The sequence below is a fragment of the Nelumbo nucifera genome, chromosome 4 (assembly GCF_055504915.1).
Source record: "Nelumbo nucifera cultivar China Antique chromosome 4, China Antique-T2T, whole genome shotgun sequence".
Taxonomy (NCBI): Eukaryota; Viridiplantae; Streptophyta; class Magnoliopsida; order Proteales; family Nelumbonaceae; genus Nelumbo; species Nelumbo nucifera.
Genome location: NC_142652.1, coordinates 34856047 through 34909302, shown reverse-complemented (window position 1 = coordinate 34909302; position 53256 = coordinate 34856047). Strand labels below are relative to the sequence as shown.

The 53256-nt window shown below is 37.7% G+C and overlaps 3 protein-coding genes and 1 non-coding gene across 5 annotated transcripts; 3 read left to right on the top strand and 1 right to left on the bottom strand.

Annotated features, from left to right (window-relative positions):
- The first annotated feature begins 17279 nt into the window (after window positions 1-17279).
- On the top strand, window positions 17280-17948 carry LOC104607383 (uncharacterized). The gene has a single exon (XM_010273020.3). The coding sequence runs from the start codon at window positions 17381-17383 to the stop codon at window positions 17774-17776; it is 396 nt and encodes a 131-aa protein (XP_010271322.2). The 5' UTR covers window positions 17280-17380; the 3' UTR covers window positions 17777-17948.
- Window positions 17949-23550: 5602 nt separating this feature from the next.
- Window positions 23551-30839, bottom strand: LOC104607384 (Vacuolar protein sorting-associated protein 26). The gene is made up of 11 exons (XM_010273024.3): window positions 30681-30839; window positions 30508-30600; window positions 30340-30404; window positions 28537-28591; window positions 27709-27798; window positions 27465-27549; window positions 27281-27376; window positions 26883-27067; window positions 26694-26782; window positions 24726-24825; window positions 23551-24648 (listed from the first exon to the last, which is right to left on the bottom strand). Exons 1-11 carry the CDS (start codon window positions 30729-30731, stop codon window positions 24604-24606), a joined length of 954 nt encoding a protein of 317 aa, XP_010271326.1. The 5' UTR covers window positions 30732-30839; the 3' UTR covers window positions 23551-24603.
- A 186-nt stretch (window positions 30840-31025) lies between these two features.
- On the top strand, window positions 31026-36741 carry LOC104607382 (succinate dehydrogenase assembly factor). Of its 2 annotated transcripts, none has more exons than XM_088903905.1 (4): window positions 31026-31227; window positions 31421-31490; window positions 31581-31678; window positions 36142-36741. In XM_088903905.1, exons 1-4 carry the CDS (start codon window positions 31156-31158, stop codon window positions 36493-36495), a joined length of 594 nt encoding a protein of 197 aa, XP_088760031.1. In that variant the 5' UTR covers window positions 31026-31155; the 3' UTR covers window positions 36496-36741. The 2 variants fall into 2 exon arrangements, with proteins under 2 accessions (XP_088760031.1, XP_010271321.1); XM_010273019.3 differs by having other exon boundaries at window positions 31026-31245.
- Window positions 36742-41980: 5239 nt separating this feature from the next.
- On the top strand, window positions 41981-42052 carry TRNAH-GUG (transfer RNA histidin (anticodon GUG)). The gene has a single exon. It is a non-coding gene; the product is annotated as a tRNA-His (tRNA).
- Window positions 42053-53256: the final 11204 nt, after the last annotated feature.

Sequence of the window (53256 nt, the reverse complement as noted above, 5' to 3'; positions counted from 1 at the left end):
ACCAAAGGGGGCCTTAGATGAATCTGATACACCAGTTCTTCAATGTGGGCCTGCCCCATTTAAAAATACTGTATGCCCACTGGTTTGTTTTTTATAGCTGTTTTGCACTAAGCTTTCCACGTGCCAAAGAACAATGCTACATTTGGTAAACAAAGACACCTGTAAATCATTAGTGAATCCCTACTGTCCACCTGAATCCTAAGTAGCTCTGCCATAATTGATGAAGAGGTCATCGAGGGTTCCTTTACATTAACCACACCATAGACAGCCACCTTGAATCTTTACTGATCATTTCTCCAATTTAAAATATTGAGAATGTATTTTCATAAGAATAATTAAGGGGCCATTTTGCAAGTCTTTTGAAAAGATTTTCCAGTAGGTTTAATAGTCAAAAACTCAAATGTTTGGCTATGGTGTGTTTTCCAAAAATCGTCTGATTTAACCTTTTCACGTCTTTTCGGTGTATCAGTTTTTGACGGTTAAATTTTTTGTAAACCAAACGAAGAAAGAACGAATCACCAAAAGCTGGCTTGATTGAAGAGCTGTTAGACTCTAGATGTTTCAAGAATATGTCCAAATTAGTTCATCTTCATGTCCAACCAATGGAGGCTTCGGATAATGTGATATATAGAACCATTCTACTTATTTTCATGTGGGAATATCTTAGTATTTCGTCTTCCTTCAAACGCAGATTCACTGCATCAATCAAGTAAGCCGAGTCCCATCAAAACTAATATGAGCAATATTTATCGAGGTGGAGTAACTGGGAATCCAAGGGTCATCGAGTATATACATCAATGTACCATCCAAACCCAACCAGCTATCTAGCATACTTCCGCAGGTTTTCTTTACATTGAACAATACAACTCCAAGTTACGAGCCCTGAGGTGTTTCGAGTGACTAAGGTATTTTTCTTTTAACACCTGTATCCAAAGAGCATTATTCAGGTTAAGAAACGCCAAGCCAGTCCATAACCAATGCTTTCTTCTTCTAAATCCAAATCTCTGATCCCTAAGCCCCCTTCTTTGGTTTTCACCACAAGATTCCAGCTTCGAAGATGAAAGCTTTTTTTTTTTATCTCCCACCAAAATTCTCTTTCTAGCTTCATAATGTCATTGCACTCTTTCTTTGAGAATAGTCGGGTTTCCATGAGGTACGATGGTATAGAGTTCACTGTGATTTTACAGTCCGTTTGGTTGCCTCGACTGGAACGAGAAAAGATGAATATTTTCTTGAGATACTTCTTTTCTCACATTTGTTTTGGGTGAAATAGTGAGATACGATAGGAAACTATATCACAAATTTAGGTTGGGGGTTCGGATCGTCTGTCCCCTGTCTCAACCAATAAGAACCGAACACACCACCCCCTCCCTCTTTTGTTTGAAACTGACGGAATCCAGACTTAACGACAGTCTTCAATTAACCCGCTTTTTTTCATTTCCTTTCCATTTTCTTCTCTTCCCTAGTCCCTCCCCATCGCCCCTTCACCCTCATCGACACACAACGAATCTCTACCGCCGTCGGAGATGTCTCTGCAACCCTCGCCGCTGCAATTTTTTCATCTCTTCTCATCCCTCAACCGTCGGAGACGGAGACGGCGACGGCAAGGTTCCTTCATTATTCTACGTCATGAGAAAGGTTTCTACTTCATTGTTTGAGGGCAGCAATACTCTGATTGATTTATCTAATGTTGTATCTGAATCTTGTATCCGCCTTTAAGATGACAGCATCCCTTACAATGTCCTCATCTCTGATTCTGGAAACGGATTTTCCTAGGTAATAAACTTTGGCACCATTTTTTGTCTGTTCTCTGCTGCAGTTTATGGTTATACCATTTGAGCCTTTCTATCTAGGCACATTTTATCTGGGGTGCTGATTGACTTTGCTGCTTGAAACAATTACAGTGTTATGCTTCTTAACACTCAGGTCAACCCGGCTGTGTGGAAAATCAATGACCACATGGTGTTAAAAAGAAAACAAAACTATGAGGAGAACGCTTGGAGGCTCCTTGCAGAGGCCTCCCTCTCTGAAGGGAGGTTCCAGGAGGTGATGGCTCTGATTTTTGAAGCCATTGCTTGCAATGTCGATGCAAATGGAAGCATCGCTCAAAGCATTGGAGAGAAAGCAGCTGATGGGAACCAAGGAACCAACACTACAATGACTCAAGGGAAGCAAGAATGCCTTGTTCAGTATTAGTTGGTGTGTACAAAGAACTGGGTGATTGTGGTAGATGTATCGTGGTCATTCCTGGTGGTAACCTAAACAAAGGAAACCGTGTTTCCTTTTCGCCATTGTCATTGTTGTTCCGGTGTCTTGTCTTGGTAATCAAATGTATTCTATGCACACCGGTTTATGCATACTGTATTGTACTAGTTTTAGATGAATTTCCATGTACTTGAGCCTTGAGGATAGTTCAAAGATTATTTATATGGTTCTTTCTCCTGTAAAAATTAATGGATACATATTTTCCATTGAAAGGGCCTAATTCTCTCAAAATTAATGTCTGAACTGATGCTTACAAGAGTTGACATGCCAATTATAAGAACTCCCAAAATTCAAATGGGTTAATCAAGTGCTCTAACACAGGATACCAACGTTGTTAGTCCAGTTTACAAGAGTTGAAGACTTAGAGCAGCAGTGCAGAAGCCATAAGAAGTAGAGCGCCTTGCAAATTTTTCTTTCCATACTAGTGCAAAACCGGGTAGTAGAACTAGCTGGGTTGCAGAGGCATCTCTGACGGCGGTGGAGATTCGTGAGAAGAACTGAAGAAGAGAATAGAGAGGGAATAAGAAAAGGAGGGTGCTGTATAGGCATCTCTGCAGCACCGACAGTTGTCTGGAAGAACTGCGAGTAACAGAGAGGAAATGAGAAGAAAAGAGAGGCAGCGCCAGCTCCGATGGTGGTGGAGATTCGGGTTCTGTGGGGAGAGCGGTTCGATGCTGTATAGGGGCGGCGGTCGGTTGTAGTGGCGGTGAAGGAAGAAGAAAGGAGGAGCATGGTTTTTAAAAACGAACCGGTGATCGAACCGGTTAGGGATCCGGTTACCGGTTCAAACGGTCAGACCGTTCGACCCGAACGGCCGGCCCGTTCTGACAAAAAATAAAAAAATTGGAAAACGGTCAAAACCGTTCAAATGGTTAACCAGCCAGTTCAGCTGTTTGCTGACCAAAATCAACAGTTTTGGAAAAAAAGCGGTTTTGGGGGAAAATAGAAGTGATCGGTTCCCGGTTTTTCTGGTCCGGTTTTGAAAACCATGAAAAGTGATCTGGGCTGCCGTTTAACTCTGGACTCCATTAAATTTGAGTTTCAAACAAATAGGTGTCGTCGTAGTATTTCATTGGATGGGACAGAAAATTTGACGATCCGAACTCTTTCACAGAATTAGGAATGCCAATGGGGCGGGGCGGGGATGGGGAGCCTCTCCCATCCCCATAATATTTTATAATATTAATAATTTTGTTTTTGTTTTTTTATTTTATTTAAAAATTAAAATAATTAAAATGTACAATTTATTAAAAAAGATTCAAACATATTCAATTATATTTTTAAAACATTAATATATAGACGAATGTATAAAAACATATATACATATATATATTAGTGGGGATCCCACGGACAGGGATTAGGATCCCCACCGGGTGGGGAGTGCTTTCCTCGTCTCCGCCCCGTCCCCATTATGAGGATGAAAAATTTCCATCAATCATCCCCATCCCGCTAATGGGAAAAATTACCATCCCTATACGGAGTGGGTGCCACTGAAAAACAAAAATACCTAAAAGTTTTGTTTGAAAATACTATGGAGTTCGAGGCATGTCTCCATCGTCTTAAACGAGCTCTAGCCTTCTAACAGTCACTACCCCATCATCTGCGTCGTTGTCTTCGAGCTCCAACCTTCCAATGGTCACAATCGCATCGTCTCTGTCGTTATCATCTCCGTCATTGTTTCCGTCGTCATCTCCGAGCTCCAGCCTTCCAACGGTCACAACCCCATCATCGTCGTATCAGGCGAAATAGTATTGCTTCCATCCTTGAAGTCTGGATTTTATCTTCTCAATGATTTGTTTCCCCTCCTCCGCCTAGGAAATTAACTGAGGATCTTTCTTCTACTAGTTCTACTAGTATTTTTACCGAATCAGATGTTTTCTCCCTATTAAATGAATTCACATCTGGTGCAAGTGTGATCGCGCAACACTCCTTGTTAGTTGTGACCCAATAAAACATGGGCAATATTCAGACTGAGCTGAATTCAATAGGGTTGGTCAAGACCTAGTTTGTCAAATGGCCTGACTACAGGCTTATGTACATATAGGATGGACAAAATGGAGGGTACATTCAAAGTCTTTTTGATAGATGAAGGAAACTTCTATAAAACAATTGTAAAGTAAGTTATATTTTATGGATGAGAGTGTTGAGCAAGTAAGAAACAATCAAACAATATGTCCAAAAAATGAGTTGTAGAGATGCAAATACTTTTTTTTTTTTTTTCAGTAGGCATAGAAATGCAAATGCTTATATGAATAAGTAGTGGTAAAACTAAAATGGACAGGTTTAGAAAGGAAGTCATATGAAGGAGCTTAATGATAACTCCAATACGTGAGTAAATGAGATAAAATAGATTGAAATGGTCTGTTCATGTGTATAGAAGACCATGTACAACACCTATCAGTTAGGACAAGTGATTTGTTATAAGTTGAAGGGTCTAAATAGAAGAGCTAGGGTTAAACCAAAAAAGAATTGGATGGAGATAATAATAAACCACCTTCCATTAAAAATCAGTTCATATGATGTTATAAATTTATCGAGCTTTTCATATTTTTCTAGAGACGGGATCTGCTCCTCACAATTGGGTGCCTCACATGCACATCTGCCATGCATTGGGAACATCTCCCGTGAATAATAATTAATAAGTATGGGAGATGTTTCCAATGCATGGTAGGATGTGCATGTGAACTGCCTGTGCTTTGCTCTCTAGGATAAATTGACAGTGGATCAGACACCCTTTTGTGCTGTGAGGTGGACTATGATTATTGTTCTTGGTAAAGAAAGAAAAAGAAGCTACATGTAAGGGTGTCAATGGACTGGTTTTGCACTGGACCCCATCCAGTCCAAAATCAATTTAGATGGACTGAACAAACCAAAAAGACATACTGTATTGGACCAATCCGGTCCAAAATATTTATTAGATTGGATTGGACCTGGTCCGCCCATAATAAATTTACATTGGATTTGGTTGGATTAAGCCAATATCCGGTCCATTGATATAAGATAAGAATATAAGTGCCAATGGATCGGGTTTGGGTTGAAACCAATCTAGACTAAAATGAATTTAAACAAATTGGACGGTCCAAACATTGAATTGGACTAGTCCAAAATGGTCTAAATTATTCATTAGATTGGATTGAACCTGGTCCATTTGTAATGGATTTACATTGGACTAGATCGGATTGGACCAAATCCAGTCCAATTGACACCCCTAGCTACATGTTCTTAATCTCGAATGTAAATTAAATTTTACAAACTTTTTCATAAACCCTGCAAAAAAAAAAAAAAAAAAACAAAGATCACAAGGAACCCCACATGATCACCTCCCTCTTATAATTAATATGTAGACAAAGGATAAAAGGGGAGATTGAGACTTCAGGTTAACTTTTTAAGCTTGTTTTCTCACAATGTAAAATGTTTTGAAATCAAAGGGGACACTGATATAATTGGGTTCAATTAGACAATTTAAACTAGAAAACTAAGGAACAATTTAAATTGATATGAACAAGGCAATGTCCTTTAAGATTAGGGGTCACAGAGAATCTCTAAGAACCAACCAAATACTTGAGCAATGGCCTTCACATGTTTGACAACTATACATCAAGCTAGTGGTTCTTCTATCCCGAAATCTTTAGCTTCTGCAGCGAAATCTATAGGAACCAACTTGCTCCGCATCCATAATGAACTGCCACATGAGTTTTTGTTTTGTTTTTTTTAACCCATTGGCAAACACCTTTTTTTTTTTTATTGGACCTGGAGCCATCAAATGAAATTTGAATTTGCGCTGTTTGAAGAGGTCTCCTGAATCTCTCCCTGTGCTCAACTTTTATCTCACTTTTCCTAATTTCAGAATTTATATTTGATTGTTGTTTTTAAAGGTTCATTTATTAGAACATCCTCTATAGTTTCACATATTTACTTAAACTTACCTTATAGTTTGTTTTGTCATATGAAAATAGTAACATGATCACCTAAATTAAGTGGAAAATGTTTAAGGGCATGGACCCATGGTTGTTTATTCCAAAAGTACCCCTAAATTGAGTGAAAAATGTTCAAGGGTATGGATCCATGATTGATTATTCCAAAAGTACCCCTAACTCTTTTTTGTATAGAAAATAAAAATGACCAAATAGAGAAAAATAGTGGTTGTTTGTGTTTTACAAGGGGCAAAAATGATATTTTTGTTTTTAGTTTCTTTTGATTAAATTTATTTAAATGGATGTTAGTGTTAAAACTGTCACTTTCCACTTTCATCTAATAGAAGGTTGATTAAGTAAATTGGTTATATACCATAGGGGATGTTTTAGCAAATTCATGAAACTGTAGGAGGTGTTTTAGTAAATGACCCTTTTTAAATAGAGTTAAATAAAAAACATTGTATAATCATCAAATTATTGAAAGAAAAATCAAAATCTGATCAAATTGAATGGGATTTGGATTTAATCCAAATCCGCTTTGTTGAATTTAAAATAAAAATAATTAATTAAAAGTTAATTACTTGTTCAGACTATGATACTGAAAATGTGTGCTACTTAAAAAAACTATTAACCAATCAACTGGTATCATAAAAATGGTAACCAATCAGCTGATATACATCAAAATTCACTAATTCTAAATTCTGGTTGGCCCAGGATCTTCCAATATCATACCCTCTTGGCATAGAAGAAAATTGCCTTCTGTGTTTGATCATTCAAGAATGGGTCAGGTTCCGTGCGGGTTTTCCTTGACCCTAACCTGACCCTCAAATGTTTCTACTTGAACCTTCCCTGCCTCAACTTTGAAACATGTCATTTCCGAACCCATTTCAACCCTATATGGCTGAACCTGATACCAATTCACCCAACCTGTAGCCTGTTAATTGTAGTTCTTATAATACATTTTTGAAAAACCTAAAATCAATTAATTTAAGTTGAAATTTGATTTATAAATTCTAAGGTGCCACTTCTTCCATTAATCAAAAAAGAAAAGCCAAAATAAACATATAAAACCAATCCTAAATTTTAAGACAATGGAGTTGGAAGCTGTTACAAGAACATCTACATATATGATATATGTAATAGGGGGGTATCATGACGGGTAGGGTGGATCAGCTAAATACAAACCCTAATCATTGTTTAAGCCTTGAGGTGTGAGGCGCACAGATTTTGCCTCAAGGTGAGGCGCACAAATTTTGCCAATGCGCTGTTATTGAAGTCCAAATCTAGCGCATCAAAGTCACGATCAACTTCACCAGCACCATTGTTGTAGGTCCAGAGAAGACCTTCATATGAGAGACCATTTTTGCTGTAAATGAAGTCCTCGTAGGCTCTGAAGACCTCGACAAGGATTGCATTGATTTGCTCATTTAACTCTAGGGTTTTCAGCGACAATGAGATACACCATTTCTTGCCTATTGGGACCACCATCTTTATTCATATCAAATTGCCTATTGGGACTTCCTCGTAGGCTCTGGTACCCCTTGAATCCATTTTAGGTGTTTTTCTTCCTGTTGGTTTGAGATCTATATTCTTGACAATAATAGCGAAGAGAAGATGAAGAAAGATTTATGGATTTTATCTAAAGGAGAAAAGCTTAATGGACTTCTCTTTTAGAGTCAGAAATCCAATCCAGGCCGATTTGATACTCTCTCTCTCTATCTAATATGTTATTATTATTATTGTCGTCAATTCTGTTTTCTTTTTCGTTTTCCGGGAGGGAAAAGTTTCAAGTTTCAATTGGAAATTGATCCGTGAAGAAGAGAAAAAGAAGAGGTGGAGGTGGCGACGGCTTTGCTTTCCCTCTTTTTTCTTTTGAGAGGCTTCGATCTTCTGGAGAAGAGTGAAGGAGTGGAAGAAAGAAGAGAGAGAGAGAGGGAGGGAGTGGAAGAGAAAAGAGGGTCGCATGGAGTCGGAAACGATGACGGAAACAGGAAATTTGATGGTGGAGGATGCTGGCGAAAGAAGTTCGATGGTGATAGTGCAGGAGGAAGAGAGTTGTTGCTTTTTACACCGATGGGCAGTTGGATCGAGTTTTATGTAAAAAAAATTGATGTATTTTATACATTGATTATCGATGTAAACATCTTTCAAAATAAAGTTTTACACCGGTCTTTGGTGTTATTTTACATAAAACTCGATCTAATTTCTTTTCTTTGATTTTTATTTTTTTTGTATAAGTCAAGTGAGATTTAATGTAATATCCAACTCCCAAGTTTGAAATTTTTCTAATTTCTTTTCTTAATGGCTCTTTTTTTCTTTTTAATAACAATAATAACAATAATAATAATAATAATAATAATAATAATAATAATAATAAGAGAAATTATCCAAAACCCATCATGACATTTTAGCATTTCTTTTAAATTCATCATGACTTTTCAAAACACCCAAGGAGCCCCATGTCAATGAGTTTTTATTGTCCAAAACTCACCTTCCGTTAGATTCACCCAAGTGACCATTAACACGGAAATTGTTCGCATCAGCATTAATGCAATTTTAATGACTAAACTACCCTTGATTGCCCACATTTTGCTGTCTAAGTGGTACTGCTTGAAAGTACTTGAAGAAAAACTTAAAAAAAAAAAAATCTAGTAAAACACCATCAGAAGGTTATGATTTTACTTTTTTCGATCTATTTCTGATATGCACACTTTTATAACCCTTGAATAAAACCCAAGAAATTGAATGGAAGGGTCTTCTGGTTTACTTCATTTTAAATTCACCCAACAATGGTAAAACATTCAAAAACAAGCTAATATTGTTTCATGGTTATAACTTATCAAGTAGAGAGCCTTTTTCGAGTCGCACCTAAACTGGATCTGTTACAGCTGCTTTGCAGAGCCTCTATCACTAAATTTCTCCATACTACGTTTCAATTAATGGTGTTCAAGGAACTGGTTTCAATTACTGACTTGATGAACCTGTGTACCTTGCATCTAATAGCATCCAAGAGTGTGAGTCTTGGAGATATTATACCTAGATCTAACTAAACAACTCAGATTTAGTATTAGAGCAACCTATGTTTGTATTCTTAGTTCTATCCGCTTCTTACATGTATAGGCATTCATATCTGATCTTCATTCGCCAACACCCTAGTCAATGAAGTTCTTTCAAAGGTTTTCTTTTCTTCTGAAATTGATCCATGTGTCAGGTAGAATGATGAGATTGGGGGACAAGGATTTTTCATCTTGATAATAATGTAAATCTCTATTTCGGATAGAACTAAGAATTTGACAAACAAGGAATCTCATGTTAATGGGTAATTTGAGCTGAAACCTTTTTGTTTCTTTAAATTCACTTCTCACTTCTAAGCTATTCTCTCCTCACTCTTCTCTACCTGTATAACTTCTATTTTTGATAGAATCAAGAGGTAGGCAAATGAAGAATCAAGAGTTGGTTCTCTCAGTGACAGTTGGCAAAACTACTGCTTAAGTATATGTTTGGCATCGACGCTGCAGATACATCACGATGCTGCTGATGTGTGGGTTGGAAGCATCGTTTTTTGAGAAAACAGTCTTTTTTTTTATTTTTTATTTGGAAATGTTGCTGTCAGGTAGAACATTTTCTGAAGCAATAACAATACTTTATGTTTGGTACCAGTTCTCCATATCTGTTTTCAGCACTGGAACCCATTATAGGAAGTCCATGTCACTGCCACATCACGTCTTCGTTGGCAGCAATGAGCTACAATCTGAGAAAACGTCAAATTCGGCATTTCTCCAAATCACACCTTCTTAATTCCCAAGGCATGGTTTGGAGCACCGTTTTTTATGGAAAAAACAGTTCTAAACATATTGGCATTGGTGCCAAACAGACGCTAAAACAGAGTTCGAAAATGCAGCAATGGTTGTCTTCTTCTCCTCAAGCAATGTTCCAAGAAGCAGGGGTGGTTGTCTTCTTATCCTCGGGCAACATTCGAAGATGCAGCAATGCCTATCTTCTCCTCAGGCAATCTAATTTCCATTGGTTGCTTTGCTTTGATAAGGTTTGAAACGAATAGGGTTTTGGGTCAAATATGACAACAACATTTTTGGAAAAGTTCAAAGTTCTAAAAATTAGTGATGGGGTAAAATGGAAATCTAACAACATCTATTATTCTCTTAGGTGGTGTTTGATAAATTTGAAAATTCAGATTTGAAAGTTAAAAAGATATTAAAAGTGTATGAAATCTGAAAAGAGACATATATGCTTTTCTACTTTTTAGAGGATCTGAATCTATAAGTTTGTTTGTGTTGGATCAACCCTTTACCATATGAATTTACTGATTTTATTATTTTACCCCTAGAACATACTATTTGGAAATGTTGACTTCAATTTACATTATCTCATAAAAAATAATTTTCAACCTCAAAATAATATTGAAACAATATAAATAAAAAATAATAAATTAATAATTTACACAAATAAAAATTAAAATCATTTTTATAAATTAATGAAATAATTAAAAAATACTAGTTAATAAAAATAAATAATAATTAATAACTAAAACACATAAATTTAATAAAAATAATTAATGTTTAATAAAAAATATTAAAATAATTAATAATTATTGAAAATATTATTATACTCACCGAACCACCGCTACTACATGTTGTAACGGCGATGGCGGTGGTGGGAAGACAAGAGAGAGAGAGAACCGTCACTACAAGAGAGAGAGCCGTTGCTGCAACTTGTAGCGGCGGTGGCAAGAAGACAGTGTGGGGAGAGAGAACTGTCGCTGCAAGTTGCAGCGGTGGTGGTGGAAGATAGGGCAGAGAGAGAGATGTAATGAAGACGAGAAAGAGAGGTCAAATGGGGAGGGGTAGTTTTGACTTTTGGCCATGTCTGAAACGCATCTGAACGCATTAAGTAACGAACTTGAGTTTAAAAATTTCAGATTTGAAAAAAGTTTTCAAACCCTATTTCAGATGCAACACCAAACAAAGGTGGTGTCTGAAAAGCATTTTTAGATTCAGACATCTAAAAAGTGCAATCAAACGCCACCTTAGTGACAAGTTACTAGCATGGGGCTCCTTGGACATTTTCAAAAGTTGTGGTGAGTTTAAGAAAAATGCCAAAAAGTCATGGTGACTTTTAGATAATTGTTCATATGTTTACTTTCTTCTAAATTGCTTTTTACATGAAATGTAAAATGTTTATAACTGTTAATTGATTAGTTATTATTTTATTTAATGCTTAAATGCCAAAACTATTGCTTATAAACTTCTAGTTTATGGATATATGTACCTTATATCATTTTAATTTGGTGTATTATATGTTATTTTCATCATTTACAAACTTTAATTAATTTTTTTAAAAAAATTCTCGATTAGTACCATGTACTTTGGGCCTAGTGCCATTTTGGTCTCCGAACTTTAAAATGCAACAATTCAATACCTGAATTTCCAAAATATACCAATCTAGTACCTACTATTAACCAATTCATTAACTAGCCGTTAAGTGGCATTTGAAAAGACACAAATGCCCTTCGAGTGTCATCTAATTCTCTTTATCAACCATCCAACATTGATAGGAAATGAATAGTCCTAAATCTTTGCCTCTCCTATTTAAGACATTATCCCAACTTTCTTGAATAGAATAAGCAAGGATTTGGGACTATTCATTTCTTATCAACATTGATAAAGAGAATTAGATGGCACTCAAAGGGCATTTGTGTCTTTTCAAATATCACTTAAAACAACTAGTTAATGATAGGTACTAAATTGGCACGTTTTAAAAGTTTGGATACTAAATTGTCGCATTTTAAAGTTCGGGGACCAAAGTGGCACTAGGCCCAAAGTACAAGGTACTAATAAGGAAATTTCCCTAATTTTTTCTTAGACTTCGAGGCTTATGCCTCACCTTTTTGAGCCATTATGCCTCAATTATGCCTTTAGCCTTTTAAGACCTTGACCCTAACCCGACCTACACTAAAATAAACCCGATCCTAATGAGTCAAGGTGGATTTATTGTTTAACCCAACCCATTGACATACCTACTTATAAATCCACAATTCTCTATGGGGCCGCCATTCATTGAATTAGGATGTTTTTGATAAACATACAACATTTCTCATTAGGTCTCCGCTCCCCCCATTTGAAACTTCCAATTTTCTTCTCCCGCACAAAGCCCCTTGCTTCTCCTCTTTTCTCTCCAACAATGACAGTATGAAACCTAGTGCCCTCCACCAATTGCAATGCTCCGCCCAACGGTCGACAATTTCACCTTCAATAATAGACACTGGCAACAATACGAGGGATCCCTTCACTGGTTTTTTTTTTTTGTTTTTTCACATGCATGCTACTATCACCGATAACCATTACCAAGTTTAGCTATTTTGCCTTTGCTTCTTATTGGACTATGATTTTTACTCGGTTCATGAGATCCCTGGCCAGTGTCTACAAGTTTTTATCTACCCGGTGTGAGTCATTGATGTTTGTTCATCGGTTTCTTTTCTTTCGGGTGAGATCCCTAGTCGTTGGGGAGAGAACTACAACGAATGGAATGAGAGAGAGTTAGGGGATCATTGCTGGAGAGAAAAGAGGACCGAAGGGAGCTAGGATTTTAATCCTCGTATTGTCACCGATGAGATCGCCTGTCACTAGGATAGCATTGCAACCAGTGGAGGGTGCTAGGGTTTCATATTTTTATTATCATAGAAAAAAGAGGAGAGGCAAAGGGCTTTGAGCGGAGTTCACATCTGTGCCCCAGAATCCCCCACTGCACATCCCTACCTTGTATTGGAAACATCTCCCAATAACAAGCAGAGGAGATGATGAAACATCATCGGGAGATGCTCCTAATACAAGGTGGAGATGTGCTGTGGGGCATTGTGGGGCACCCCACAAGATGTGAACTCTTTTGAGCGGGAATAGAGAAAGAAAATTAGAAGTTTTGAATGAGGCTGCATTCTATGCAACCATGGGTGCATTGGAAGAGTGCACCCGCCAATCACAAACGCCCACGTCGATGTGTTTAAAATTGGGGTAATAGCATATAAGGGCAACTTTTGGGGTTTAATATAAAAAAAAGTAATATATTTAAAATAATTTCAAAAATGGGTTAACTTTTTAAAAATAAGATCAATAAAGGGCAAAAACACTATTCATCATCTTCTTCTTTTGTCATTTGTTCATCAGAGCCGCTGTCCGCCGCCGCCCACCTCCGGCAATGTTGCCAGAGGTGGCGGCGGCACCATTGGTGTTTTTTTTGTCCAATGCAGCCACTTCCGCCCATCTCCACCTCCGCCTTCGGCAACATTGCCAGAGATGGGTGGAGACAGAGGTGGCGGTGGCGGCAGGCAAAGGAATGACCACCAGCGCCGCCGCCGCCGCCTCTGTCTCCGGCCACCTCCGGCAACGTTGCCAGAGGCGGAGGCAGCGTCTGCCAACGGCTTTGATGAACAAATGGCAAGAAGAAGATGATGAACACTGTTTTTGCCATTTATTGATATTATTTTTAAAAAATTAACCCATTTTTAAAAATTTTTTAAATATATTACTTTTATTGATATTAAAGCCCAAAAGTTGCCCTCATATGCTATTAGCCCTTTAAAATTTACTAACTTTTAGCCGTTAGTTAAAGAATCCGGTTGAACCGGACATAAAAAGACAATTTAAAACACACCTTACACTATTCTTCCTCCCATACTTTCCTCTGCCAACCCCTAGCCCAGAAGCATCCACCTACGACCGACGATCTCACTGAACGCAAAAGCCACCGGCGGCGAGTGTGGATGGGTCTGAGATCTCATCCTTTTTGCCTTTTACCTTTCATAACACTAGGACCATGAAGCCAAATCTCACCCGTGTGGTTCACTGAAAATGCCTCTTCAGTTCCACCGGCATCATGAACACATAAGCCGAGTTCCACTTTCATTTCCACAGTAGGGAAGTGAAGCATTGAACCAGCCAAACCCAAAAACCGGAGGTAGTTTCCCTGTTTTCTACAAACCCGGGTGCACTGCAAATTGCAAACTGCCGCAACTTCATCCAGATGCACTCCAAATCAAAGCTTCATCGTCAATTTGTCTCTGTCTCCTCTCTTTCTAATCCAATCTCCATCCACAACAGTCGTAGCTCTCTCTCTCTCTCTCTCTCTCTCCAGAGTCCAGACTTGAATTTTCAAATCCAAAAGCAAACAAATTATATAAAGCCAAGATCTGAAGATTCTCTGTTCACGTTGTCTCTCGTTCCCTCAATTCTTCTCACTCCCTCTATCTCTGCAAACCGCGCTTTCCAATCTCACCAATAATCCACTCATCCATCCATGAAGCCCCACATTCGTAAGTTGCTCAACAACGATGCGCCTCCGGGAACCAGCCACTCACCCTATCTACCTCGAGATGTCTACTCCTCAGTCCCAACTCTAACTCTAACCCCTGCAAATTTCTTCCCCCCACTCCCCTTTCATTATAATAGAGCAGATGAAGGACGAGGCAAAGGAGGTGGTAGATGGGGTTTACTTACATACCCTAACAGCAGAACAGAAGATTCACATCCCATATCCTCTTCCCCGCTCGAAACTACAGTCTTGTTAGCGGAATATTCATTCCTTCTCTTGGATTCAAGAGTCTCGCCACGCTTTAAGATGGTCACATGTCCCATAACCAAACCCTTCGACAACGAGGATGACGATGACAATGGTCTCGAATCATCAGAGCTTGCAATTGGTTTCTTCGAAATCGAGGGCTCTACGGTTCAGGCTGGATGGCTTGTCTCTAGCAAGATCTGCAGTTACCGGCGTAAGGCTTACGGCGAGGCAAGGTCACCAGGCATACTCTCATGCATTCGATTAAACAGTCTTGAGGGCGTAAAATCTCTGTCCCCATCTGGTAGTAATTCTCGTAATTAAGAAGCGAACAAAAGAAAACCTAGAAATTCTGGTACGACGTTAATGTACAAAATACCAGGCAAAATAAAGAGAAGAAGCAAAGAAAGACAGGAGAGAGAAAGAGAGGGGTTTCTTCATTCGTCGTAGCTTCGTAATCTCTCCACTCTACTTCCTCCTTGTCGGGAGGAATACTTTTTTTCCTTCTTTTTTTTCTTTCTCTATTGTTCGAGTTTCCATGGTTTTAAGGTCTTTATAGAAAGAGAAAGGGGAGGTGGTTGGCGCTGCATAGTATACATAGGTCTTATAAAAGAGTCCGGTTCAACTGAATTATTTAACTAACAGCTAAACGTCCGTTAAATTTAATAAATTTTAAATACACTGACGTGGGCGTTTGTGATTGGTGGGTGCACTCGTCCGGTACACAGAACGCCGTTTTGCATGGGGAGTAATAGAATGGAGACCAAAGGGCTCAAATTGTCTGTCTCCAAGAGACAGAAATTTTTCTGTCCCATCCAATTAAAATAGAACACGCCACCCTCTCCCTCTTATCTTTTAAACTGACGGAATTCAGACTTAACGGTAGTGAACTCCAGATTTTATGAAATCTAATTAACGCTCCAGCTTCTGTCTCTTTTTTCATTCCCTATATCTTCTCTTCTCATTCTCCTCCCTCCCCACCGTCCCTGCACAGCACCAAACCGCCCCTACCAGTGCCTGAATCTCCACTGTCATCGGAACCGCCATTGAAACCGCAGCTCTCTCCATATTCTCTCTGACAAGAGGGGGGAGACGTTGTCATTGAAGCTATTCAAACCTCTTCAAAGTTATCAAACACTGACAAAGTGTGTTAATAGAAGACAGAGATAGCTATTCTTCAAAAGAAACTCTTCAACTTAATAAAAAATATCGCTCATTTGAGCATATATTCAATTTGGATTTCAGGATTTGTTTATATATCGATCAACTCAGCACTATTCCTCGCCTGAATGTTTGGTAGGAATTAGCAAATCCACAAGAGAATTGCTCAGTTGGAGATTCATAGAGCAGAGCAACTGTTTGTTGGGTATCCGGTAATACTAAATAGGATAAAAGTTTGGTAAGATAAACCCTTGACTCTTGTCTTTTGGAAATTTAATTTCAAGACGTTAAAAGAGAAAGAAAAAATCAAGAAACTGAAACCCAAGTAACCAATGCACTTGCAAATTGCAATATAATTCACTCGGGAAAAAAAATCATCTCATCCAGCCGAATATTTTTGCATCTGCTTTGACAAAGTCTTTACAACCAAGGTGAGAGACTGTGGCCACCAGATTTGAGCGCATTGCATGATTCAGACTACATGCTTACCTGCCCCAATCTGCCCGTTTTGCTGCTGCAGCATTGCCAAGCTAATGGTTTCCAAGGGTAAGACGGAGAGAAAGTCAGACAAGGAGATCAACTCTTTAAAGATGAGAAGGTTGAGGAGATCAAACTTCAGTAAAGGCAGCAACAACTTCTAGGGTTTGTCAGCTGCTGGTTCATTTTCGAAAATGGGTGGCTGTGGTTCAGGGAGGATTGTTGCTGATAGCAACGTTTGGAACGCTATCAGTTCTAGCACTCAGTGTAGGGAGGATTACTTCTCGAAGCAATACAGAGAGGATGGAAGACCTATCCTCTTAGCTCTCAGATGGTGAGAACGATCGCCGATGGAGCAAATGACGGACTGGGAGATCTACAGGTTCACCTGTACAGACGTGGGAGGGTAAAATGGCAGACTGGGAAAGAGAGAAAGGGAGAGAGGGGGAGAAGGAGAAAGAAGCAAGTGGGTAAGAGAGAGGGGACAGACGGTCGTTAAATCTGAAACTCCGTTTAAATTTAAGTTTTAGGTACAAAAGGTGGCATGGCGATTTTCTATTGGAGGGGACAGACGATTCGAGCTCGAGACCAAACGGCTGTTGGGCTCCTCCTCGAGTGTAACATGACTCACATGTTTTTGGGGACGCGTGGCGTCCTCAGGTTTTGTGAGGACGCTGTGAGGCGCCCGGCGGTAAGGACTAAGGAGCAGATCCGGACTCGATGTGTTTTGGGGCGCCGATGAGAATCGGTAGGAACAAAAACGTAATCTCTTTTTCAAATGCCACCTGGGGCTGGGGATGTTACGTGTACTTCATACAAAATTCGCGCGCGTAATGTGTCGGTCCTCTTCTCAAACCTTTTCCGTCCAACTCCATTTTATAAACTCCCTTCTTCATCTTTATCTGTGTATCCCTGACCCTGGTCTCTGTCGGTTTGAGAATCCAAGATCAAGCTTCAGATTTGCTGCTGCCGCTAAGTCTTTTTGGAAGCCAGAAATGGCGTTAGAGTGGGTCGTGCTTGGTTACGCTGCAGCCGCGGAAGCCATCATGCTGCTTCTGCTGACCCTGCCGGGTATCGACCGACTCCGGAAGGGCCTCATCCCGGTGACTCAGAACCTCCTCAAGCCTTTCCTCGCTGTGATTCCCTTCTGCTTGTTTCTGTTAATGGACATTTACTGGAAGTATGAGACTCGCCCAGCTTGCGAGGGTCAATCCTGTACTCCCACCGAGCATTTTCGTCACCAGAAGTCTAACATGAAGAGCCAACGCAATGCCCTGCTGATCGCAGCTGCTCTTGTGTTCTACTGGCTCCTCTACTCGATTACCCATCTCGTTCTTCGTCTCGATCAGCTCCACCAACGCATTGAGAAGATGAGGAATCACCAGGAATGATACCCAAGAAGGAATTCAATTCTACATAAGCCCTTTTCCCCCTTCTGGGGGCTTTGCTTTTCTTGAGAACTGTTATGCTCATGGAGATAGTTTGTATATTCTGGTTGGTGTGTCGTGTTTCTAATCTAATTTGTATACGCAGTTTCTGATGAATACGATATCCATTAATGAATCTTTATGGGTGTTATTTCTTTCTTCTGTGATTCCGGGGCTTTCCCTTTTATTCGTGGTTGTCGGGGCCTTGTTGCCTTGTTAGTTTTAGTCCATGAATCCTTTACAAGTATAGTTAATTCATCACTGAAGATATTTGTTTATTTATTCTTCTGGTTGTAAAATTTACAATCTTCATCAAAAACAATTCTTAGGATTGAGTTTGAGTTGTATCCTTCTTTGTATATGGTCAATTGAGGAGTAGGTAACTTGTGCGGAAAGAGAAAAGATTGAGATGATTCGATGCTCGTTTGGGTGTCAATGGATGTGTAAGTAAATAGACAGATGGTGAGTGCTCGGATGGGTTATTTTTGATAGAGTTGAGATTGGGCACCCTTGGTTTATCAAACTGATCCGTAAAGATTCATGCAAGGGACTGGGGAATTGAAGGTGTTAAGGCTATGCTTGGTTTGATATCAAATGAGAGAAACAGAAAGTTACTAAAATCATCTCTCTTATTTTCTATTCAAACCCAAGACATGAAGACAGTAAAGCAAGTACATGCCTGGAGGGAAGACCATGAATTGTTAGAGCCTTTATACAACATTCCTGGCAGAAAGGGCCTCTTGAGAATTAAATTGACAATTCTTGGAACCCATTTGAATATCTGGAAGGACACCATGCGCCTCAGCTGATCAGAAAACAAAGCCACGAGGGCCCCTGAACCTATTCCTTGTCCAGACAAGCATTCTAGTATCCTACAGTGACAAGGCTCTCAAAATCCAAGTGTAAAAACAAAAATGATGGATAGGCAAGTCATCACTAGCAAATAAAACATACATTCAGCATAATACTTTGTTATTTTCACAGGTTTAAGCATACATGCTCTATGAAAGGCACAACCAAACAATTGTGATAAAAGCCAAGCATTCATTCTCTTCGATGAAAAATGAAGAAAACTGAAGAGAGGAGAACTTGAGAGTTCAGCAATGAGGGTCTGAGAATGAGAGTTTCGAACCTCAACTCTCTCAGTACTCTAACACTCTTTTATTAAGATATATTTGAATAATTACAAGGAGGCCCTTAGTTGGACAAGAATTTACGACAGGATGGGCTCAAAATAAGGCCCATTACAAAAAAAGAAACATAAATAACAAGAAAAAATAAACAACCTATGGGCCCCCATCTTCTCTACACTCCCCCTCAAGCTGAGCATAGATGTCAATCATGCCAAGCTTGTTGGTATCATGCTGAAGTTTTGCCTTGGGAATGCCTTTGGTGAGAAAATCTGCCAACTGTCCTTCAGATGCGATGAAAGGAAGACACACTTCACCCGAAGAGACCTTTTCCCTAATGAAGTGTCGATCAACTTCAATATGCTTGGTTCTATCATGTTGCACTGGGTTGTGAGCAATGTTGATGGCAACCTGATTATCATAGTACAACATCATTGGCTTGTCATATTCAACTCCAAGTTCTTCCATCAATGATTTTAGCCATAATAATTCAGAAACTCCATGTGCCATGGCCCTGTATTCTGCTTCAGCAGAAGATCGAGCAATAACCGATTGTTTTTTGCTTCTCCAAGAAACAACATTACCAACCACCAAGCTGCAATACCCAGAAGTAGATCTTCTGTCATCAATGTTTCTGGCCCAGTCAACATCGGTGTAGGCTTCAAGTTTCATATGACCATGCTTGGCAAATAAAATACCTTTTCCTGGGGAGCCCTTCAAATAACATAGGATTCTCTCTGTTGCTGCCATATGAGTGTCTCGAGGAGCATGCATGAATTGGCTAATGCAACTGGCTGCATATGCAATATCTGGCCGAGTCATGCATAGGTACAAAAGTTTCCCAAGAAGTCTATGAAAGATTCTTTTGTCTTCTAACAATGTCCCTTCTGAGGCTAAGAGTTTATGACTCATATCAATAGGAGTAGCAACTGGTCTAGCACCCATCTTTCCAGCCTCGAAGAGCAAGTCAAGAACATACTTCCTTGGGGAGATAAGAATCCCATCTTTGGATCGAACCACTTCTATACCAAGAAAGTATCTCAAGTCCCCCAAATCTTTAATCTCAAATTCTGTATGGAGAAAATATTTTAGATCATAAATTCCTGAAACATCATTATCAAACACTACAATATCATCTACATATACAATGAGGTATACTTCCAGAGGTCCACTCCTTTTCACAAAAAGAGTATGATCGGACTGTGTCTGCACATAACCAAAGTTAACAAGTGTTGTTCTAAATCTCTCAAACCATGCTCTAGGGGACTGTTTTAGTCCATAAAGAGATTTCTTCAGCCTGCATACCTTCCCTTTCATATCAGTTCCATACATCCCTAGAGGAAGACATATAAACCTCCTCATGTAGTTCACCATTCAGAAATGCATTCTTCACATCCAATTGATAAAGGGGCCAGTCAAAGTGAGTAGCTAAAGATAGAAGAACCCTCACAGATGTCATCTTGGCAACAGGTGCAAAGGTCTCTAAATAACCAATCCCATATGTCTATGTATAGCCTTTTGCAACCAGCCTGGCCTTGTACCTTTCAATAGTGTCATCAGCTCGGTATTTGATAGTAAAGACCCACTTGCAACCGACTGGATCCTTCCCTTCAAGCAAATCCACCACTTCCCATGTGTCATTCTTGTATAGGGCATCGATTTCAGATCTCATAGCATCCCTCTACTCTGGAATCTTAAGAGCTTCTGACACAGACCTGGGAATAGGATGAGAAGCAACAGAAGAGAGATAGGCAAAGTATGGAGGTGAAAGCAAACTGTAAGAAAGGTGCTTGGAAATGCAGTGTGCAGTGCACTTCCGTTTTCCTTTCCTAATAGCAATGGGAATATCAAGGTCAGGGAAGGATGAATCCAAAGGTGCTGAAATAGTACTTATTGTCTCTTCTATGACTAGAAGTGTATGAGGCTCGTGTTGTAGGAGAAACAACCTGCACATTTCTGGATCTTTACCTTTGATACACCTTGGGATTGAGGATAGGACAAGGAGGTAGAGTACTGGGACAAGGAGAATGGAACGACTGATCCACCCTTGATGCATTTGAAGGAGAAGCAGACATATCAAGAGACTCAACAGGGACAGGAAGAGGAAGAGCAAACACCTGTGATAAATCCTCCCCTTGTGGACAATGTCCTTCTGGAGAGGAACCATAAATGGGGGAAAGCTCATCAAAGGTGACATCCATTGAGACATACCGATTGCCAGACTTTGGATCAAAACAACAATAACCCTTCTGTGTGGGGGAATAACCAAGGAAAATACACTTTTGAGCTTTGAGTTCAAATTTATGCCTTTGGACACTTGGAACATGTACATAACAGGTGCAGCCAAAGACACGAATAGGAATAGGAAAAAGGTCATTGTCTGGATGAAGAAAATTGAAGGGAGACTTAAACCCCAAAACCCTGGATGGCATACGGTTTAAAGGTAGGTAGCAGTAAGAACAACATCACCCCAAAACCTGGTAGGAACATGTGAGGCAAATAAGATACTTCTTGCAACTTCAACAATATGCCTATTTTTCCTCTAGCAACCCATTCTGTTCTGGGGTCTTAGCACATGAGCTTTGATGAATAACCCCCATGTCAGAGAGATAGCAGTATATGTTTTTCTCAAAGTATTCTTTTGCATTGTTAGATCTGAAAATTTTAATCCTAGTATCAAATTGGGTTAAAACAAATTCATGGAATTGTCTTACAAGTCTTGGAACTTCATCACGGGATTTCATCAGGAATATCCAAGTGAACTGAGAAAAATCATCAATAAACAGGATAAAATATTTATAGTCACCCATGGAAGGTAAGTGGTAAGGCCCCCACACATCAGAGTGCACAATATTAAAAGGAAAAGTAGATCTTTTATTATTCAAAGGATAATTGTTTCTACAATACTTTGACAATTCACAAGACTCACAATGAAGACTAGACAAACTAATTCCCTTAAACAGTTCAGGGAAAAGATGACTCAAGGTAGAAAAAGATAGATGACCAAAACGACGATGACACAACATAATCCGACTAACAGACTCTGAAGAAACAAATCCAAGAGCAGCATTCCCAAGATGATCAGTGCACCGTTCGCCTCATGGCCACTCCCAATCACCTTCTGAGACTCCAGATCCTAAAAAACACAGTAGGAAGGAAAGAATGTTACACAACAGTTTAGTGACTTGGTTAAACTGCTTACAGACAACAAATTTGTATTTAGTTTAGGTACATGAAAGGCAGAAGGTAGGAACAAGGAATCCGTAGCCTTGATGGTTCCCTTACCAGAGATAGGGGCAAGTGAACCATCAGCTAAAGTGATTTTATCACGTCCAGGAAGCAAGTCATATGAAACAAATAAGGTAGAAAGATTGGTCATATGGTCAGAAGCACTGGAGTCAATAATCCAAGGGATCTTGAGATTACTTGAAGTGGTAGCATGATTGGCAGAAGCCCTTATACCTGAATGAGCAAATGCTGAAGCAGCAGAATGATTGCCTGAAGGGTTGGAAGAAGAGGTTACATCACTCAGCTGACTGATCGTCTTCCCAAACTTTTCATATTCTGCTCTCATGGCTGCCAACTGTGCAGAAGCAGACATTTCTTCACTATCTGGCCCGGCAGCTACATTGGCACTTCCTTATCTTTTACTATCATGCTTTTTCTGAAACCGACTGGGAACAAGATTAGGATGTAGTTTCCAGCACTTGTCTTTGGTGTGCTTCGGCTTCTTGCAGTACTCACATATAACTTCTTTCTTTCCTATGCCACCAGAAGTTCCAGCATTCCCTTTGGGTTTAATCCCCATATTGGCAAAGTAATCATTAATATCAGCCCCTTGAACCTGAACAGCCCTTCTGCTCTCTTCACTACTCACCAATGCATAAGCTTGTGAGAAAGAGACACACTCCTTGGAAAGAATATTCTGTTTTGTGATATCATATTCTGGGTTTAGTCCAGTTAAGAACTCAAATACCTTGTTCCTTTCAACCAATTTTCTGTAGGTCTCTGCATCATTGGTGGTGTCCCAAGTTACAGCTTCTATTAGGTCAATCTCTTGCCATAGGGACTTCAGGGTTGAGAAATATACAGCAAGAGGTTTCTCCCCTTGCCTTAAATTCTTTACATCACTTCTCAATTTATATGCCCGGGCCACATTGAGTTTTTGTGAATAGGTTTCCGCAACACTGTCCCAAATTTCTTTTGCTGAATTCATCCATAGGTAGTGTTGGCTGATTTGTGGCTGCATTGAGTTCACAAGCCACCCAATGACGATGTAATTTTCTTGCATCCACTTCTCGTAGGATGGATCATCTTCTGGGGGAGCCTTCTTACTCCCGGAAATGAATATCCACTTTCCTCTACTACAAACATGAATCTTTACTGATTGTGACCATGCCAGATAATTAGTTCCATCTAGTTTAACTGTGGTCACAGTCAATAAGGAATCACTTGGAGTCCCCTGAACCAGTCCATATTCAGCACCACTTTTGTTTTCAAACTCTGAGGAGTACATCATGTAAACACTCTAAACAGAGTTCAGCCGACCACAAGAAGACAATATACTGAGTTTAGCCTTCAATAAGTAATCAGAAACTCCTACGCACTGTGCACTCAGCCGAAGTACCTTTTCAAAGCTGTGCACTCAGCCAAGAAGAGTAAATACCAATCGGTATTGCTGAACAGGCCTTTTCACAAACACAGTGTGGACAATAGAGACAACCCCACTGTCAAGGAAGAGAAAAGACCCCAAAAACAGTTCGTACAACCCCTTAAAACAGCCAAAATATGAGTAACAATACACAACCTTGTTACAAGGAAGTTTCGGCAGGTTTTAACAGTCCAAGAAGAAGAGAAAAACAGCCCAGAAATTTTTGGGTTAAACCAGATTTAATGCAATCGAAGGTAGTACAGAATAGCTAGGATTTTCGAACACTTGAACAGTCCAAACACAGTCGAAGATAATACAAAACAACCAGAAAACTGAGCACAACTTACAGTTCGAGCTTCAACAGTCCAAACACAGTCGAGCTTCAGAGCAGAAAAATGAGCACAACTTACAGTTCGAGCTCCAGTAGTCCAAACACAGTCGAGCTTCAAAAACAGAACCGAGTTGTTCCCCTTCCCCTCTTTTTTCTCTGATTCTTCCTGGCCACCGAACCACTTCCCCAAGAGATTCTAATCTTGGGCTCATCCACTGACCTCCAAGAATCAGGCAGTACGTGACTAAGCTTCTAGCCCTATGATATTCAAGTTCAGATACGCTCTGATACCATGAAGAAAACTGAAGAGAGGAGAGCTTGAGAGTTCAGCAATGAGGATCTAAGAATGAGAGTTTCGAACAACTCTCTCAGCACCCTAACACTCTTTTATTAAGATATATTTGAATAGTTACAAGGAGACCCTTAGTTGGGCAAGAATTTACAAAGAACTTAATATAGACAGGATGGGCCTAGAATAAGGCCCATTACAGAAAAGAAACATAAATAACAAGAAAGAATAAACAACCTATGGGCCATTCGGCCCATCTTCTCTACAAAAAAATAGAGTAATAATATCATCACTAGTAAATAAAAGGAAATAGAAATTTGTTCATCCTGTAGCTACATCATTGCACATACTGTGGAAAGGAATTCATCGGGACAATAAACTTACAATGCATCACTTTGCTCTAACCAATCTCAGCGGTAGGGTCTCCATTGCGAGCTGAAACCAGAGATAGATAGCATTAAAAAAAGAAAAGATCAATGATGCCTGTTCTTATCTACTGAATCAATGCTTACCCATAGCCTAGGAGTTCTTGGATCAGATTTTGGGTACAGTTTGGATAGATCTGACTGGAAGGTAATGACTATGGAAACCTGAAACTCAATTGAAAATGGACTGCAAATAGAATTCACATAAACAGTTGTCAAGATTTTTGATAGTAGTATGGGTTAAGACAAAAGATCCATCATACTTAGTTTGTCATTTTGCTCTTTAGAATTGTCGAGGTTATTGTAAGGTACAAAATAAAAATCCTTCAAGAATATATAGGAATTATTGTCACTTAAATTATACAAGAGAAACTGGTTAAAGCTGCAAATATGACACCATAATGCCAATTTCTCTACCCTAATCAATTTCTCTTTTGTCCTAAATCACCCTCAAACCCTCCTATACTCATTCTAACCCTCTCAAACCCTCCTATACCCATTGTAACCCTCCTATACTCATCCTTTGGTCATTCAAGTCCTACATAATTTATTAAACATAGGCATTGCTATAGTTCCACGGATGACCAGGGTTGGGTTGCTTTCGAGTGTGGACTTTGGAGCAACGGTTGAGTTGCTCCATTGCAACCTGGGTGACCAGGGTTCAAATCTTGGAAACAGCCTCTGTGTATCCGCAGGAATAAGGCTGCATAAGTTGTCCCTCCCCATATCCTGCATTGACAGGAACCTTGCTCTGGGCTGCCCTTAGTGCTATAGCTCAGAAGAGCATTTTAAACTCAGTTTGCCATAACAGTTGGGGAATCAACCATTGAAATTAACTATTTAATTAGGAAATCGAAGGAGAAGTTGGTAGAGAAGGAAAAATATAATCACGGGCTTCTCATTGACCCAGAAAAGGTAATGAAAGGTCCCCAAAGAGGAGAAAGAAAGGTTGATATGACTAAGTACACGTCTATAATGCCATTATTAGCAGAGTGTAGTTGGAGAAGAAAGAAAATTTCAGATTAAAGTAGGAAAATTCCAAGGTTCAGCATTAAGCCAATATCTTTTTTGATTTGCCATGGGTTAGTAGACTAGCAATTTATAGGAGGTAAATCCAATGGTGTATGTTCTTTGTTGCTAATATAGTAATTAAACATTTGCAGGAGATAAGCACATGTTGTATTGTCATTTATTGCAACAATCAAAAGATTGATAAGAATAAACAAGGGTTAGGTCTAAATGCATAGTCCAACCACAGATTAATGCCTAAAAATACTAAGATAGGTCAGATCATGACAGAATAAGGCATGCAAATTTGGCAATATGAACAAGAAGGGAAATTAAGAGTGATGGTTAATAGATATTTTCCCCTTTTATTTTTGATAATTTAATGTTTGCTTGTACCAGATACAAAAGAAAATGAGGATGTCCTTGCAGAAGACTGAATTTCTATTTCATAATTTTTTTTTTCTAAGAATAATAAAACTCCTTCTATAGTCCCGTAAGATAGTAGAATATGTTCTCACATAGACCACCAAAAATACTTGGGATAAAGCTTATTTGAGTGGTCTAAAAGCAGCATACAAGAAATAAAATACCCTGTTTGGAGCTTAAACTAGCAATTCATTCAACATGAGACAACTTTTATTCACACAGTTAAATTAAAGATTTCACCCATCTCATAGTAAATTAGGTAAATAATCAAATTGACATGATAACTAAATAAAATCTTTGGTTGTTAATAATGACACAGTAAATTATCATAAACTGCAAATAAAAAATAATGCTTGCATAGACGCAATATCCCTTTTTCTCAAGGTTAAAATTTAAATGGATTAATTTGAGAGCATTATATTCAATTCGTGCTTGGAATATATTTCACTTTTTTTCATTCATTCATGAAAAAGAAAATTTAGTTATAAAGAAGGTACAACTGCAACAATTAATAAACTGTTTAGAATACAATATCTTTAGTTTCACCATGATGCAACCATGGAAAATTAAACAACATAAAGTGGGAACTCATATAGGTCAAATTGTCTATTAGGAACTCACCCAGCTAAGTTTGTAGGACAAGTCAATAGACGAGGAAGTATTACATAGATTGGTATAGTCATAGCGCGACAAACATCTCCATCTGCTATCTAGAAAGAGTGGCAAAAAAAAAAGCATTTATTAAATGAAAATCAGAAAGAAAGTGGGTTAAGATGTAAAACAATGTGTGAAACATGAAACATCACATGCCTGTGTACTTTGAATAAGAGAGGTCTCAGTAATATATTTTTCCCCAGTAAGTATTGATTCTACACGGAGCAAGTGGATATCAATTGAACGTATAGGAACTGCAGATGCTTCTACAATCAGTTCACCATTAAGAGGTTCTGTCAAAGCACATTGGGTGGATATTTTTCCTGTGACACGGAATCCACCTATTCAATAGCATGGGCTTGTCAGTCTAAGATGTACAAGTTATGAGAAATAGGGTTCTATGTTGCATCATTAACTATAGACGATGAGATGCTTTGCAACAATGAAATAGAGATAAATAAGTTGACCATATAAGAAATTCAACCTTATTTGTAAAGTTCCTTTTAAGATTTTGAATTGAGCGTACAGAAGAAGTAAAGAGACAAGGAGAAAACCTGATAGTAGCTCAGGAAGTAATGGGTGCTTTTGTGTGTCTTGAGTAATATAGAAGACAACCACCTCAGGAGAAATGGGTGCCTCAAGAAGATTGACTGAAACAGAGAAGGCAATGGAATCATTCACTGAAGATATAATTCAGTAAATGGAATGCCCAAAACAAAGAACATAATGGGCTCTTACCCTTTTCGCTTTCAATTATGAACTCCATTGTAGTAGATAGTGATTTATGCATATATCCCCTCATTATACCTACAGTAATGAGATACTATTATGGGAAGAATTAGACATACTATCAGATAAAAGGTTAATATACTGTGCAAAATTGAAAAGAAAAAGGTCATGGGAAACAGATGAAATTCCAGTAGGGAGACAAAATGACAAGCCTGATACAAAGGTCAATTGGAAAAGCAGAAAAATGTTTCACCTGAATGCTGATATTTGCTCCATGGAAGGTCTCATAAAATCTTTCAGAACTATTTTCTCCCTGTTGTTTCAAAAGTACAGAAAATGGTATCTGCAATGGCAGCTTAAAATTTACTAGATTGACAAAGGAAAAAAGAAAAAAGGAACATTACAGTTCGGTAAATATTTACCAATATAGAAGTTAAACTGAGAGAAAGCAAATTTATCAATAACAACAAATTAGTATCATGAAAAGGGGTAAACTGTTGGTAAAACAATTACTAATGATTAAAGTGAACACCTTTCGGTGTCATATTTCAAGAACAAGTATTTTAATAGATTTACTGAAATAATATTTTTTGACCAGTGAAAGGAAATTCCATTAATATGATTTACTGAAATAATATTCTCATCACAAAAATGAGCTAAACACCAATTCTAAAACTTCTAGGTATGTACACTTGGTTTGTATAAATATTTAGCATTTTCAACACCCATTTAAAGTTTTTATTCACATCAAAAGGATAGTCTAGGATTTAAAATTCTTATTATTTTGTAGTCTTTGTTTATATGGTGAGTTCATCTATACATTCTTATGGAAAGGTAGTCTTTTTTGCATAGTTGCTTCGCAAAGTTGTAGACTTTTCTCATTTTGGTTAAATGATAATACTTTTTCTTCAAAACATTGTTTCCTGCTTAGCAGCCATAATATTGTTCTTTCATAAAATATTTATTTTGATCTTACAACAGAAGAGATATGTCTGATCGAGTTTAAACTGACAATGAATATACACCATGTAAACCTCAACTACAAGAAATAAAAATTTAAAATATTGTTTGGATATACTACCTCGGTTGTACCTGAACCTAGCTTTCCAGAAGATCTAACCTCAACATTTTTATTCCTGTGTTCAAAGAGGCAACTCTAAATTAGATGAAGAATTAAGGATAACATACCAGAATCAAGGATGAAGTTCAGTCATACGCATCAATCAACCTTGTTTGAACTTGGTTATATTATATAAGAGAAACCAAATGAAGATGAAAACGCTATCATCTTACCTTTCCATGAAAATTAATCTTGTACTTAACTTTTTAAAAGATTCAGTAGACTAGAATAAATTGAAACTGAAGACTGATAGGATTTATTTTCTGGAGGATATGTTGCATGTCAAATCATTGAGCTATGGCTCCACATGGAATTCAAAGAGATTGAATTTCACCTTTTGTCACTAATGAACCAAACTCATGATTTATTGTCTTTCCACCATCCATTAAAGGGGATTCTGCAAATAATATAGCATGGTTAGGGATATTTAGTCTCAATTAATGTGAAGCTGGTCTGGATTCCCAGGGAGCAAATCGCTGTTGCTGATAGCCTAGCAAAATCAGGGGTCTTGAGAGAAAACTTGTTTAGTGATAGTTGTTTGCCATTGTAATTTCACCAAGCCGCTATAGGCTTCAGTACATCCTCTCATGTACTTCTTCTGGTTTCAATAAAAGTTATCTTTGTCAAAAAAAATAAATTGTCTTTCCACCATCCAAGGTACACAAAACTGTATTTAAAAAATAATAATGAAATGATACCAAGGATTTCTAAATGATAAGCGCTTCATAAATAGATAGATAAATAATAAAATTAGTTCTCAAAATACAATCAAGCCAATGCAGATGTTTGTTATTCTCATTTCTTGTAAAATTTTGACACTTACCATCCTAGAGGTTTGTGGAGGTTTAGCTTAAAAAAAGAGGTAGGTCTTGGCTAGTCTAATTGTCCATCCTCACAACCTTCACAGGTCTCCAATTCCTCTAATTATCTCCTTCAATCACTATAATCCCTTCCTAAGTGTATTTGTTTCTAGTTTCCAGGTTTATTGAAATAATTCTAGAAGTTCATAGGGTCACTGACTGTTGCAAATTTGATGAGTTCTTATTATTGGGAATTTGGGATCAATTATTATCAGGTGGTCAACAAAAGATGTATTCATGATATAGTTTGTTCAGCTGTCTTATACCACTTTGGTAACAAATGCATCAAGCAACTTTAAGACAACTTTTTAACTATTTCAATCTTAGTTCCCTGTCATCTCTTGTGATATTGTTAACATATGTATCGTATTAATATGGAAGAGAACTGAAGAACTGATTATAGTCATCTCATGGATGAACCAATTAGGCATGCTCATTAGTTATGATATACTCTTGAAATATAAGATGGATTATAGTTGAGGGTTGATATTATTTAGGAATCTTGGGCCAATAAATTTAAAATCGGGAATACAATCCATGACAGAGTCTTACATTTTCCAGTGTTTCTGGAATAGTTTGAATTTTGGTTTAAAGAGTTGAAATTCTCCACACTGTATAAAGAAAATCCCAATTTTCTTCTTGTCCCAAGTACAGAATTCCAAAACAGACAATTACTATAACCACGTTCAGAAACTAAAATTACTCTTTTTTCCCCTTGAAATGCAATGCTGTAGTAGACAAATTCCACGAGCAAGAACATTGAAAAAAGTAACAAATTGTACCGATCAATGAAATAGAAAAGTATAGTAAAAAAGAAAGATAAAACTTGTGGAGTTCAACTGTTGGTGGAACAATGTGTATAATACAGTAAAGGGGATCAAACAAAAGTAGATTTTTCCCTTACATGATACAGATAGGCTTTATGACACCATACAAAGATTCAATCACTCCGGCTGTTCCACCGCGAACCTTCAATTATAATTAGTATAATCGTAAATTTTGAAAGCAAATAAAGATTCTTTATTAGAAAGAGAATTAACATGAGTAGAAACGACATGAAGAAAAACTGTACCTGCATGTTCACGGCTCCATTGACGGTAAGGCGAATTCCTTGGTGGGAAATTGAAGAAGGGAGATTTGTGACGATTTTCCCTTCTACTGGTTCCTGGAATCAAAATTTTTAGAGAAATTTTAAGCACCCATAAGAGATAGAGAAAGGGGAGATTTTGGGTCGAGAGCACTTACTGAGGAGCGATAGATGCGGTTTGATCGGGAAAGCTTAAGCACCACCGACATCACGGCTGCACAGACGACGCCTGCTACTGTGAATTGCCGAGAGGGAGTGTGAGCGAGACCGTATTGGACGGACCGATGGAGTCGTCTCGTCTTGGCAGGAGATATTCTGGCCTTCTGGGATCTTTTTCAGTTCGAGTTTTTGATGGTCCAACCAAACTTGGACCGGTCCAACCCCAAGTTTCATGGACCAGGGCCGACATTGGGCTCAATTTCTTGCGCCCGAAGTCAGTTGGGCTGGATTTAGTAAGGCTTGGTCCGTGAACCCGTAAGTGTAAGTATATATAATATTATAGTATGTGCATCTACCAGGCGGCCCAGACCAGGCCTTGGCTAAAACGAGCGATACCATCGGCGACGGAGAGCAGAGGTTTAAAAGAAGAGGAACGCCGTCGACGGAAAGAGAAGCTGGCGGGAAGACTTACACATGGCTACGCTTCAGACATGGAGAAAGGTTTACGGCGCTATCAAAGATGCCACCGAAGTCGGTCTTGCCAAAGTAACCAAAGAATTCAAGGTTTTATTTCAATTTTCACCTTTGATGTTCTCTCTCCTTGTTCTTTTCCTAAAAATTTTGTTTTGAACTCTTTTTCAATCTGTTTCACTCTCTGAAGAATAGAAATGAGATTTTTTCCTATTTTTCTTGTGGATTTGATCTTGATTTTGGAACTATTCGTTGTTTGTAATGGAAGGATGTGGATGTTGCGATCGTCAAAGCTTCTAATCATGTCGAGTGCTCGCCTAAGGAGAGACATATCAGGAGTGAGTGTTTCTATTAGCTCGGTTTGGTTAGTTGTGGTTTGGCTTTGGAAGATTTCGTTTTGATTTTGTAAAGTAATGAATTCGTTGCAGAAATCTTGGCTGACACATCAGTGATGCAACCCCAAGCGGATGTTGCCTACTGTATGCATTCCCCCGCCTGGCGGTTGGCGAAGACGGACAACTGGATGGTATGTTTCTCTTGTTCTTCTAATTCGATGAGAGTGCTGAACTTTGTACGTTTTTGGTACTCACTTCGGAACAAGACCTGGATCTAAATGGGAAACTGATGGCAGTGCTTTTGTCGGGGTTTTCATTGTGGTTGTGAACTTGTAGTTTGTCTGAAGTTTTGTGTTGTTTATGTGTTTGAAACTTATAAGTGATTGGACATGTGAGGACAAGGGGTATGCTCTTAGAACACTATTTAATCAAGTAATTTAGGGTTCTAAAGAAATAAAACTTGGCAAAGCTAAAAAGAAGGGGAAATTGTGCAACAGGTTTTTCAAACTGTTTATTAGCTTGTTTCACAATTGAAAAATATGAAATCTTCAGTGGTGTCTCCTGTTAAATACAATTCTTTTAGAAAAATCCATTACCCGATCATACAACAGGAGTTTCTTGAAGTTCTATTGGTTTCAGATGTTTATTTTTGTCAAAACTAAATAAAAAAAGGAAAAAATAAATAAATAAACAAGCTTCCCATGGACATTGGAATTTCTTGGGTTCAACATCTTACAACATGTATAGTATATCCTCTTAATGTCCATAGAACCCAGTATGCGCTGATAATAGATTTTTATTGGTAACAGTTAAACTTTATTAATTTTGATAATGAATATTCTATATACACTAAGTACCAATTACTCCCAAGTATAGGCTAGCGTCCGCTATGTAACCTTCCTCTTTATAAACACAAGAGATCATGTTACAACTGTACCTAGAAAAGTTAAGCCCAATTTAGCCCTTATTTGGCCATCGTATCAACCAAACTATTTGCTGATCCAAGAACCCATGAATAATTAGTTACCAATTCCCTAGTAAGCTGTCTTATCTCCCTCAAGGTATCTTTTATTGCCATAATCCCTGACTTTCACTCTTGAGCCAATCTACTAACACCCTAGACCTAGAATCTCCCTCCAATATATTTCTGAAGCCATAGGATCTCGCTAGTCCCAGTCCATGTAATAATGGATTCTGACTTTTCTTCTAAACATAATTCTTATTTTGCCTTTATCGAGTCAATAATTAGACCATAAGGAGCTTTCAAAAGCCACCATATTTTTGTTAGTCGCTAAATCTGCCATCAAGTAAACATAAAACGCTTGATTATAGTTCTCTCCAGTTTTCTTATTCTTTCTAGTGCCATTGTGACCTTTCTGTAAGTTTTCAGCATATAAAAGTTCTTTTTACACAGTAGTCAGTAGGCTTATTCTGTGGTGAAGGATCTAATCATCTTAATTTAAGTGTTATTACCAAATCTGCATGATTCTCATTTCCTACCTCTACGTACCTCATGAAAAGAATGAGAAAGAAGCTCTTTGTTGGAAGTGGCTACACAGTTTTAAATTATTAACACTAAAATCAACCATGTGATATATTTATTTATTTTGTCAAGGAATGAATGTTTATCCATGTAAACTTTAAGAGCATATACTGGCTGTTTTGTTGCTATAAAGTTTAGTGAACACCTTCCCCATTTTCAATAAAAAGAATATGATATCCTTCATCCTTGCTTCCTATCATTTTTGGTGGATGTTGAAACCATTGCTACTGCTGCAACAACAGCAGTAGGATTTAAAGATGCAAACAAGATTCTTAATTACATAAGTTCCACACTGCCACCAAGAAACCAATGGTAATGTTGAAACCATTGCTCTTGCACTTCTCCAAAGTAATTTGAAGCATTCATGGGCAAGCATCTGATGGATGGGACGCAGAGGTTTTGGCTAGGGCTATGAGGGCTTCTCCTTAGAAGTCTATTTGTGCTACCCTACCTTCTTTCTTTCCTTTTATTGGGTATGATGTGTGTGCTCTGGTAATTTGGTGAAATTCTGGGAACATGTTTGGGTGGGGGACTCTACCTTGAAAGAGCAATCCCCTTCATTGTTCTCCGTCTAGATTTAAAAATGAATCTTTCTCTAAGTTCTTGGTTCCTTCCCACTCTAGTCTTGGCGTTGAGTGGGATTTGGGATTTACAAGGGGCCTCAGAGATTCTGAATACATAGCATTTCAGCTTTGATTCAATTATTGGAAGGGGTGGTATTAGATCCAGCAAGGGTGGATAACAAAGTCTGGACTTTACCCTCTGGAGCTTTTTGTTGGGAAGTCTCCTATAAAGGTGCAACACTTACGATTTACTTCAAAGAAAATAACCTTTTTGGTGTTTATCTCCAAATTGGTGCATCCTTTGTAAGGCTAATGGTGTGAAACCTGCTATCACTTATTAATCTCTTGCCCTTTTGTTTCAGCTATATGGGATTGGTGTTTTTCTTTGTTTGGTTGCAAGTAGACCCCCCACCCCCCCAAAAAAATGTACAAGGTTTGTTTGCTTCTTGCTCTGTTAGAGGGGGTCTAAGAAGAAGGGTAAATTATTGTGGAGAAGTGCAAGAGCTTCTGTTTGTTGGACAATTTGGAAAGAAAGGAACCAAAGAATCTTCTCTGAAAAGGAAAGAAGCAAAGAAGCCATTCTTGAAACTATTTCATCTAGGGTGGTATATTGGGTGAAGTCCTTGGATATTTTTGAGGGTAATTCTGCTGATGCTTTGGTTAGAAATAGGAAGAATGTGGCTAATTCTGCTCCCACTGAAACCTTGACTCATCCAATGTGGTCCCCCCCTGAAGCAGAGTTCATAAAGCTGAATTTTGATGGGAGTACTGAAGGTAACACAGGTCACAGACCCATCTGGATATTCATGAATGAGGAAGGGAATGTGATTGCTCTATTCTCAGGATCCATTAGAGTAGGTGACTCTCTTAGAACTGAAGTTTTGGCAGTGATGGAAGTGGTTAAAAGAGCAAAATAACAGAATGTCAGAAACAAGAATAAAAAAATCACAACGTATCAGGGCATATTGGCTGATACGTATTGTATCAGGGGCTTCCCGATACGCCCCTACAGGGGAAGTTTCGGGGTTTGGTCTAGTTCAGGGGGTAAACTGGCCTTAAACCGACCCCTCCAAACCAGTTTCAAAGAAAAAATAAAAAAATAAAAAGCAACCAATGAAAGAGGCTTGCCCAAGACATGGAGTTAAGACTACAGTGGGTGAAGAGGAGTGTTAGTTCTTTTGCTGATGTACTTTCAAAACAAGGGGCGGGAAGGAATAAAATATTCTGGGTTGTGTTGTAATCTGACTTTGTTTTTGGGGGAGGGTTAATAGATTTTATCCCTCCCTTTCCCCTATTGTATCTGTTCTATTTTTCTATTTAATAAAATTAACTTCTGTTATTGATCAAAAAACAATATAGTCTATCTTCTTCAACAGTTGGCATCAGTGCTAATGCTTGCCACTACAACCATATTGTTAGAACTTCAACTATAGTCTAGATCTAAATTGGTTAGGTAAAGTGGTACTTGTCTCAAAAACATTGGATCAAGATGTCTAGTTGCTGCAGCATTGCCAGAAAACTCAACACTTTGAAACACCATTAACAGCACCAAACAATTCATCCAGATCATGATACGGTTAAGTCAACCTTCCAAACACCAAATAGATCTCATGTAACTCAAAGTAGTCATCAAAATCCTTCAAACAAAGCTGGGCAGTAGCATTGAGATTGAGTTTAGGTTATTAGCTAAAATGATTAGGATGGAAATGAAGGGAGACAGGGAGTTTCATCTGACAATCATGTTCTGTTACTGACATACTACGTTAAACTTGTATAATTGATATAAGTCCTTTACTGAAAAAAAAAAAAGTACAAGTGAAACAAGTCTATATTGCCAAAAACAGTACCAGAAACAGCTGTTAACAGTAATATAATAACATATGATAGCACACACCATTAAGATGTCTATATCATCGACATACTTATTCTGTTTCATGTGACAGTGTGACTACACAACAGGGGTAGCCTGTGAAACAATTCTTGTTGCTTCATGATTCCACTGTTTTGAAAATATGAAGAATTAGGAAGGACCAAAGAGACTCTTTGATGACTATTAGTCATAACTGTGAGTCTGACAGAGAAGGTCTTAGTCCTTGAAAAGTGAGGAGAGGTTTTGTTATTTATCAGAAACATCAAGGGAGGTTTAAGTCTTTTCCCCTTAACAGTTGTGTGCATATTTATTTGAAACACGAAAGGAAGTTTTTGAGGAAGTCAAAGACTGTACAAGGGAGGTTTCAAGTAGTCAGAAAACGTAGGGCAGGTTCAAGTCATTTTCCCTTCTTTTTGTTCGTTTGAATAATAGTTAGATTTCTTTTACCAAAACAAGAACAAGAGGTAGAGAAAGTATATGAAATTTGAGTAGGAATTAATTGCAGAAACAATGAAACATGCATTAAATACATCATTGATATGAATTTGAATTTGTCTGTATGAGAAGGTGTGTTTTAGATTTTGAGTTCACATCCACCCCCTCCCTCCGCCCCCCTTTCTTGTTATTGTTTTTCTCTTTTCTTTTCACTGGAGCTAAGGAATGGTGAATTATCTGCAGCGTCTGTTCTCATCAATGATGGAGATTTCTAGGCCTATGTTAGGGCTAGCAGTCATTCGGTCTGAAAGTGTTATTGCATCTTCTTCGCTTCATTTGACAAGGAGACTCAGTTCTTCAGGGCCCCAACAACAACAAGAAGAAAATCCTGAAAGTACAGTAGAAGAAAAATGCTCTTGTCATGACTCGAGAGCAGAAGATAAACATAGTGAGTCAGGTAACGTAAATGAGGAAGAAGAAGATGATGATGTTGGTGTTTATGTAAATAAGCAGACTGGTGAGATCGGAGGGCCAAAAGGACCAGAGCCCACCAGGTATGGTGATTGGGAGCGTGGCGGCAGATGCTCAGATTTCTGATGAAATAAAAATAAGAAAAATATGTTAAAAGACCCTGCAGGTTGTGACTCAAGTGAATCACAACATCACTTTTGGGAGCCGTTGGGCATTTCTTTTCAGTTCTCTTGTTTAATTGTTTTAACCTGTTTTTCCCATTTTGTTATCTTTTTTCTGAATAAATAGATAATTGACCGTTAAGCTTACTTAATGTAAACTATTTCAAATGATCCAGTTTAGCAAACTAGGGCTGCATTTTTTCCCTTTCCAGGCTAAGAGCCATTAAGTTCTTTCTCTCGATTCTTCCAGAATATGATCATCTCTAGACTCTATCTCAGGTATCATTGAAGACAGGCCAATTGCAGAACATAATAGTCCAGACGTACATGTACATTGTACAACGTAGTGACCAACCCACCCCAACCCTCATATACCCCAATTCGTAGGTTGCTGTATGTGAGAGTAGTTGGGTGCTCAGAATATTTGGGATTCATGGGCAAGCTCGGATAGCAGATAGAATTGAATCAACAAATTAGGTTAAGATGAATGGTAGCTTTATCAACATAGAGTCCACTAAGAGCACTGGTAGTGGTAGGATTTTAGTTTATTTGCGGATGTTGTATATGTTTATACAAAGGTTCATATATAAATTAAACCAATGAACCATGTATGCATGAACAACTAAATCATACAAATATTCAACCAAGTATACTACATTATCTCTTTGGACAATGTAATGAATGCAATTTTTTGCGTTTTCATTACTTGCATTGTCTTCAAACCAAGGTTTTAAAAACTGATCCGGAAATGAAACCGTTCCTAATTATTGGTTTCCGGGTCAGTGGTTCGATCGTCCTGGTTGAACGGTCCGGACGGTTTGCATTAGGGCAAATATTTATATGAGAAAGAAGAACTAGAGAAGAGACTTGTCGGTTAAGAAAGAAAAAAAAAAGAAAGAAAGAATAAAAGAAGGAAAGAAAGAATGGAAGGAGAAAGGGGAAAAAAAAGAAAAAGAGAGAAAGGAAAGGAAGGAGAGAAGGAAGAGGAGGATGATTCAACGCTCACCGATGATGATAATGGCGACGATGACAGCAAGGCAGCGGCAACAAACGCAGATCTTGTATCTCAGATCTAAGATCAATTTCTCTGCAACGTTTGCAGTCTTCTTCTTCTTCTTCTTCTTCTCTCTCTCTCTCTCTCTCTATCTATCTATCTATCTATCTATCTATCTTTGTGCTAGATCTTAGATCTGAGTCCATGTCTCAGACTCTCAATTTATCCCCGCTTTGCAATTTTCTTAAACCACAAACCACTATCTAGGTCAAACGAGTCAATGGTTCGACCACCCAGGTCTATGGTTTTCTAACGAAGTCAACGGTTTTTGACCCAGGAACGGGTTAGGGTGAAATCGAACCGGTTGCTTGGATGTTTTTTGGGTCAAACGGTTCGACCGTTTGGATCAACTACGGTTCAAAAATATTGCTTCAAACAATTATTATAAATACACTTTCTTTTCATATAAAGATAGAAATTATCTAATAAATCTAAAGATGCAAATAAGTATGCCATTATAGATTAATAGCTTACCCTCTAATGAAATACGAGCACATTATGGATGATTAGACTCTGGACTGGGGGTGGCAATTTCTAAGTTTCTGATCCAACCCATCCATTTAAAATGTGGGTTGAATATGGGTTGTAGGTGTGAGCAAGAAAAACCAAAAAACCAAACCAGAAAAATCGATCGACACCATATCGAAAATCTAGTTAATCGAACCGATTGGTTCAGTTTTGGTTCAATATTTTAAAAAAACTGAAGGTATCGGTTTGGTTCAGTTGCCAATATAGAAAACCGACGGTTAACTGAATCGACCAATATACATATGTTTCTATATATTTTATGTATATTTATGTGTATTATATATTTTTATTTTCTATTTATTATAAATTAATAAATATGCATTATATATAAATATATATTTATAATATAAAATATATTATTTGTTATTTAAATATAACGTTATATATTTCTAGTTTTTATTATATATTTATACATTTTTTATAATATATACTATAAATATAAAAAAGCTGAAAAATCGACGAAACAAACCCATGGTTAACCAATCATCTTCGGTTCAATTTCAGTTACTGGTTTTCCAAAACTAGTAATACTGGTTCGATTTCAAAATAGGCCCACGGTTCGATTAACGGAACTATAAGCACCTCTAATGGGTTGACTAACCATTGGATCAAATTAAAAGGGTTGAGTTAGGTTGGGTTATGGGTATCCATTAGGTTTAGTTACATAAAGGAAGTTGTACATTACCATTTTTTAACATTTATTTCTCTTCCTCCTTTGTTCCATTTTTTTTTCTCTCTCTCACGCATTCTCTCTCTTCCTTTTCTTTTCTCTCATCTCTCCTACAAATTCTCTTAATTCTTTCTTCTCTTCTCTGCATATGTTTTTTCTCTCTTCTTCCAAATTACTCTCCACTTGTTTCTCTCCCCCTCTCTCTTTTCCGCTTAAAACCTGGTCAGTGAGAAGACGACCCTCTACTTGCCCAATAATATCATGTCTCATTAAGGTGATATTCATCAAAATCACAGGGGGGTTTTACGGGTCAAAGCTCTTTTAGTATCATGACCTTCTGGTATTACCGGTAATTTATTTAGCCACTAACAATTGAACATGTCGGCATGACATCATTGAGCCAGCAAAGAATCCTCTCTCACAAACTCCATTACTCCCCTCTCTCTCTCCCACCTTTGTCTTTCTCCTCTCTACCATCTCTGATGTGTTTCTTTCTCCTATGTTTCTCTCATTTGCACTTTGATGCATTTCTTTCTCCACTCTCTTATCTCTCTCTCCCCTTTCTCTTTTCTTTCTCTCTGGCTTTTAATGAATCTATTTTTTTATGTTTGTGTTGAGCCAAGTGGCAACATAGAAAACACCTAAACATTTTTTTTTCTCGATAACGATTTATGTACATAAATTCAAATGTTGAAATGGATCCGAGTGGGTGGATTGGGTTGGATTGCAACCCATGTACATACAAAACATATGGGTCCATTAATGGATGTGGGCAGTTGATGGATGGGTTGGTCTTCAACCCCTCATCAAACCCAACCCAACCCAACCTCTCCATTTAACACTCCTATCTAGATATATAAAAGCCCGGGATATTAATAACTTGACTTCACCATCATCGTCATCCTCCAAAAGAAAAGTTGATTCCTTGGCTTTAAAATTTGAAAGTAAGGCTGTAAATCAGCATTCATGAACTTCACCAATTTACAACTGTCTTACTAAGAGAGGTAAATTGAATTGCACCAAATCATGATTCTCCACCCCCTCTGGTTTGGAAAAATGGTTAAGCAACCTTTCTGGATGTAGCAAAATTTCAAACCATGCAATAATCAAATAGTGGCAGTGTTTTAAGCAGTAAATGCAGATTAGGCTGTTTCGAGGATATGGCTTGGGAGACATTTCATGTCTGTTGGAAACGTGGCAAGCTGTAAATCCTCTTCTTTGAATGAAAAAGATGAGGGAATAGTTGTGCTCATTGACGAGGAAATTATGCTTTAGGCCTAGTGAGACTTTGGTTCTCAAACTTTAAAATGTAATAATTTAGTACTCGAGATTTTAAAATGTGCCAATCCAATATGTTTTGTTAATGAACGGTCAGTTATGTGTATCATGTGACAACATTTGCTACTCAAGACTTTTGAAAATATCAAAATTATCCTTTGAAATAAAACACCAAAGAGGATGAAACAGAACCCAAATTCTCTATCATAAACACCAAAACCTGCCTAATAAAACCATTCCTATTCTCCAAAGAGAAAACTTGAACTTTTCCTTTTTTCTCTATAGCATTTCTCACATTTTATTAGTTTGTATTACTTCTTCCCGAATAATAAGTCTTGTACAGTTTGTACAAACAAGAAGCTTTATATGTTTCAATTGCTAAATTCTCCTAAGGCACATAACAGATGGTATCGGAGCCTACACTATGCCTCTTAGTTGCAATCGTGCGGCGTAGGTGATGACGTCATTATTGTAGTGTTCGGCCGGGACTAGGGGACTAGTGCAAAGCCAGCCTGCACGAGTGTCGGGACTGTGGAACATGGTGGAATGTTATGATGCATTGGTCCCACATCACATCGGTAGTATGGGATGCCCGGTGTTTGTCCCTTGGCCTCCTAGAAGCAAATGTCAGTATGGAAGAGGGAATAGTAAGAGAAAGAGATTCTATCATCCCATTGCAGTAAATCATACTGATTCTTTTTCTATATTCTGTATATCTTTTTACTCAACTCATGCCTTTACTCCCATGTGAATCTGGTTGTGGAAAAAGGATTTGATTTTAGAGGGAAAAATTTGACTATTAGTTTTGATTTGAACGAATGGTTGATAAAAAAAATTAGATGACATAAAAAAGACATTTATGTTTTTTCACATGTCACTAATGGTAGGTACTAAATTAATTGACACGTTTTGAAAGCCCATATACTAAATTATCACGTATTAAAGCTCAGGAACCAAAATGACACTAATCCCAAAGTATAAGATATTAATAAAGAATTTTCCCTAAAATTTGAGACAACCAGCAAAGCAGTAGCTTTTCTGGCCATGAAATCGCGTTGTGACCATTTCAATGGACAAATGAATGGATTATGGATGCAAACAAATTTAGACCGGATTTGGTAAAGAGTATATCCGATCTGATCCTATCGATCCAAATCCAAAAAGAATCTCTCAGATTTTTAAAAGTATGATTCAAATTAGATTTCGAATATTTTATCGGAAATACGGTTCGAATCCGATTCAATTATTATTGTAATAGAAAAATTTTATGATATAATATAAATAATATATTATAATATATAATACAATAATATATTATAAAATATAATATATAATATTTCATAATTAAATAAATCAACTTTCTAATCCGAATTGGATTTAGATTCGAATACTATCTGATCCAACTTATTTGCAATCCTATAATGGATTGATCCATCATGGATATATGGTCGAAGACGTGCAAACTCAAGTGGGTTCAGTTGGGCAAGTAGGGTCAAGTTTGTTGTTCTTCCCAAAAGCAAATACCAACAATTCCAATCCAGGATGCTCAATGAAGACTTAGACGTTCTTGGCTTGGCTATGCTTTGTGCCCAATCCCAATTTGTTCAGTTGCTATCGTACAATGGCCTTTATTTAAACTGAACTTGTCCTTCCGTTTTTGCAAAATTCAGAATCGAAATTAATCATTTAACCGGTTCATTAGTTCGGTTTTTCGGTTTATCATCTTAACCGTTGATTTTCTTTGGTTAACTAAAGTCAAACCAATCAATTAAGTTAACCAGATTTTTTTGTTTATTAATAAGCCTAATGTGAGATTAATTATTTGTATTATTGGTTAACTAAACTCTTTTCATATCAGATCTTTCCACATCATTAAATTTTCCCAATGTATTATATTTGTTTAGACTTGTAGAACAACTAGTGGCTGTAGTTTAGTGGTAAGAATTCTACGTTGTGGCCGTAGAGACCTGGGCTCGAATCCCAGCAGCCACAAAATGTTTACGTTTTGATTGGTTAAACCAGTTTTTTTGCTTGCGTTTTTCCATTTTTCAGAAAAGAAAAGGCACAGAACATTCAGTCGTGTCTGTAGTTTATTAACCTCAACATTTAAACCAGTTTTACTAAGGCCAAGTTTGGGAGTGATTGTTTGATAAAATGATTGATGGGTCAAGACAGATTAGAAACAAAATAAGTTCAAATTTTGGGATTTTCAACTAAGTACTTATTTTGGGCCTATTTCCCAAATACCAAGAAATGCTTACTGGTATGATGTTGATACAAAATAAATATTTATTCAAATAAGCATTTATTTTTAAGCACTTACAAACTTGCCTAAACAATCTAGGCCCAAGGTACAAAAGTAACAAATGATAGAATCTCAAAAGACAAGGGCATTCACAGAAAGGTGAGTGGAATGAAAGTTGGCAAGAATAGAATCTACTACTACTAATGCAACTTGGGTAGTAAGTTGAGGTGGGCCCAGGGACAACCCAAGCCCAACTATAAGAGTTGGAGCACCAATTGAGTCCAGGCCACACCCATTTCTAGTATGATTACTGCATAACTTGGGTTAGTCGGCCCTGAGGCTTTGTCCAAAAAGTTGGGTTCAAATGTTTTATCAGTCTAACAAAGAAAGTTGCAGGGCACTGGCGGTCTGCATCATCTCCACACACACCACAAAATGGCCCAGCCCAACTTGAGGAGAAAAAGAGAACCTTTGAGTTGGATCCAACCAGGCTGTGGACCAGCCCAATTTCACCCGAAGTTAAGTGATTACTGTGATAGGATGAACTATATGATTATTGGAATTGAACGCCTGCTGACACTGCGGAATGATATTATTTATTTGTTTTTTTGTGGGGTTAGGGAATTCTTGAGCTTCTATCTTATGGATAGGAGCTGTTCAATCTAAAACAATCTCATCCAACTGCATTTGTCTTGTATTTTGGGGTTTTGAATACCATAGATTCTGAATTTCTACTATGACCTGTTGTGGAGATGTTGATGATAACAAAATGAGGTTCAACTGCAAATGGAGGTTTGTTGAAGACTGAACTGAGGAATTCCCTTTATAGCTTTGCACTTCAAATCAGCTTTTAACTGACTGATTCATTAGGAAAAGAAAGAGAAGGAGAATGAAGGTTGTTCCTTTTTGTTACTTTGAGACTTGAGAGAATATTTTTGTTCCCCAAACATGTAATATTCTACCCTCTTCTTTCACAGAAAAGAGAAATGCTTTCGGAAAAGTAGAAAACCAAAATTACTTTCCGAATGTGGATTTTTGAATTCTAAACTTGCTTTTCTATCCAAATCAACTAGTATACTACTAAAAGCCAGGAATTCACTAAAACAAAAGTGAACTACCCTCATTTTTCCTCTGTCTCCTTGTTCAAAGTGACATCTTGGGTTGGGCCCCTTGGGCTGGAAGTGAGCCCAACACTATATGACTTTTATGTCTTAAGCTAATAGATGGTTGATATTGGTTTGTGCTTATTCGGTAGGTGGGTGATATTGGTTTGTGCTTATTGGGCTTTTCCTGACTTAAGCTAATAGATGGCTGATATGGGTTTGTGCTTATGTTCTGAAAAAACAACCATTGTTGAACTTAGGGGATTGGCAGATACCATTTTCAGCCCTAATTAATACAGACCGGCATACTATAAGTTTGTAGGTCCGAGTTGGTTTGGGCCAGTTATCCACTGCCTGATACTTAAGAGTACTATTCTTTAGATTCAAAGAAATTTTAGGGCTGTAAGCTTTTCATTGGGAGTGGAGCTGAATTGAGCCAATCTTTATCCAGCTCCATGATTCCTGTACCAATGTGAAGGAATTTTGACTGTCATGGTGTCTCCTAGCCTAAAAAAAGATGAGATTGAACGCCATTAGATTTGCAGGTCTCTTGAAGACTGAATGGCATGTGGATGATGAGCTGGGGAGAGTTTTGTTTATATTTCTGCACTTTAAATCAGCTTTAGCTGGCCCTTTCGGAAAAGGAGAAAGCAATAAAGAAGACCACCAAAATCATATTCGGAAAGTGGATCCTTAACGTGGTTTGCTCTGACCAGTTAGGAGTTTGAACTGAATTTATGGGAGACTGCCAGAATCAAATCATCTGGCACACTTGAGCTGAAAGCAAACCACTAAGAAAAAAAGTGATACCAAAAACTAGAAAAAAGAGCTCAAGAAACCTTCAGGTCAAAAATTTGCATCCATTTGAAAATTTAGCTTAAACCCAGAAAGCTAAAAGCTTCGATAGCTGCAAATGCAAAGAAATTGGTCTAACTTTAGTATGTGGCTAATAAGACCCAAAACCCAAAACAACACTTGAGATCTAGTCACAGTCTATATTAGTGAAAGTTGGCATTGTAATCAAGCTCAGAATTTGAAAACCCAGTCAACACTTATATTCTTGAATCTTGTATCGTAAGCTTTAAGTTAGGTTCTTTTCAAGGGTTTGAATTTGGAAAAATAATAGCATATGGGGAGCGCTCACATGGAAAAATCCCTGTTAGCCTGCTGTGATTATCACTTGTTTTTAGAAAACTGTTAGTATCCTAGTCGGAAGACTAATTAAAAGGGCTAACAGACCTTTAATTCTTTTATTTTTTCTGTCTGAGATCTCTTGAGTGATTATCATTTGTCACCACATTCCTTTCCCTAGTTTGCTTGATGAGAATCTTTAAAGAAAAAACTAAGGAAATACACAAGATTTGGACTAGCTAATTTGCTAGACCAGTTGTTGATATGTAAAAGCCAAAGGCTCTTTCCACGTGGCAACTCCGCCGCAGCCCAAAGGAGCTTCTGACGTGGCAAGTTCGAATCCAACGAGGTGGCAAAGCAAACACACATTTCCTCCACGAATATAATTCGAATTAAAAATTTGTAACTTCAATTATTGGCATCTCACTTGAGAAAAAGCCAATACATGGTATAGTGATAGAGCTGATCTGGACTTGGCCGTTGCACACATGACCAAACATTCATAAGCTTTCCTTTCTATTAAAAAAAATAATAATAATAATAAAAGTAAAAAACTCAAACGTTCATCGTGATTAAATTATTTTATAGATCAATCTGCCAGATGGACTAGTCTCCCAATAGTCATGTGGCATCTCTCCCCACGGCGGATCGGCCCACCAGAAAGCCGGAAACCCAAGCTCTTCCGGTGGCTGTTGGTCCATGACCCATGTGAGAACCCTATCTGCAGATAAACAATATGAAATTGCTACATAATTCCTACCACATGATACCACTATATATATAATATATATCTAACAATTGTCTTGTCTAAAGAAAGAACTCTAACAGAGAAAAAAAAATTAAGATACTATTGTTCTGCATTCTTATCTATTAATTGATGAATTCCTTTTCACTTGATCATTACCCATGAGTTGCTATCAGTACTCCATTGCATCAACCTCTTTTTCTGTGTGTATTTGTTCATAATTAATCCCAAATTCACAGTCCCAGACAGCGTACGAGACTGGGATTTTACTTGAGAGAGGGGGACCGGTTTTGGGTTTGCATGGAATCTGAATTGAGGTAGCACATGCAGCTAGCTACTCACCAGTTGGTACTTGGTACGGTAAGTTGAGATTACGTAGTCTAATATAATCTACTCCAAATAATAAAATAGCTAGTGCCCACGTTATCTCATCACACTCATTCTAACAGCAGTGCACACGTAAATTCCAGTTCTTATTACTCCAAGATAATGAACTAATCAATTCTCAAATATTGAAGCCATTGAATGAGGTTGGGTTGCTGCCTGGAATGACCAGGCTATTGCACCTCTGTCACATAAAGCCACCATTAATGGTGAGCTGGTTATGTCATCCCAAGTACATGTACATGAATATAATGGTCTTGATCGATCCATCTAAGTTCTTAAACAAGTGAAATGTCTAATATCTCAGGCCTAATTGCCAGCATGTAAAGGAGAAGTGAGTATATAAACATACCATCTAATTCCAAATGTAGCCTTGCATCTTTACATTCTTGTGACTTAATTAGGGAATGATTTTACCCAAACTAGATCATGACTTGAGAATCTTAACTTAATTCATGTGGCAGTTGAAGTGGTGGTAGAAACAATCTTGTGGTTACCGCATCACTCTCCAATGATAATTTTTTTTCTTTCCTTCTTTTTTTTTTGTTTTCATTTTTTTGAGAATAAAGAGGAAAACCAATGTTTTAAAAACCGAGCTGAAACCAAATGAATCATTTGAGAATAAAGGATTAGATTTCCTTGAAAAAAAAAAACTTCAAGAAATTAGTCATGCTAGATATGTTGAGCAATAAGTATAAAAATAATTATCTTGTCCCCTCTTTTATGCATGAAACTTAATCCAAGATGCAATATTATTCAAGTAATAGTTTCTAGATGCCAGTTGGTACACCCAAAGTCCATAATTCCCTAAAAAACCCTATTCATGTACCACACACATGGCCCACTAGCTTCACTCATACAGCTAATCCACCACTTTGATGTAACTAACAAGAATCTAAGGTTGAAACTTTGGAGAAATTTTAATAGAATTAAAATATAGGGTTTGGTATTAAGACCCCCAATTGGTCATTCAGATCTATAGGATGTGGTGATATGACTTTCTTAATTAGGTGGGGATTGGATGGTTGGATGGGCAGTGATGGAGCTGATATACCAAGCAAAGGTGTCAAGTTTGGGCCAGTGACCTCTCCCAAGAATAGGAGGAGGGCACAAAAGCAAGGAAGCAATTGTCTTCCTCTTGGATGTTGATGTGTGTTTGTGGAGAGTGTGGACTAGAAAAATGGGTTTCTACCCGAGATGATAGATGTGAGATGGGTCGATTTCGTTTCTTCTGCCAAATGGTTTTTTCCTTTAGATTGGGCAGGGGGAACCCTCATGAATGTCCATGCATTCAGGCTTTCCAATTCAGGTCGGTTGCTCGGCCCACCATGCTTTAGATCTCTCCCACACAACACAAACAGTTGAAGCTTTCACAGCTAAAAGAATATGGCTAGAAACAGGTCTGTCTTTTGCCACTTGATAGAGGACTGTTGGGCTGAAAGCTACAAGAGCATCCGAGAGTGACATGGCCAGCACCTGGAGCCATTTTGGCTTGTCATCTTGCTACCTCATAGAAGATTCTTGCTGGACCTACATCTCTTTTCTCACTCACTGACTCAAATAGCAACTCCTCCCACACAACATATATGGTTAAGTTGCATTAGGGCTGCAAAAACAGTATCAAATTGTCCGAATTTGAATCTATTGAATTCAGATTCAGATTTAAATATATATAAGTTTGGCTCATTTTGTTAATAATATATAATATTTTAATTTAATTTATTAATACTATTCAATATCCAATTGCAATCCAAATTTAATTCAAATATGACATAAATCCAATGTATAAGATCCGATTCAAATTCAAATATAAATGAATCAATTCATTTACAGCCCTAATTTGCATTTTTTTTCTTACTTTTCCTCTTGCTCCTGTTCGGGTATCAATGTCCTTATGCTGGAACTCTTCTATCACGTAAAACCCCAAAAACAGATTCATATATATATATATATATATATATATATATATATATATATATATATATAGGTTAGACATTTTATGCCCTCCACATCCACCACAAACAACAATTCAAGACACAACTCAACACCTTGTCCCCAATAAATTAAACAAGGACACTAATAATTCAAGTTAATTAATTCAAACAAATTTAATTTGTTCACCAAAGGCGGGGCACGTGAAATGATGGAAAATGAATTAATGATTTCCTTAAAATTGCTATTTGGTATTTGCTAGCAAGTAAAAATGACTAGAAAATGAACATTTTCCAAAACGTCAGTACAAATTATAAGAAAATGACATTCCTTCTAACTTTTCTAAAGTGATTTTTCAAAAGTAATTGACCTTCTCTATTCAGGTTTATTTTCCAAGTTAAGCGAAGCACCAGGAAAATCACGTATATGATTCCAAGGAAATCATTTGTTTTGCTCCATTTTACAAGCAACCAAATACAGCTTTAGGATCCATCCCCATCAAATTCAGTGTTTACTTGTTACAAATTTTAGCTAGGAGTGATACATTGTCTTTGGATCTACTCTTTGTGCCCTTTCGCTTTTAAATTGTATTGCTTAAGCCTTAAATAATACATTGCTTTGCATTTAGTTTACTCAGTGCTAATTGACTACCTAGATTGCAACCATATCCAATATCTTGCTTAGTTAAGCAAATTTGTACACTATTAGAGCAAGTGAGAGACATTAAGTCAGCCTATTTTGAATTTCTTAGCCAACTTCCCTATTCTCTCAATTTGGACTTATGAAGCATAAAATCTGGTCTAAAGACTGAGTTGGGATCTCCTGCCAACAAAATACGACCATAAAATTAACGAGGACCAACCATAAAAGTGGAACACACCATGTATGAGATATGCGGTGTCAGATGATGTTGATAGGCTGTTGGAAAATGTATTCTGTTGGCAGGCGATCCAGACTCCTAAAACTGAGAGTCTGGGAACCCACAAGTTCAAAATTGGAGTACATTTTAAATGTGGATAATAAAAGTGGGAGGAAGAATCCAACCCTCAATTTTTGCTAATGTGATCAGACCAGGACCGGATGAAAAACTGGAAATTAAAGGTTTTACTGGGTTACAGTTTTAATGGTTTAACCATTAGTTAGATCATTCATACTGTAAAAAAAGGGACCCAGAAAGATCACCAGATCACTGCTCAACTGCTAGTTCCCATTGGAGTCTGACAACACTGATTTTTGTACATAAAAAAGAAGAAAATGGATGTGAAGCTTGATGCAACCAGGTCCTCACCTCACCTCATTTTGTTATGTGAAATTTCAAAGAGAGAAAGAGAGAGATGATTTTGATTGATCTACTTTTAAGCTTGATAATGCAAACGTCCGTGTATGAATCTTTCTTTAATGGTGTAGAATCCGGTTTTCAAATTATTTATGACGCTTCCTACCAAGAAAAAGCCTTCTTTTAATGATTTAAAATTACTATTCTGATGTCAAAGTTTGTGTTAGAGAACCTTTAGTGCTACATTTACATTGATCAATAGGAAAGTAGGCCTGCAGTTCTAGCCATTACAACCTCTCTCTCTCTCTTTCTCTCATTGAAGAAGATTTTTTCTATGAAAATTTTCTTAACAGCAATCTTAAAGGAGAAATGTATTTAGAGCACAAGAAGAATCTCACTCTGAAGAGAAAGCAACAGAAACTCTGTAAATTAAGTAAATTTATTTATAATTTATGGAAAAATAATTAAAGGTATAGACTGTATAGTTTAAGATTGCTCTAATAAAGAAACCCTAGTAAAAAGCATTTGAAAACAAAGAACTGAAAAAGCTACTTGCATAAAAACAAACTAATGGTGAAATTGAACAGCTTGAAGTTATTGGTTTCAAATACAAATTATAATGGCCGTAGTAATAGTAAGAGGACTACTACAAGTTAAGCATACACACAACGAATGGGGCCATCTTCAGCCTGAGCTGGACTTTGGTACTCCCAGTGGTGTTCCAATGGGCATCCCACAGAGTGCGTCAACCCGTGCCCCATACGGTCTCGGATCTACTATTCATGAATTTTTTACATCCTTATCCACGGGACATAACAGTTGCGCATTGAAGATGTTCTCAATACATGACGGTGGTGTTTTATGGGTGGTGATTGAAAACATTTTATGGATAGTAGATCTAGAGTGGACCCACACTACATCTCCTCATGATTCCCAATATACGGGTGCGATGTGATGTGGGGCGCGCTCTTCCACAGCTCATCTGAACTCTCAGTGACAAATTAGTACACTTGTAAAGGAAATACATGGCTTGACATCTGAAATTCAACTACTGGTATCTTACAAAGTTATGCTCTGTGCTTGGGACAAAGATGGGCCCACAGATTTCTTGGATTCCACCTTTTGAGAACTGGAACTTTGAAAATAGTGGAATTCAAGCCTTCAAATGCGGAATTTTGAAGGTTATCTGAATTCTGCAGAGTTTGGTGAATTTTGATTCAGTTTCTTTCCTCGAATTCAGCACTCATCCAAACACAATCCACAAGTAACAATGGGCTCACTATATGACCACATTAAAAAATGAAGGCCATGTGGCCAATTTGCTGAAAATTGGGCAAAGGATGAATTCCATTTCTGAATAGACCACCTTTAGATGGATTTTCACACCACTAGAACAATTGGTAGGATTCTTTCTAGGTCTCTTTGATACCTCTTCCTCAGGCAGAGCAAAAGTAGTGAATTCTCTCTTTCTCTCTCTACATGAACCACAGCCACAAAGCTTTTCCTTGGGTTGGGATGACGATAGAGCTATTGATTCAATTCAACTAAATTAAGCAATTTTTTTTATGAAACCACCCAACCCAAACAGTAGAAATGATTAGATAAACCAAAGGAAACAAAGCTTTAATAGCTGACAATTAGACAATCACAGTACTTGGGACTTAGCACCGAAATCAGTGTCTAGACAAGTTCTTCCACAGCAGCAGTGAGGGCATTCGCACTTTGTTAATTTGCTGATTAAATAATCTCTATTTACAGTTACTTGACAAATCCCCTTCACGGATGTTGGGAGAGAGTTCAAAGATGGTTCAATAGCTACAATCTTAGGATTTTGACACTTTGACTCCAACCCCCCCCCCCCCCCCCAACTGCATTACATAATGAGATCACATTCTCCTTTGAGCGATAACCACAGATGATATGTCTGAACAATATTCCATTTTAATGGTGATGGACATGATCTTATCTCCATTAAAAAAAGAACCTTGACATGCAACATTATTCCATGCCAGAAGGTAGAACAACCTTGTCACCATCTTTATGGAATTCCTTGATTCTTGTTTAACACCCAAACCACCAAACTTTTAGCATATTTCCATTGGATGCATGGTTTAAAGCAAGGATTAAAATTTTGCAATCGACCATCGATAGGTTGCTTTTTAAGGATTTTATCATAAAACCTTTGTTTTAAATGCTTATTTATATTATTACGACCCACTCCCAAATTTAAAAAAAAAGATAAAAAAATAGCATGCATTAGGTTCAAAGTATTGGTATATATATTCATGTTATCATATTTGGGTGTATTGATATTTCGAACCAAGGTTTTTAAAATCGATTTGGATAATAAACCGGTCAGGGGTCTAGTTTCTGGGTTGAATGGTCTGGCCATTCGAATCGAACAGTTGGCCTGTTCTGATAAAAAAATGGTCAAAACCATTGAATGATTCGAACAGTTCAACCACCCGGGTCAGCAATGCATTTATACTCCTTTAAAACTCAGCCTTAGTTGAAAGTATCAATACTATCATATTGTATGATATGTATTCCAGGGTTTCCGAAACACTAAATAGTGAGAGTTAGGGCCTTTTAATAAGTTTAAACATTAATACCCATCCTTGTATTTCTGATTTAATTCATTTTGATCTAACCTCTTTTACGAGGTCTGTATACCAAGACTGATGAACGAAATTGGCCTTAGGGCCTTATTTGGGAAAAAACATTAATTCCCATCTTAATGTATCTATTTATAAATTATAAAACTGAAAAAAAATGTATCAATTGTTGAAAACTCGCAATAGGCAATGTATTTGATCATGTAATAATCTTTTTCATTATTTTTTAGGAAATAAAAAAAGAAAATTTTATTATTAAATATTAGGAGGGGGGATATCACATGACCCTCAAAAGATACATTAGAGCAAACAAGCTTAAATAAAAAAAATTAGGAAAAAACATTAAGGGCATGTTTGATTCACGGGAATTGGGATTTGGAATCAGAATTAAAATGGGTCATTCTGATTTTAATTGTTTGATTGGGGGAATCAAAATCCTATTTTCATTTCTGGTGAATGTCATTCCCCCATTTAAGGGGGAATGTACATTCCCTCCCCTTCCCTTCGGAATGAAATCCTATTCTTACTAATTCCATTTCTCATTTAGATTCTTGTCTGAAGCAAACAGACTATAGAAATATAATACCAATTCCTACTTGCTAACCAAACCGGCCCTGATTTTTCTTGTTATTCCTTGTTCACTCCGTAAAAAATGACCACTTTCTCAACAACCAAACAGTCAATTAGAGAGAGAGAGAGAGAGAAGCAAGAAGCATTAAATCACTCCCTTAATTTTGTGCACATGTGAACTGCCGACAAGAAAGTGCAAACCCAAATCAACAACGCTTTCCAACGGAGCTCTCTCACACTCACAACAGCCATTTTCGGTCTTTTTCTGAGGGGTGGTTGGCCACTTGGCCTTTGATTATTTATATATCCTTTCCTTCCTTCTAAGCCCTCTATTAAGTAATCTCTCTCTCTCTCCCCCTTCTCACCTAAACCTCTTTATTCATTTATTATTATTCCATTAATCATTCTGATTCACCCTCTCTCACCCCATTTGGTTGGTAACTTGGATATTTCACACTTCTTTATTTCTTCCATTCATCATCATTCACCCTCTCAGAGCTATTATATTATCAACTGTCGTTTTCTCACATCCTTGGATCACTTTGTCACCGTCCGATGAGTTGGGCTAGGCCTCTGGGCCCCATTGTATTGTTTCACAGTTTTGGTCTTTTCTGGACTAGAATTAACAAATACTTGTAGATCGATTGAAACTTCTAACGTCTATGTATTCGATCTCCACGGTTTTGATTAAAATCAACATCATCGCTTTCTTCATGTAATTCCTGTAGAAGGACGCGCTATGGTGGACCATCCAATTGTTTTATTTACTGGGGGAGAGCGGCAGGGTTGGCCCGCCCCAGTTCAGGAATCAGGATTGTGTCAGTAGGCCCAAGCCCATCAGTTTTTAGCCCATGTAGCCATTCTCGACACTGTTAATGGGTTGGATCTGGTTCGGGACGGCTACTAACAGTCTCAAACTGATTATTAATCGGGTCTGGATCGACTAGACTGGACCCGATTAAGTTGATTATACAGATATATATATATAATTATTTATGTTATTAATAATTTAAAACTTGATTTTTTATAATATAGCCTCAATAAAAATCACGACAAAATAACAAATTTTTTATATATTAATAAGTCAAGTATTTTTACCGAAATGATCTTATATATTGTTTGTCAAATTTACCCTTCTAAATATAAAATATAATAAATATTACAAGAAAATTAAAAAATCTTAATATACTATTAA

Bases quoted from the DNA above. Each gene is read 5' to 3' on its own strand.
- LOC104607383 (XM_010273020.3), top strand. From the start codon at position 17,381: ATGGCGTTAGAGTGGGTCGTGCTTGGTTACGCTGCAGCCGCGGAAGCC.
- LOC104607384 (XM_010273024.3), bottom strand. From the start codon at position 30,731: ATGTCGGTGGTGCTTAAGCTTTCCCGATCAAACCGCATCTATCGCTCC. The intron at 30,405-30,507 runs GTACAGTTTTTC...TTATAATTGAAG, and splicing joins ATGGAGCCGTGAACATGCAG to GTTCGCGGTGGAACAGCCGG. The intron at 27,550-27,708 runs GTGAAACATTTT...TTCCCATAATAG, and splicing joins GAGCAAATATCAGCATTCAG to TATCTCATTACTGTAGGTAT.
- LOC104607382 (XM_010273019.3), top strand. From the start codon at position 31,156: ATGGCTACGCTTCAGACATGGAGAAAGGTTTACGGCGCTATCAAAGAT. The intron at 31,491-31,580 runs GTGAGTGTTTCT...AATTCGTTGCAG, and splicing joins TAAGGAGAGACATATCAGGA to AAATCTTGGCTGACACATCA. The intron at 31,679-36,141 runs GTATGTTTCTCT...AATTATCTGCAG, and splicing joins CGAAGACGGACAACTGGATG to CGTCTGTTCTCATCAATGAT.